Source organism: Rutidosis leptorrhynchoides, chromosome 9 (genome assembly GCF_046630445.1).
Source record: "Rutidosis leptorrhynchoides isolate AG116_Rl617_1_P2 chromosome 9, CSIRO_AGI_Rlap_v1, whole genome shotgun sequence".
NCBI lineage: Eukaryota > Viridiplantae > Streptophyta > Magnoliopsida > Asterales > Asteraceae > Rutidosis > Rutidosis leptorrhynchoides.
Genome location: NC_092341.1, coordinates 231,311,377 through 231,383,465, shown reverse-complemented (window position 1 = coordinate 231,383,465; position 72,089 = coordinate 231,311,377). Strand labels below are relative to the sequence as shown.

The 72,089-nt window shown below is 34.7% G+C and overlaps 3 protein-coding genes and 1 long non-coding RNA gene across 4 annotated transcripts; 3 read left to right on the top strand and 1 right to left on the bottom strand.

The window, feature by feature from the left end:
- The first annotated feature begins 14,872 nt into the window (after window positions 1-14,872).
- LOC139868577 (uncharacterized) lies at window positions 14,873-18,395 on the top strand. The gene is made up of 4 exons (XM_071856913.1): window positions 14,873-15,467; window positions 16,676-16,780; window positions 16,908-16,960; window positions 17,046-18,395. The coding sequence occupies exons 1-4, from the start codon at window positions 14,873-14,875 to the stop codon at window positions 18,393-18,395; spliced, it is 2,103 nt and encodes a 700-aa protein (XP_071713014.1).
- A 2,005-nt stretch (window positions 18,396-20,400) lies between these two features.
- On the top strand, window positions 20,401-21,161 carry LOC139866563 (uncharacterized). The gene is made up of 3 exons (XR_011765492.1): window positions 20,401-20,504; window positions 20,924-20,995; window positions 21,149-21,161. It is a non-coding gene; the product is annotated as an uncharacterized lncRNA (long non-coding RNA).
- Window positions 21,162-40,373: 19,212 nt separating this feature from the next.
- Window positions 40,374-44,262, top strand: LOC139866319 (altered inheritance of mitochondria protein 32-like). The gene is made up of 5 exons (XM_071854516.1): window positions 40,374-40,720; window positions 40,857-40,942; window positions 42,274-42,579; window positions 42,689-42,772; window positions 43,600-44,262. The coding sequence occupies exons 1-5, from the start codon at window positions 40,457-40,459 to the stop codon at window positions 43,928-43,930; spliced, it is 1,071 nt and encodes a 356-aa protein (XP_071710617.1). The 5' UTR covers window positions 40,374-40,456; the 3' UTR covers window positions 43,931-44,262.
- Window positions 44,263-46,285: 2,023 nt separating this feature from the next.
- LOC139866801 (U-box domain-containing protein 45) lies at window positions 46,286-48,231 on the bottom strand. The gene is made up of 2 exons (XM_071855089.1): window positions 47,818-48,231; window positions 46,286-47,171 (listed from the first exon to the last, which is right to left on the bottom strand). Exons 1-2 carry the CDS (start codon window positions 48,039-48,041, stop codon window positions 46,418-46,420), a joined length of 978 nt encoding a protein of 325 aa, XP_071711190.1. The 5' UTR covers window positions 48,042-48,231; the 3' UTR covers window positions 46,286-46,417.
- Between the last annotated feature and the right edge of the window lie 23,858 nt (window positions 48,232-72,089).

The following is a 72,089-nucleotide window of genomic DNA, read 5'->3' as shown; positions in this document are numbered from 1 at the left end:
TGTGAAAGGTTAACTGAGCAAACCCTACAAACCTGTATAAACGCACTTCGCCAAAATCCTTACGCGTGTTTCTTTCGTGGCCTGAAAGACATTCCTCAACTAGAGAACTATAAGATCATCCTTAAAACACTTCCTTCTCAAGATCAAAGAGTGTACAACAAGCCCAATGTTTCACAAATTGCAGCACTTTGGGTAGATGGAGATCAAAACATTGAAAATACTCATAGAGATATCGAGGTTAATACACACAGTAACTGATCCAAAAAAATTGGTTATTATTACGGTTGTTATGATCCCTTACAATATCCATTGATGTTTCCATTTGGAGAGCTCGGTTGGCATCAAGGAATTCTCAAACGATGTGAGAAACAAAAGAAAGGAAGAGGAGGCAGACCAAAGAAAAGTGCTGCAATGCTTATTTCTTCTCATAATGCTCTTAATGCTGAAAACTTGCTGTACACGGAGCAAGATGGTAATTAAATACGCACCCACAAATATCTTCCTGCTAACAAATGCATACAACTATATATATATATATATATATATATATATATATATATATATATATATACAACTTTTATTAGTTACCTTCGTACTACGAAATCCCTTATATACATATGATAATTACTCTTTTGCAGTTTTAGCTCAAAAGGAAGATAAATCATATTTCGTTTCAGTCAGAGAGTATTATGCATACAAACTCCAAATAAGGAACACAGACAAGTCGTTTCTATTACATTTTGGTCGCCTGTTGCAACAGTACATAGTAGATAATTATGTTAAGCTCGAAACACAAAGGCTAGACTATTACAGATTACAACAAGCAGATATAAGAAAAGAATTCCTTCAAGGCGTTGTCGTCGCTGTTGCATCTGGTGAGACTCACGGTTCTGCTATTGGTCAGGGGATTGTGCTTCCTTCAAGCTTTATTGGAGGCCCAAGAAACATGATGAAAAAATATATGGATGTCATGACGTTGGTGCAAAAATTTGGAAAGCCAGACATCTTTTTGAGTCACATGTTGTAGACGCTGTAATGAGGATCTTAGAATCAACCTAACACGATCTAGAGGCGGAATAACACTAGAACGAGCTTAAACGAATATCTATGGGTTTTTGGGTTCGTACAAGTCAAACCAAGATTAGATCTTGATAAACACGAAGCCTAGACTGACATTCTGTGGTATTTGGACATGAAGGTTGAGAGAGACTCGACCTGGAACTGTTTGTATGTGTGAAAAAATGCAGAGAGTGATTAACCAAGATAATGAAGATTAACTTGGCTTAAATACCTCAGTTCCTATGTCGGTCGACTGTGGATGACAGTCGGTCGACTGACTATGTCAGTCGGCCGACTGTCGAGTAATATTACGAATTATATTTAAACGTTTACAAATATAAAATAACACATCGACAATCAACGTTTAACAATATTACAGGTTACAACATGATCGAATAAAACGTTAAAGTTCATGGAACTAGGGATTACAAAATATGCACAAACAAACTCCCCCTAAGACCTAGTTCCTCATAAGTCTTCGATCTGCTTCAATATCTGTACGGATCTGTAACCATATTGTTCAAATAGCAAACCTTTGCAACACGAATGTACTGTTGTGCTTGAACTCTATTTTCTGGCCTGTACAGCATCCGATTGTAGTACAATGTGAAGATGTCAGCTTCACAGCAATTTCTCAACCAAACGGGATCTAAAACCCGTATCGAGTCGGTCTCATCTTCCTTCAATTTGTCCAAAACGATGACTGCCTCCTCTGAGCGTTCATCGTAGTACCACCAGCGAAAACGTGGGCTAAAGTTCTGCGGCATTTTCATCACAGGAACCTTTCTCATATAATTTACTGGCTTGTATTTGACAATCTTTCTTCGTTCGCCCGTTTTCTTGTTTGTTCGATAAGTGATCGTGGGAAATTGAGGGCTGAATCCCTCAAAGTTCTTTGACAAGTACGAGTGTCTTATCTTCTTGCAGACAATATTAGGAATTCCGTCATAATCCCTATATAACATTTTGAGCCTAGCCACCTGCATAAATTCAAAGTACGGTAGAGACGTGAACTCGTATCCATGTTTGATGTAATCCACTCCGTACTCCTTCTTTATTGCGTATATATTCAACTCTTTAATGTAGGCCCATGCAATGATTTTTCCTTTAGCCAAAAGATTCGCCGGTCTATTAATGTAATTCATCCATTCAGGTTCTGGCGCTGGCTTCTCACAATATTTTCTGATCCTAATAGGATCTTCCACTCAGCTTCTAGAACTTCTATCTTTTCTTTATTTATTTTGACCGGTAAAAACCATGGAGGCAAATCTTCGGTCTTTTCTTTTTCTTCGCATTTACGGTTTAGAAGCTCTTCATTCATTTTGAAGTAGTCTTGAAATGTAGGTAGATCTTTATCGTTATTACATTCGTACTCCAGAAAATCACCTATTAGTTCATCTTCAATAATTACTTCATCAAAATCGTTGTCATTTTCATTACTTACGACAATTTCCTCAAAATCATCACTAGAATCGTAACGATTCTCAAAAGATGAGCTAGCAGTTGCGTCAGCTGAAGTACTTGCTTGTTGCTCTTGACGCACTAGCTCGGCCTACTCCTCAGCACTTAGATCCGGCGGGATCTCCCCTTCTTCTAAATCATCAAATACAACTGAGTGATTCAGACGATCCTGCTTTGCCAAAAAATCACGTAAAGAATAATCAATATTTAGAGGAATTACTGACAGTGGGTTCTCGCTTGTGCCTTTAGCAATATCCAAACCTAGCTCATCCTCGCCTTGATCGTTAAAATTACCAAAGTCTATATCCTCCTCGAGATCAACAGCCTCAATATCGAAATTATTTTCCCACTCAAGCACCTTCGACAGTGCCTTGTTCGCTGTAGTCTCAGCCTTTACAATCAGCAAATTCTGAGCATCAAACTTAGTTTGTAACTTCTTCAATTCAACCTGTTGATCTTCAACCTGCTTGGTCAGTTTGGCAATCTCAGCATCCTTTCTTCTCTCTCGTTCATCAGCTTTTTCTTTAAACTTTTCAAATTCAGAAGCCATATTGACAACCTTCTCACTTAATATAGAAACCGCAGCATCTTGTATAATAACAGTCGTGGATGCAGCAGCATGAACTCCTGTATCAGTTTCAGCACGTGTTTCTTGAGTAGCAGCAGCTGAAGGTTGTCGTTGTGGTTGTGATTGCTGTGATTGTCGTTGTTCAGTAGCTGAAGACGACTCAGTCCTTTTTGCCTTCTTAATGAATCTTATGCGCCTCTGCTTCGGCTTTGTCGTAACCGAAGGACCCTCAGATTGTTTTCGCTTTCTCAGCTCGAATTGATCAGGGTCAAAGTCATCTCCTTCATCGTCTTCATCAACCAGTATCTGTTCAGTTGTAACAACTGGCGGTGGCTGATTAATCTCTTGATCGTCTTCACCAACTGCGACGATATCATCTTCATTACCAGACGTACTGTTCTCATGACGACAGGCAGCACCTGGTGGACATACACAGTTTTCATTTGCGAGGTGGCCAACCAATCTCTTGAATGGTTCATCCGGACCTCTCTTTTGCTTGACTCGATTGAAAGTCAAATCGTTCAGATGATTCAGCTTAATCTCATCCTCCCAAACCTTATTCAATCCTTGCACTTGTTTTTCAATCATCACCTGCAAGAACCTAGGAAACATTAAGTGGCTCTTCTTTTTCACGTTCACCAACATGCTTCTGAAAATTACTTCGGAGAAATTGAAGTCCGCATGAAGAACTAGTGCTGCAAACATCGAGCTATAAGTCTCATTCAGCTCATCAAAACCGCCTACCATTGGACTCATGCATCTCAACAACACCAAAGTTAGGTATTTGTATTGATGACAGAATCGAGTTCTCTTAACAGCACCTTTCATTGGATCACCAGAGTATCCACATCTTACTAGACACCTTCAGACCTTAGTTCTATTCAGAGTGACTGGCATAGAATCATTATCTGGAAAACCTAAGTCTTCACGAACTGTCTGTGCCGAGATCTTTACAATTGTACCACCAACGCTGCTTCGTATCACCTTTCTTCCTTGTTTAGTGACAATAGAAGCATTGTTCCAGAATTCTCGTTGGTGTGAGTAGTATGCCTTGCATTCTAGAGTTATTGCAGTATGAATCCTGGACCTTTTCAAGAATTTGATAATATCAACGAAGCCTTCCTTTGCTTCAGGTCCTTCCTCGTTTAGACATGCCTCTAGATTGGCATTTTCGCTTGCCGTCAGGCCTGGAAGATTCTTTGACAGAATCACCTCTTCCTCATGTACGTCTTCGTTCACTGGACTACCTAGTTGAGCCATTTATTCTGCTATACAAACATATATACAATAATCGAAAAGCGTTAAATCGAAAAACATAAAAAGAATACAGGAAACAACAGTCGGTCGACATACTATGTAAGTCGGTCGATTTTCAAGGACAGTCGACCGACATTTATACAAATTGATCGACTTATAAAGTCGCCCGACATAGGGTAAATCGGTCGACTTAGGAAGTCAATCGGTCGATTTATCTAACGAAGCAAAAATGCATATCCAAACTCAAATCCATCGATTTTATGGTGTTTTGTTTCAATCAAAGACTAATAAAGATCCAGAGAAAGCCGATATACATGATCTAGTCTTCAACTAACTCTAACAGATCCTAATTCGCACCAATTTAATCGAAAATGAAAAATAAACAAGAAAACTTCAATAACTTTCGATTGAAAAAGAATTACCTTGATTGGTTAACGGCACTGGAATCACAATTCAAAGATGTATACGAAAAACAAGATCAAAAGCTCTTCCTTGCAAAGTTCGAATTTTTTGGTAAATCAACACAATTGCACAAAATAAAGAAAAACGGCCGTCTGAGGCCTTTTTATACCCAGCTCGATAATCGGTCGACTTTGGTGTTATGTCGGCCGACATATGTGACAATCGGTCGACATACTTGATAAACGGTCGACATTATAACAAATATAACAAACGAGTAAGTCGGTCAACTTTGTTCAACATCGACCGACTTATGTTATAAATCGGTCGACTGTCTCCTCCCTTTATAAAATAGTTTTTCGTTTTAGAAACCCCAATAATTCCTTCTATTCACTTCCACTGGCTGATTTTACACGCAAAATATTTTCATTTTGAAGACTTTAACAGGTTTATGATTTGAGATGTGTAGTTCGTTTCTTTTTGACGTCGAGACACAATTTGTAACTTCAAGGAAATATACACATATTCACATAAGCAAACAAATAAAATGTTTTTGTATTTTTCAAAATAAATATCAACACACTGAAAAATCTTTTTGTAGTTTTTAGGATTTTAAAACTTATCACAATAAAAATGCAAATGAAGTACAATTCATGTCAGAAAGTCAATGATCAAGGTTAAGAAAGATCCAAGATTGTATGGTATAAAACATGTTATTTACAGGAATCAGTTTCTGTAAGTCATACACCTAAGGAAGCTAAATTAACAAAATGTTTACATGTTCAATCAACATTCAGACAACAATATGTACACAAAATTTCACAAGTAAAAGCAAACAATAACAGAGAAATGATTTTAACATGGTTTCTATTTTCATCAACCTTTTACAGACTTTCCTCTTAGACATTTTGATGATCAAGTTAATTAATTACTTTAACATATTGCTATGTTAGATTCAATCACAGACTCGGTCATCAATGTGAGATCGCACGATTTTTTAGGTAGTCAATTGAGCACAAGTCTATTGACGCTTTCCGTTACCACAAACACATACGTTAGGTCCAATTGAACAGGAAGGTTCTCATAGTAATTTTGGAATATCCTTGTCAGCCATTAGCTTCTATCGTAACGTATACTTTTCAATTCATATGATTCTGATGGATCTCATAGTATATTCAATATTCTATCAATCATGCAATCAACCAACTGCTATCAATCTCATTCCTTCTTTATTATTAAAGTTATTGGAGGAAACGGAATGAAAGACGTAGCTTTCTTAATGAGTGAGTATTCAGAATATCTCTCTGAAAACATCTTTCGCTGTCTAGGCCTTAATGGGCACAGTCCCATATCACAGACAATGATAATAAGTCCAATAGAATGGTTTTGTTGAAGTATGAATGATTTAAGTTCTTCTTGGTAATCTTCACACTCATTTGAATTCTTGCAAAGACTTCTCTTCTCGATTTCATCATTATCTTGACCTTGATATTTTCGTCTTCCATGATTTCACTTCTGTTTTCATGATATAATAACTTGATATGCAATGTGCCATTTTTTATTATTTTTTTTTTTAACAACAAATTGCAGTCTTGACTTTGATTTAGTTCTCGAATTGACTTCCTTGCGATGAAGATCTCTTTTCTTCATTTGTGTATCAATTAACTTAAATTATTCATTCATGGACTGTCTGTAATATAGAACCACACTTTTCAACCCGTTCACAGGAAAGACACTCTTATTGAGATAAACTTACTATTTTGGAGTTTAGGTACGATTCAAGAATTAAAGTTTGATAGAAGTCGGTATGCACAGTCAATTAGAACATTTTCAACGCTTATTGATCGTTTGAATATCCCAATTAGTCATGAGACTCAATGGTGCAGCAATTTGGAATTTCCTTGGGGATATTCTACATCATGTGTTTCTAGATTATACGTCATGATAGGGGATACCCTCACCTTTTGTTGATTTCCTCAACAATTTTCTTTAAAGTATGCACCAGTGGTAATTAAGTGACTACCCTCAACCGCTGTAAACCTTTCCATGAGTTCCTTATCAAGATATTTACATGATTGTGATTATGATCATCTCATTCTATGATTAAGTCCGTATCCCATTTTTATTTAGATCAAACTCGTTTTTTTTATTTTCTGAATATCTGATGCTGCATTCATTAATCTCCCTAAAATACTAAAAATCTAAAATCTTTCTGGTTTTTTGGATTTTAAACACACAGAAACAATCAGAAAGAAAAGAAATATAATCACACAGTATATACAGCTATGCATGCAGACACATAAAATGAAGTTATTCTTTGGTCTCTTCGTCAGGAACTACATCTGACAATATTTTGACACTTAACTCAGTTAACAAGAAATCAAAACGTGGTTTATCAAAAGCTTTTGTGAAAAGATCAGCCCTTTGCGTAGTTGTGCAAATTTGGACAACATCAATTAGCCTTTTCTCATAACAGTCTCGAATAAAATGGTATTTAATCCCTATGTGTTTGGTCTTAGAATGATTCACAGGATTTTTCGTAACAGCTATGGCAGCAGAATTATCAACAAAAATAGGAGTGTTAGAAATATTCAAACCGTAGTCACGAAGCTGCTGTTGTATCCACACAACCTGAGATGCACAGCTTGCTGCAGCAATGTATTCAGCTTCACAAGTGGACAAGGCCACTGCTGTCTGCTTCTTGCACTGTCATGTAACTAGTCTGATTCCAAGGAATTGACAACCTCCTGATGTTGACTTAAAATCTTTCTTGCATCCACCATAGTCGGAATCACTATAAGCCGTCAGTACAAAATCATTATCACAGGGATACCATAGGCCCAAATTTGGAGTTTGCTTTAAATAACGCATAATCTTTTTCACCACAAGAAAATGATGTACATTCAGATTTGCTTGATAGCGAGCACATAAACAAACTGCGAACATGATATCAGGGCGAGATGCTGTTAGATACATCAACAAACCAATGATGGCTCTATATAAGGTTTGATCAACCTTATCACCTTCCTTATCCGGTGTAATCCCGTGATTCACCGATAGCGGCGTCCTTGCAGGACGTTCATCTTCCATTTTGAATCTTTTCAGAATATCTGATACATATTTTGTCTGATGTAAAAAGATACCATGATTTGTTTGTACAACCTGAATACCAAGGAAGAATTTGATAGTTCCCATTGAACTCATCTTGAACCGTTTCTGCATTACCTCCTCAAAATCATCCACCATCGTCTTATCTATAGATCCAAAGATAATATCATCCACGTACACCTGTACTAGCATAATATGTTTGCCCTTTTCTTTGATGAAAAGTGTCTGATCGATGACACCACTTCTGAAACCATTATCAATCATATAGTTGGACAACGTACCATACCACGCTCTTGGAGCTTGATGAAGCCCATACAGTGCCTTTTCTAGACGATATACTTTTTCTGGAGAGTGTGGATCTGTAAAACCCGGTGGTTGCTTAACAAACGCGGTCTCATTGAGAGTCCCGTACAAAAAGGCGCTTTTGACATCCATTTGATAGACCTTGAAGCCTTTAAAAGATGCGAATGCCAAAAATATTCGAATTGCCTCAAGTCTAGCCACTGGTGCAAATACTTCATCATAATCTATATCAGGGATCTGTTGATATCCCTTCACAACCAGTCTAGCTTTATTTCGAATTACAATACCTTGCTCGTCTTTTTTATTCTTCCATACCCATCGAAGCCCATAAGGTTTGCAACCATGAGGCGGAGTCACCAGTTTCCATACTCCTAAATGCTTGAATTGCAAAAGCTCTTCTTGCATGGCATTTACCCAATCATCATAAAGAAGAGCTTCCTCAAAAGAATTTGGTTCAATTTGACACACAAAGCATGAATATGCATGTAAGAAGAGTTTTCCTGACCTATTTAGTGAAGAATAGAAAGCTTGCATAACATTTTTAGTTGAAGCTTTCTGATTTTCAGACGTTGAGGCATCATTTGATGGTGCTCCAGAAACTCCTTTCGAATCAACAATAAAATCATCTAAGTGTCGAGGTAGGACAACTGTTCGTGATGATCTACGAACACCTTCAGGTTCTGGTTGTTCTTCCTGAACTTCTACAATTTGTGGCAGATTATGAACACTTTCGCCACTATCTATAGGTTGTGACTCCTCTTCAGAATCAGATCCATCATAAGATGGATCATCTTAAACAAGTTGTTGTTGCGGCACTGTGTGATGTTGTGGTGCCGTTTGTGATTACGGAACCATTTGTGATGGAGACGTCTGCATTTCATTCAGCAATCTTGCAATAGCTTCATCATCAGTAGCAACATATGGAAGACCAAAAGAATCAAACAAATCTTCATAATCAAACTGCCATGAAAAACCTTTCCCAGCAGGAATAGCAGCATTTCTTTGAACATCTACTTCGAAATGTTCTTCAACACGTTTAGATACAGTGTTGAAAACTCTTTTGTTTGGATTCCCATAACCAAGAAACATACCAGGAACAACCTTAGGATTAAATTTTCCTCCAGTATCTCGTATCATGATTGAACACAGTGCACCAAAGGGTTTGAAATGTTTAATGTTAGGCTTCCTTTTATGTAGCAATTCATAGCAAGTCTTTCCATGTCTCTTGACTACTAACAATCGGTTCATTGTATAACATGCTGTAGCCACAGCTTCACTCCAGAAGTTAACCGGTAAACTTGAATCGGCTAACATAGTTCTCGCAGTTTCAATTAACGTTCTGTTACGTCTTTCAGCAACACCATTTGATTGCGGAGTATAAGCTAGACTGAACTGTTGTTGAATGCCTTTCTCGTTGCAGAAACTCTCCATCTGCTGATTCTTGAATTCAGTACCATTATCTGTTCGAGTCTTCCTAACCTTTAACTTGTACAAAGATTCCAGCTTCAAAAACAACAACTTTATATTTTCAAACGTGTCAGACTTCTTCTTTAACATCACTACCCAAGAGTATCGTGAGTATTAATCAGTCACTACCAAACAATATGAATCTCCAGAGATGCTTGTTCGATTAATTGGACCAAAAAGATCCATATGTAACAACTCTAGAGGAACAACAATTGAATGATGTTTCTTTGTTGCATGTGACTTTTTAGTCTGTTTGCCTTTCTTACACGAAAGACATCCTTCGGGAATTTGAAAACTCTTAACATTTACTCCCTCAATCAGATTATTATGAACAAGATTGTTCATCTTTCTCAAGCTCAAATGACCCATACGCTTGTGCCATGAAATTGATTCTTGTTCTGTAGCTTTGGATATGAAAGCTTGATGACCTGTTGCAGCTTTAACATGGGCTGTTGACATATCCAAAATATACAAATCTTTATTTCTGGGAGCTGTCATAAGAATCATCTCTTCCGGTATTACATACTCTTTCTTCAAAATGTAGCATCTTTGATCATCAAAAGCAACCTTATGCTTTTTATCTGCTACTTGCGAAACTGACAGCAGATTATTTGACATCTGCTTCACAAAATTCACTTTATCAAAACTAACATTAGCATTAGAAATCACACCCTGAGCTGTAATAAAACCTCCTTCATCTCCTGCAAAAGAAACAGATCCTCCATTTACTGACTTGACATTAGAAAGTAAGGACATGTTTCCTGTCATGTGCCGGGACGCCCCACTATCAACAATCCAGGTATTTCTACTCGGATCGTAGGCGACCTGCACAACAAGAAAAGAAGTTAGTTTGAGATGGACACCCATGCCCGAATGGCAGTGGGTTTCCCATCGACACCAATAACTCGCACATCCATCCATTGACCCTTTGATCCTGATGGATCATTGGACTTGTCAACAACCTTTATCTCTGTTTTAGGCTTCCAAACGGTACGTTTACCAACAGATTTCTCATAATAGTCATTCGTTTGAAAATTTTTATTCACACCTGACTGTACCCTTGTGGATGAATTAGCAATAGAATTTGACTTTGGTCTATAAAAACTTTTTGAACTATTACTTGAAGTACCTATGGAACTGGAACTAGAAGCATAGTGTGTAGTTTTTGTTTCAGTGTCAGATTTTTTGTTTGGTGTTTCCCAACCCTGTTGACAGTTAGCAACACAATGACCCATTTTCCTACATTTATTACAGTTTTGAGTTTCTTGAGTACGTGCTTTTGAACTCAGATTCTTATTGGGAAAAAACTGTTTCTTGGGTGACATAGGCTTCTCAACATGATGTTTCAAGCCTGGTCGACGGTTAGGATGCACATATTTAGGCACATTGTTAGTATTAGGGCTCCTTTTATTAAATAGTTCTTCAGGTGCTTGTGTAAGAACATATTCTTTATCTAGGTTGAGTCCCTGCTGATACTTGATAGGTGTCTGAAATATTTTCTTTCCATTAGAGTTCCTAGAGTTTACTTGTTTTCTAGGTGTGGGTTGTCCGCTTTCACTAGCCTTACTATCATTCAATGGATTTTTCAGGATAGTGATTGGTTTGGATTTTGGTGTCACAAACTCAGAAACTTTTTCATACTCTGAATCAGATTTACTGTCCTCAGCTAAGCCTTCAACAGCCGGCTTAGTGCTGTCTGGTTTTTCATTCTCTACAGGCTTAACACTTAGGATTTCACTAAGGCAAGAATCAGAAGGTTTATTAATGTACTCATTCCTAAGAGGAGGAGGACACTCTTTATAACCTAAACCCTTTTTACCATCATTCTTGTTATAGACAGTATAGTCAATGACATATGACATTCGCTGCCAAGTGTCATTTCTAGCCTTTTCTGACTCATACTTAATCTTAAACTCTTCCTTTTCTCTCTTAGCACATTCAAGTTGATTTAAGTACATCATTATGGCCTTTTGGTCACCTGAAATTGTAGCTCTTAAATCATGAACTTGATTTTCTAGAGTTTTGATTGTCTCCCTGAATTCCTTTTTATTGTTAAACTGAGTTAAATTAGTCTCGTATAGGCCTTTTACCTCAAGATAAGCTGCTTTAACAATCCTAAGTTCCTGTTTTACTTTAGGACAGTAGATATATCCTAAGGGGATATCATTCAGTTTAGAAACTATGGATTCAAGTTTAGCAATTTCTAACTTATGATCAGCACAATCGTTACATACCAAAGGAAATTCAGTTTGTACCTTAGAGTCACTTGATGTGTTTGCCATGAATGCATATTCCTTTTCTTCAGTCTCTGATTCAGGTTCAGATTCTGAACTAGAACTGGAACAGTCAGAATTATTCAACTCAACTGAAGTCTTGACATCATCTACCACAATAGTTTCTCCATCTGATGAAGACGAACTACTGTAATCAGTCCATACATCGCCATCATTGTGCATTGCGTACTTGAACTTCTCATACACTCTCTTGTTAAGAACACCTCTTCTAACATATCTGATCATTGCATAAGTTCGCTCAATTCTTGCTTCCATCTTGCAGATGTAACACATGCATTCATTCGCAGTACCAACACAACCAGCTTTCTCTCTCTCTTGTTTCTCACTTTCAGTTTCTTCTTCGGTCTTAGGCATTCTAACAACGTTAGCATGATTTTCATCATCAGCAAATACTGTCCAATCACAACCTTCGTCTGAATATGTTGCAATTAAGCCTTTTGCTTTATCATTTCTGATAGTATCACTGCTCGTTGTTTCAACTGGCACATTAACCTTTGTCTTATTATACTGATTGTGAAATGGGTTGTGAAAACTAGTTTTATGTGGCCTGGTACATGTTCTTTTGAAGTGTCCTAACTCATTGCAATTAAAACATCTCACTTTTGACATATCAAAACCTAACTTAGTATCTCTAGTAACACCTAAGCTCTGTTGACCTGTCCTTTTCAGAAATTTCTTCGCTCGTCTAATCACACTACCCATAGCCCAGAGGATATCCATCTTTTCAAGTTCATCCTCGTCAATCTGCTCATAATCTTCTGCTTCTAAATGAGCATTACCAATTTAACCACCAACCATTTCATTATAAGAATTAACTATCAAAGCAACTAAAGCCATATCTTCATCTACAACTGAAAGGGGCCTAGTTCTTAAATTCTCAGTTTGAGAACTACAGTTTTTGGCTCCTGTCTAATGGTGGACTGATTTGTACTAATAGGCTTATTTACTTGGGTTTGAAACATCACATTTTGAGCAGGTTGTGATCTATTTATAGCACTATCACTAGAAACAAACGCTGTTTGTAAGGGAGCATGAACATTGCTCAATCCAGAAGTACCAGCTTTGTAAATTATAGGACTCTGCTGACCCTCAAGACGTTTCTTCTTGGTTTCCATGTCCAAGTCCTTTACCATCAATTTTAATGTGAATTTATCTAGGGTCAGTGATTCACCAGCAGACGAAGCTCTGTCTTCTATCTGTTCAATAAACGCATCCCACTTGTGTGGTAAACCATCTGTTAATTGTTTGATAGCTTTCTGTTCTGTAACTTCTACACCTAAGTTACCCAATTCAGAAACAAGATGACGATAACGAATGATTGTCTCCTCTAACATTTCATGACTTAGAGCAGCAAACCTTTTCCATTCACTTTTGATTACTCTGGCTTTCTTTTCACGATACGCCTTATTTCCTTCTACACCTATCTTAATAGCATTCTAAAGAGAATATGATGTTAAGTGCATTTGATATTGATGATAAATATCACCATCTAAACCCTGAGTCAATTGAGCATAACATCTACATTCTAAGGCATATGTTTCTTTTTCTGTCACGCTATAATCTTCATACTTTTTACTATTACCATCAGTACCTAAAGGCTCTTTATATTCATGTTGTATCAAATCCCACATTCTAGGATCAAGGCCTCTAATGTAATTCATAAACCTAGACCTCCATCTAATGTAATCATTTGTATTATCAAGTCTAGGAGCACGATTGGCACTGCCTGATTCACTATCAGATAGTAAAATATTTTGAACGCCGGAAGTAATTGCCATTGCCTGATCAGACATCGTTAAAATTAATTAAGATTGAATCTGATCCAAAGTCGGTCGACTGTTGGTGATAGTCGGTCGATGAACAGGTACAGTCGGTCGATTGTCAAAGGTTAATCGGTCGAAGTTCTGTTTACATTTAGTCAAATGGTAGTACTTTTCTCAATCGGTCGATGTTCCTTCAATCGGTCGGTTTAGAACTTAAGTCGGTCGGTTTAGCATTTAAGTCGGTCGGTTTAGCATATGTCGGTCGGTTTAAAGACAATCGGTCGAACTAATGACAATCGGTCGAAATACATGAAAATCGGTCGATTGGCTCCTAAGTCGGTCGACTGTACTTTCTTTCAGAGCTAGAATCCAAAAATCAGGTTTTTGACTAAACGATTTCAAGCTCAATTTTCGAACTAAAACTACTGACCAACACCTTAAACAACTTAGAATGACTTCTGCAAACACTCTAAAGCAATTAAAACCAAAGGTTTAACATAAAAGTATACAAAATTCAATCCAAAACCAATTTTTACCCAAAAATATACCAAGAACTCGTTTAAAACAATTGATTCAGCAAGCCGTCGCTCTGATACCACTTTATAGATGCTGTAATGAGGATCTTAGAATCAACCTAACACGATCTAGAGGCGGAATAACACTAGAACGAGCTTAAACAAATATCTATGGGTTTTTGGGTTCGTACAAGTCAAACCAAGATTAGATCTTGATAAACACGAAGCCTAGACTGACATTCTGTGATATTTGGACATGAAGGTTGAGAGAGACTCGACCTGGAACTGTTTGTATGTGTGAAAAAATGCAGAGAGTGATTAACCAAGATAATGAAGATTAACTTGGCTTAAATACCTCAGTTCCTATGTCGGTCGACTGTGGATGACAGTCGGTCGACTGACTATGTCAGTCGGCTGACTGTCGAGTAATATTACGAATTATATTTAAACGTTTACAAATATAAAATAACACATCGACAATCAACGTTTAACAATATTACAGGTTACAACATGATCGAATAAAACGTTAAAATTCATGGAACTAGGGATTACAAAATATGCACTAACACATGTAATCCTAATTGGCAAGAAATAAAAGATCATCTTATTGAACAAGAAGAGTCACAAAATGGTGCAGACTTGAATGCTAGAGTCTTCCATTCAAAAATGAAACAGATAATGGAGGAACTCTTTGAAAAGAGTATATTTGGTGAGGTGGCAGCCTACACTTACATGATAGAAATTCAAAAGAAAGGGCTTCCACATGTGCATATCTTGATCATATTGAAAGCTGAATTTAAAATGTATAAACCAGAGGAGTATGACCAGATCGTATGTGCTGAGATACCAAATAAAGCCCACAATTCTCACTTACACAATATGGTGATCAAGCATATGCTTCATGGACCGTGTGGCAACAAAAACCCAACAAACGTTTGCATGAAAAAGGATGGAAAATGCAACAATTCATTTCCAAAAGCGTATTCTAATGAAACAATACAGACAACAGATGCATATCCTATCTACCGCAGACGAAACAATAAAGTTACAGTGAATGTTAGGGGTGCTAAAATTGATAACGGATGGGTCGTACCATATAATCCTTACCTTCTTGTCAAATATGATTGTCATATCAATGTAGAAATTTGTTCAACAATAAAGGCTGTCAAATATATATACAAGCACATATTCAAAGGTTGTGACAGAATAACCTTCCCTGTATTGCCTAGTAAAGAATCTACGATGATTGACGAAATAGATCAATATCAGTCAGGTAGGTGGGTCTTGTTAGATAATAGGTTGTTGCCCAACCCGATAGTGGGCTTGAGTCCGTTAGGGTTATAGGTTTATTAGGGTTCTTATGTACTATAAATATCGTATGAGTGTTGAATAATAATCATGGGGTTTACAATGTTTAACATGGTAATCAGAGCTTAGGTTTGTGACCTAATCGGCCGCCATGAGCCGCCAGCTCTACACCACCCGTCAATACCTTCGGCTGTAAATCAACACCCTTCTTGTTTCTCTTTTCTTTTTATCCTTCTTGATTCTTGTTCCTAAATACCAATACACCGAATCTTCCGTTCAATCCTAATCTACATCTTAAAAGTTGTCATGTTGATTAATCTATATTTTATCTTTTACGTGCCTGGCAATAATCATTGTGCACGTTCGCTCTCGTTATCCGATTGTCTTCTCACAAATTTTCTTTCAAAGTAAAGCAATTAAAAAAAAAATCAATGCTTTGTTACTTTCTTTCTACCTCAACATATTTTTGTTTTATCGTTTATGTACCAAATCAGACACGTAGCATACATGTTACCAAATCACAATACTATCGATTACAGTCATATGTAGCCACTCATCTCATCCCATCTCTTTCTTTTCTTTTTAATATTTCTCCCTTTTAATTCTTCATCTATTGGAAAATTAATAAATATATTACTCGTATAAATTAAACCGCCTATGTTTAACCACCGAGGCATTTGCCTGAGTGGTATCGCGGTGGTGTTTAACACCCTCGCCGGGTAAGAGGTCCAGGGTTCGAACCTGGCTTCTGAATAACCAAATTAAACATGGACTGAAATAGGCTCCATTGAGGTCAGCCCAAAGGGAAGGTTTTACCGACCCGATCCGGGACTATGGTCCGGCCCGCCTGCCCCTCGGATGGTTTAGGGTTCGGATCCATGTGATCGTGGTTCGGGTTTCCTGCCCGAACGTGTGTGTGTGCAAATGATGACTAGGCTTCGGTCCGGACTGATGCAATTTTGCCGTTAAAAAAAAAAAAAAAAAAACCGCCTATGTTTAGATAGTTTATTATTGTTATGAGTTTTAATTTATGTTATCCTCAATTTTTTTTTTCGATCAATAATCAGCGTGGGGATGAGCCGCTTAGCTAGACTAGGTTCCAAACCCCGAAAAAAAAGAGGAATAAAAAAAAACCACAAAAAAAGAGAATATAGTCAAAACTCTCATTTGCAGCGTTGAAGATGACTGTTATCGTCGACAAAGTTCTATGCTCAAGTCCTGCTCAATCCTTAGGCAAAGCAAGCCACGACGTAAAAGAAAAAAAACGCTACGGAAAAGGTATACGCAGTCAAGCAATATGCAACCACATCCGCGAATATATGTCTACTCGGCGCATCAAACAAGAGAAAAAAAAAAAAAGAAGTTACTTTTCTTTGTTTATTTGCTAGGCTTTTTTCAATATTAGCGTTTTCTTCCGGTCTGAGCTTTCGCGATTTCGCCGCTCGGACTGCGGGGAGTGTTAAATAATAGGTTGTGGCCCAACCCGATAGTGGGCTTGAGTCCGTTAGGGTTATAGGTTCATTGGGGTTCTATTCTATAACAGGTCTCACCTCCTGAGGCGGCATGGAGAATCTTTAGATTTCCATTGAGCGAAATAAAGCCGGCTGTTATACATTTACAACTACATGTGGAAAACTATCAGCCCCTCACCTTTAAAAAGAAAGATAGGTTACACAATGTGCTCCAGAATCCGGCTCAACGAAAAACCATGTTAACTGAATTCTTTTATATGAACAAAACTGATCCAGTAGCACAACAACTAAAGTTGACCTACTCTCAGTTCCCGGATCATTTCGTTTGGATGCAGGACAAAAGATACTGGAAATATAGGAAACTTGGGAAATCTATAGGACGTATCGTACTTGCTCATCCAAGTGAGGGCGAGAGGTATTACTTGTGGATACTCCTATCAAAGGTTCGTTGTCCTACATCATTTGATGACTTAAAAATGTGTGATGGAGTAAAGGCTCCTACTTTTCGAGAGGCATTAATGCTGCGTGGTTATCTGGCTGACGATAATAGTCAATATTTATGTCTACAAGAAGCTTCTGTTTTCCGCATGCCTTACGAACTTAGGAGGCTTCTTGCCACAATACTCATATATTCATGTCCAAATAATCCTCAAAAACTATGGTTGTCTTTCGAGAACCATTTTGTTGAGGATTTTATAACATGCCACCACATGACACGCAGAGTGGCAATAACAACTGCATTACGAAAAATCAATGGTTTTTTGCAATCCATGGGTAAGAACATTCACGATTTCAATCTTATTCCCCGGGATCTCTTATATGCAGACATTGAGGATCAAACAAGGGAGATTAGCGCTGAGAAAAGCATAGTCGTCTTAGAGAAAGATTTAGATGCAATATCGAGCCTTAACGAGAAACAGAGAATCGCATTTGAAACAATCATTAACAAAGTTAACTCCAACGAAAGCGGTGCTTTCTTCGTAGATGGCCCAGGCTGTACGGGTAAAACTTACTTGTATAGAGCCCTGCTAGCAAAAGTTAGGTCAGGCGGTCATATTGCACTAGCCACTGCTACATCAGGCATAGCTGCATCTATATTACCTGGCGGTAGAACCGCTCATTCAAGATTCAAAATTCCGTTGGACTTACGTGAGGGAACAGTTTGTAGGGTTAGCAAACAAAGTAGTTTAGCAAATTTAGTTAAAGAATGTAAGTTAATAATTTGGGATGAAGCCCCAATGGTGAAAAGATTTGCTATCGAAGCTTTAAATGATCTTCTACAGGATCTTATGGACAACCAAGCACTTTTTGGAGGTAAGGTTGTTGTTCTTGGTGGAGATTTTAGGCAAACACTACCGGTTGTAGCTAAAGGAACTAAAATAGAAACGTTAGCTGCTTGTTTAACTACATCTTTGTTGTAGCCGTCACTCACTATACTACGCCTTGAAGCAAACATGCGAGCAAAACTAGATCCTTTTTTCACCAAATTCCTTCTAGACATTGGCAATGGTACAAACACTTCACCTAGTGTAAAAATTCCCCCTTCGATGCTCATTCAGACTTCTCAAACTGATAACTCATTAAATGCCCTCATAGATTACGTTTATCCAAATATTCATCTCGAGTCAAAAACCACTCAATCAACTTTAAATCGTGCCATTTTAACCACTAAAAACACTTTTGTCGACGACATCAACAATATTTTAATTGAAAGATTCCCAGGCGAAGAGAGCGAGTATGTTAGCTTTGATGAGACTACAGACCCAAATGACCAAAGTCAATATGAGGACCTCCTACATTCACTCACACCAAATGGTATGCCACCTCATAAACTTAAACTAAAGATTAACTCACCCATAATAATGTTAAGAAACTTAAACCCAACAGAGGGGCTATGCAACGGGACCAGATTAATTTGCAAAAACTTGGAAAGAAATGTCATAAACGCTGAGATTACCTTCGGAGATTTTGCTGGTAAGCAGGTCTTTATCCACAGAATTCCTTTACAACCTTCAAGTGATGAGCGAGTTACGGTTCCATTCAAACGGGTACAATTTCCAATAAGGTTGTGCTTTGCAATGACTATTAACAAAGCCCAAGGCCAAACGCTAGACACCGTTGGCGTATACCTTAGGGAACCCGTTTATTCGCACGGCCAACTATATGTTGCACTCTCGCGCGCAAGAACAAGCAAACACGTAAAAGTTCTTATCAAAACATCTATTAACTCTGCCGGTGATGGAAAGACAAAGAACGTTGTTTACAAAGAAATTTTGCAAACTTGTCATTATATTAACAGGTAAATATGTATGGGTTGAAGCTCCAAAATTTCAAAATTTTTTTGGCAGCATTGAAACATTAATCTTATATTCTATTGCGCTCAGTTGATGATGAAGATCAACATCAGGTTTTTTTAGCTAAGTATGCTTCATTTTCTCAATTTTATTAGTCATCAACATTTTATTGGCTTATCCAGCTCTCAATAAACATACACATATGTTTCACTACAAGTATTGAGATACTATAAAGAGGTCTCAAGTGAATGCGGAAAACAGGGGTCAACAGGTGTACATGAGTCATCATGGGTCCAAGTCTTATGTCGAGACTAGATATGACCGGGTATGTCATTTGTATCTTTATATCAGCCAGTAATATGTAAATTTTCATGTATGGGTCGACCCGTTTGGTGATTTTAGTGTTTTTTTCTTATGTCGAGACTACATATACATTTTATTTTGTTTGTTTTACAGCATCAGACTGATGGAGTGTTTCCCAGCCTTATTCTAGGTTGGAAAGATCATCACTCAAGGCACGGCGCCATTCCATTGCCTACATTGGCTGAGAAAAAATACGTAAGCAATTCTTTTAACTTGAAACATAAATTACTAAAAAAGTTTAATATTTATATAACATGTAGTTTTTTTGTTTATTAACATAAATACCGAATGTTACGTTGTACGCCTCATTCCCTTCTTCAAGTGCTACCTTGGGACCATTCTCACCGGGACCATCTTCATCTCATCAACAGACGTACACCCAAGCCGAGGTAACATTTTTATTTTTGAAGGTTCATTTCATACAATTACATCTTCTTCATTCCATCTTTTCATTATTATCTTTGTTAGTTACCTGCTGCTGCTAATTTGAGTTTCTCATAATCAGTTTATGATTAATTGCTTTCTTTATTACATTTGTGTTCTTCATTATCTGTCTTCACAATCTGATGTTGCTGGTGCTAATTATTTCTGTTTCTTATTGATTACTTTATTACCTGCTGCTATTTAGAGTTTCCTATATAGACTATTGTTCACCTATAGACAGTAGTATAATAGAACTACAAAAGTCCTCATGACTTCTCGTTGAACTCACATGACTATTATCACCCGATACATAACTTTAGTACTTATGTATATATTTGAACCTACATAGGTAGATGCATTGATTGCGGAAAAAGAAAGACTGGCCACGGAAAGAGAAGCACGCAAGTAAGTTGGCGTTCACTTATATAAAGGTGGCGATTTTGACCGAAGGTATTATTGAATGAGTCAAAATGGGTTATATATTAGGTGTTATTTCATACATGCATACTGCTACTAAAGGTGGCATTTCAACCCATTTTATATGAATCTGGGTCATTTTGATTATATTTATTCGTTAACCAGATAATTGGTCAAATTTAGTGGATCGTATGTATGAACCATGTCTTTGAATCTAAATCGGTAATATGACAATTTGTACTCCCTATAACATCTTGAACTTCTACGATTTCTTTTTACCATCTCTTGATTACTGGATTGCACAATTCTTTTTCCCATATGTATCTCGCTATGCTATTATGAATTCAATTTCCATTTTCTCATCATACAGTTTTCATCATCTTCTTCATATCAGTATCATTTTATCTTCGTTAAGGTTTTTAATGATGTTATTCAACTATTTGACCTTGCAGATCCATAGAGTTGTACCATCCCGTAACTGGTCCCAAACCCAAATGGAGCACGTATTCAACCTCCATCAAGAGGTATCCTTGAATAATCTTTATCTTAGTTGAATTACGTTAAACTAATGTGGTTTTGGATGTATTGTTTGTTGAGGTACAAATTATGTTCATTTTGACTAATCTATATAAACTGACATACAATAGTTTATGTAGTCATTTATGTTTTCTTGGAAGGTTAATAATCATCAACGTCGATACAAAATGTAATACTCTAAAGTATATAAGTTCATATAAAGCTGGCGAAATGGGTTGTAGGCTTAATTGGTGTCAAAATGGGTCAAAACGGAAGAGGCGGGGTATAACAGTAATAAAGTAAAGCTGGATTCGGGGCATTGTAGTAAGATTATGTGAAATTAAAGATATGATGGACATTGGAGGTTGCTATTTTGAGCTAATGTTTTGAACATCATGTATTGGCGTCCGATTTTGTTTTAATTTTGGTAGAAACATATGGTGCTCAAATCCAAAAGGGGTGATATTCATCACTGGCTAGAGTAGCTATCTGACTTCAATCCGGTGTTTAAATATTGCTAGAGTAGCTATCTGACTTAGAAATCTGGTGTTGCCTTAATTACTTCAAGGTGTTTGAGACAAAGCATGGAGAAAAGTTGACTAGCCTTAATAATAGTTATAACAAGTAAGTTGATGTCTCTTTAGATCTTCGGTCAACTATAAAAGTTCAATCTATATTATATTGCTTGACATGACATTATAGATACTTTCAGTTGTTTTGCTTACATAGAGGTTATTTATTAGTTCAAGATTTGATGCTTTTGAAATGGAATTTATTGGTTCAAGTACTGAGACATAATGCGGTGATGGTGGTGATACTGTATGTTCTAAATAGTAATAAGTAAATCTATGTTATGATACTTTTAAAAAGGGTGTTAAAATATGCAAAAAAATTTAACACTTTAATACTGTAGTACGTGAAAATTTTGCTTTAGATATGCAATTTGTTTTCTTTATGTTGTATTTGGAACATATATTTTAGACTATTATAATTCAATTATATGTTATATGATAGAAAAAACCTCAACCATAATTTAATGCATATGTTAGGTATAAGAATTGGTTTTGAATAGTTGTTATTATTCTCTACTTTCATGTGTATATATATCTGGGTTTTTTTAATGGCAATATCAACATCGAATACTCTCATTTGTCACTTACACACGCGTTAGGAGAAAACTCAATTTGCGACGATGTTGACAGTACCATCGAAGGTTGGAGAAACCCCCCAGAGATCTTCCCAATTCGCATTGATGTTGGCATTACTGTCAAATGTTGAAAACTCCCTGAATGAGAATTGAACCTGAGTTGGCAGTACCCCAACTTGAATCTCATTGCCATATACCACTCATTCACTCAAGCCAAGGTTCCGATGGTATGTGTGTCTGTTGTAGAGTCAGAGTCACTTAAAGCAAATGCCTTGACACAGATATACACAAAGGAAACTATTATGTAATCAAACATAATGCTGTACATTAGTACATATAGACATTATAGTCGGCTTTAACTTCTAGATGTACCAGTTGTGTATTCACGGGTCACGACTTTTTGGTGTTATGAGATCGAATTATGTCAAGTCATATATGGTTTTTTTTCTTCGTATCTTTAACGGCAACGATAATAGATGGTTTTGATTTAGTTTCGTTCTGCCCCAATTCCTAATTTGGTGGATGTCGTTCCCTCTGGGTCACCAACGTGAGAATGTGTTACGATTTTATGGTGTGTTTGTGAAGGTGATATCAAGTTTTGAAGGTTTATAAAAGGTTGAAGGACAACAAGCGTTGAAGGATTTGTCTGAAAATGGAATTGATCGAGCTAAGTGGAAGGCCATAAGTTCAAGTTTAATGGAACTTTCCGAAGGAGTAGCACATGCCCAAGTGGTTTTATCACGTGAACATATGTTTTGCACATGTAAATTGCACACATTATTGTGTATATATGTTTAAATTCTGAAGTTGTGACTTATAGTAATGCATATATTAACAAATACATTATTTTGTAGTATTTATTTTCTAAACTTGCTTTTGCTTAGTATAGTTGTGATATAGATGGCTATGTTGGAGTTGCTAAATCTAAAAGGGTTAAGGCCACTGAAGGGTTATATACTTTTTGTTGTTCCAATGTAGGCCATATACTTAAAAAATTAAAATACTATTGTAGGCTTTATACTTTCAAAATATTTATCAATGTAAACAAATCTTAACCAGTTACCGGCTGAACCCGTTGCATTTAATACTTTGGTATTTTAACCGGTTAAAAAAAATACTATTGTAGGCTTTATACTTTCAAAATGTGTATCATTGTAGGCTTTATACTTTTAAAATGTGTATCATTGTAAACATTTTAAGTGGGTTTTAATTTAGTTTCCCGGTTAACAAGTTGTTATGGTTTATATTAACACGTTTCTTGAAAGTATATAGCCTACAATAATATATTTTTTTAGATATATGACCTACATCGGGACAAAAAAAAAAAGACCCTTTAGTAGCCTTAACCCAATCTAAAATGGCCAGATAACAAAAGAAATTGTTTTGTTTGTCTCATGTGTTGATGCTCATATTAGTGTTGTATTAACTGTTGACATGTTGTAGTGTTAAGTTTTAGGATACGAATAATCTTAAACGTTCAAGAATTCGGTCTGTTTCCGTGTAATAAAATCGCTAGAACTATATATCAATGTACATTAATAGTTAAACTAAAACTATTGAGGATGACACTATATGATAAACATAAACATTTTATAGTAATATATATATATATATATATATATATATATATATATATATATATATATATATATATTGTAACCATTGATTTAATAGATGGATGGCTTAGATGTAACCAAAACTTAAAATGATAATGTTCTCATTTGAACACATCTATATATATATATATATATATATATATATATATATATATATATATATATATATATATATATATATCAATTAATTTAATCAAATATAGAGTAATAAATATTAATTAACAGATCAATGACACCAATATTATAATGTAGATTTCTTCGTTAAAATTCTTGAATTCACAAGTCAATGAACTAGTTAAAAGGTACTCCCTTCGTTTTTGCCCCATTACAAATTATGCTAAATTTAAGATATATGAATAATAATAATAATATGTCATTTTTACCCTTCATTAATCAAATGTTTTAAACTTAGTAGCTCATTAAAAGTTTCCATTTTAGTTGCAATCAGTTAACGGAGTAATAATACATATATGGAGTATGTGTTTTCAAAATACATTTAAAATTTAAGAATTTTTCTATTGTAGCTCGTTTTTTTTTTTTTTTTTTTTTTTTTTTTTTTTTTTTTGAAAGATCAACTTTTATTAAAACAATATATGGGAATTTACAATCAGTGAGGCAAAAGGCAAATACAAGCACAAAAGCTACTAGGCATAAGCCAAAACCAAACACGAAAGATACTAAAGTACAGTAATTACAAAGGGGATTTCGAGCCTATAAGGAGAAGGTGGCGTGATTTTTCCAGGAAAATTCCCTAGACGTTTTTTCTATCACCTAGGTAAGGCGGGAACTTGAAGACAACAAGCGGAGTAGCCACGATGTACAGTGATATCCATGTAGCGACAAAGCAAATCGGGACTACTCACGTTAGCCCTACAAAAGCAACAGAGGCAAAACGTCGAGGGCAAAAAACCTGTGTTATTTAGCCAATACCCTTCTTTTCACTTGGGTTTACAACGAATACCACGGGGTTATGAAGCCAATTTTGCCACTCAAGCTTTATCTTGTTACTACGGCATGTTATCCACTCGAATGTTTTGGATTGCATATCGGCAACGATTTTTGGTGAGCACATTTTTTGTTTCCCGAAGGTCATGTCGTTTCTGTTTTTCCAAATAAAGTAACATGCTACCCAAATAATTGTTTGCCATATAGCCGCACCTGTGTGGGTTTTGATGAGAGGATTTTGCGGTTTTACCAAATTCGAGATGTTTGAGAAGTTGAGTTGGTTTAGATGCCACCACTTTTTAATTCTTTCCCAAACGTCTTTAGCTAATGAGCAGTTTAGAAGTAGGTGATCGAGGTTTTCGATATCGTCATCACATACCGGACACCTAGTTGAGTGTAGATCAATACCACGAGCATCTAGTTCGGTTCTAACTGGGAGCTTATTTTGTGCGACTCGCCAAATGAAGATACCAATCTTTTGTGGCAATAATTTGTTTAATTCTGTAGGAGCGTATACGGTCCCATTTGATGATTCAATTTCACATAATGTATCAATGAGGGATTTAGAAGTGTAGCATTTGTTGCTTGCATACAACCATTGCCATTCATCTTTTGATTTGCCAGAAGTTATGTACGCGTTTAGTGACTCGATCAGCTTTGACAGTTCGGAAACAGCTCTCCATCTTGGTTCTGAAGCCCAGGCCCAACAATAAGGTTCTGGTGGGTTTTCCTGGCCCGAAACTCGGGGGTCTGCAGCAGAATTTTCGAGCAAACTTGGGGAAACAGTTTGAGCAGATTTCAAATTTGGGGCACGTTCAGCAACAGTAGTTTTTTTGTTTGTTTCCAATCGATAAAGTCTTGGAAAGGAGTCTTTAAGTGGGATGTTGTTGCACCATTTCTCGTTCCAAAATTGCGTCTCACAACCTTTATCTATCACTTTATAAAACGCATTAGAAATTTCACACCCTAAATTGTTTAGGGTCTGTTCAACATGAATAATATTAAACCAAGTTCTTCCGGAAATTTTTTTTAAGGAGTTTTTAGGAAGTGAGCTGATACAATTTAATCCACCGTTTTCTCCGTAAATGCTTTTTATAATCCGGACCCAAAGTGCATTTTTGTTATTTAAAAATTTCCACCGCCATTTTATAAGAAGTGCAAGATTTTTTGTTTTTTAAAGAAATCACATTTAGCCCGCCCGAGTCATAAGGGAGTAGGATTTGACTCCACTTTACCCATGCCATTTTCCTATTTTCTAAAGACCCACCCCAAAAGAAATTGCATCTTATACTTTCAAGTTCTTTCAACACACGTACCGGGGCTTTGAAGAGGGAAAAGTAGTATAAAGGTAGACTACTTGGGACCGATTTGATCAAAGTAAGTCTACCACCGAAGGATATAGTGTTGGCTTTCCAATTTGCAAGGCGTTTGCGAAATTTATCAAATATCGGTTGCCAATTTTGATGAAGTTTGAGGTTTGCTCCAATCGGTAATCCGAGGTATGAAAAGGAAAAAGACCCCTTCATACATCCGAACCAAGATGCTAACAAACTTAATTCATTTTTTGAAACACCAATACCATACACACAGCTCTTATTTAGATTTATTTTGAGGCCCGAGAGATTTTTAAAACATTTGAGAATTTTTAAAACATTTTTTGCTTCCATTTTGTTCCATTTTCCAAATATAATTGTGTCATCCGCATATTGTAGATGAGACACGATCACTTTATCTTTTCCCACCTCTACACCTTTTGTTAAGTTTTCTTTTAAAGCCACATTAAGAAGATAATTTAGACCCTCGCTAGCAATAATAAAAAGGAAAGGGGATAAGGGGTCACCTTGTCTAACCCCTCTCCTTGGAAAAAATTGGTCGGTAGGTGATCCGTTTACAAGAACGGATATAGAGGTCGAGTTTAGGCATGCAAGAATCCATTTTACCCATTTTTCCCCAAAGCCCATGAATTTCATAATATCGGTGAGGAAATCCCAGTCAATGCAATCAAAGGCCTTTTCAAAATCCACTTTAAAAATAAAACTTTTTTGTTTATTTGCTTTTAAGTCCTCAAGTGTTTCTAAAGCAATAAGTACACCATCAAGGATTTTTCTATCACTTAAGAAAGCACTTTGTTCTTGGCCAATTAGCCTAGGTATTATTTTACGAATTCGATTTGCAAGTAGTTTTGTGAGAATTTTATAATAACTTCCGATTAGGCTAATTGGTCGAAAATGGGAAAAGCTTAAAGGGTCGTTTACCTTGGGTACGAGGGTGATGAATGAAGCGTTGCAACCGTTTGAGATGTTCCTGGTTTCCCAAAACCAATTCAAAGCACTAATTAAATCCGTTTTTATAATGTCCCAAAATTTCGTGTAAAAGAAGATGTTGAAACCGTCCGGGCCCGGTGCTTTGTTTTTCCCGCAACTTTTCACAGCATCAAGGATTTCTTGTTCTGAGAATTTTGCCTTGAGTCTTTCAGCCGCATCAGTTTCTAACCATGAACCATTCCAATCTGTAAGTTTATATTTTATGGTATCATGTTTTTCAAAAACATTTTTAAAGTGTTCTCGAGCTTCAGTTTTGATCGAAGGTGGAGATGTTGTTCATATGCCTGCAATGTTGATACCGTAAATGTTATTTTTATGTTGTCTTCTACGGATCACTGAATGGAAAAAACTACCATTCTCGTCACCCTCTAACGCCCACTTAAAGCGCGATTTTTGTTTTAGCATCTCACATCGTGTTTTTTCTTTATGCATGGGGGTTTCTCGATCCTTTAACCATTTGAGCTGAGAGTTATCATCAGGGATAGAAGTTTCGACTTTTATTTCCCACTCATTTATTGCGTTTTCAAGCTCTTCGATTTTGATTTTTAATTTGCATTGGGATGTGGAGAAGCACTTGCGGAGTTCTTGCTTTACATTTTTCAGCTTGTCTCGAAAAATGCAATCTGGTTTATAACTGTTAACTTTGATTTCCCATGCTTTTTTGACAACTTCATGAGCCTCTTTGTGCCTTAACCACTCATCAAAAACCTTTATCGGTTCTGTTCCGAAATCAATGATGCCATCCTCTAGAATTATCGGACAATGGTCCGAGTGTTTTTTATTGAGAATCATGGCGTTGATGTCCGGCCATTGTGATAAGCAGTTTTCAGATATGAGAAACCTGTCAATCTTACTAAACTTTATCCCATTATCACTAGTGCGTGTGTAAAGCTTTCCTCCAAGAGGTACGTCAATTAATTCATTCTTTTTTATGAAGTCGTTAAACATGTTGGCTCTACTTTGAATGAACTCTGTATTTTTCCTTTTAGTGCAAAATCTGACTTCGTTGAAGTCACCGAGTAAGATCCACATAGCATCAGAATCATTCATGATCTCATTTAATTCTGACCACATCTTTTTTTTTGTTTCATCCGTGTGTGGGCCGTAGATATTGACTATAATAAGCTCTTTACCTGCACTTTTTCACTTTCCTTTTATCGCAATAAAGGATTCCTTTTCAACAAAATCATTAGCATTAAAAATATTAGAATCCCAAACCATTAAAATCCCACCAGGATTTCCTTTTGAGTTTTTAACCGCAAATTTAAAGCCATTGTTGCCCCATATTCGTTCAATCCAATTCACAAGGAAATTTCTACATTTTGTTTCTTGTAGGGCGATAATATTTGGGTTTTCACGAAGGCGTAGATTTTTAAACCAATCAGTTTTTGTTTTAACCTCAATCCCTAATCCTCTAATATTGAGAGATAGCATCTTCATTGATAAACAATAGAAAATTTACTCAATATGGTGCAAACCTGATTATGTAGATGACTTCTTGGCAAGTCCCAGAATCGAGCCTACTTCATCACAGTTAAGCGACATCTCTGAAAGTGACTTGGAGCTTTTTGTCTTGCTACCGTTCGAAGTTGTGCTTTTGGGTTTACGATTATTGGTTTGCAATCTGGCTTTGGCTTTGAAGTTTAAGATCTTTGATGATGAATTCCACTTTCTGAGCTTTGACCATGCTATGTCACCTGAGACAGAGGCCGTCGATGGTTCATGTGACAGTTTTCCTTTCTTTGTTGCAATATGAGAAATTGGTTGGGCGTGGTGGAGATTGGGGTTGGTAATTTGGTTGATTGGAGTAGAACCAGGGATTAATATAGGTTTTCGATTAAGTTTTGATTTATAGCCTTTTGGTTTGGGGTTTATAGAATGAAAAATAAAAGGTTCGTGTGATTTGAGTTGATCAGGTAATGCGGTTTTGACCGGTTTGGGCTGGTAAGGATTAAAGATAGGCTCAATTGATTGTTTGGATAATAAGTCATTAAAGCATGGGTTAGCAAGGCCCGGTAGGTTTTCGGAAGAGTTGTTTTCTTTTTTATTGTTGTGGGTAAATGTATCAGGTATTGGGTTATCATGGGATGTTTGGGTGTTTTGGTTTGTTGGGCTGAGGTGGGTTAATGGGCTGGGATAAGGAAGGGGGTTGACTTCAGGAATGGAACTGGTTGTGTCAAAAGGGCTTGAGGGGAAACTAGAGCTTGAAAGGTTTACGACTGGAATATATTCTTTCGATGGCGATTTATCGTGTTTATCATCTGCATTTAATTTTTCTTTGCTAATATCGTTGGGATTAAATTCGTTATTTTTTGGGACCTGATCAGTTGCGTTGACCGAAGCAAAGTAACCGTTTGGGTTTTGTGAGTTTCCAAGGTCGCAATTAATATGGTCATTGAATGCTGACGTGTCTGGAGCTTCACGGTTACCGGATTGGTTTTCCGGTGCATTTTCCGATGGGGTTTGGTGTGTATCATCGTCATCATCAGGATTGTGCTCAGATGGGTTTTCTTCTTTATCAATTTCATGGTCTGATCTATTGCCTTAAGATTGGCTGTCTGAATCACTTTTATTATCAGAATAACCTTCACCTGATTCCACCATCTCTGCTTCTTCCATTTCGATTTCAATTATGCCATTAACCTCTTCAATTATCTGGACATAGAAAAGCTTTTGTTTGACCTTTACTTCAATAGTTGTATTCAGCAGCTCTCCCCATAATTTTACAAGGACTTTTGCAAATACAAGATTTTGGTTTCCCTGTAGATCACAATTTTGACAATCATAGACCTTGCCATACCACCCAGCAATTTTCTTGAAGTTATTTTCTGTCCAGCAAGAGAGTGGGACTCCTTTGATACAGAGCCAAGAAAGCCTAGAAGTTTGTATGCAATTGTTTTCAAGTTTTCTGACATTTTTTTAACCAATTTCTTATGATGTGATCTTCTGAGGTTAGGATGTTCGAAACTGTTGCAGGGTTGTCAAAGGTGAGACAAAGTTCTACCCCCCCCTCCCCCCGGTATTTTATGTTAAAGTCTGACAATCCTTCAGCTGAGCATAATGTCGAAAATTGTTCGATTAAATCAATATCGATAATTTCTCCAACTATAGCATTGTCTAATGCCTTAATGTTCGATTCGTCTTCATCAAGGTTTACTGTTCTAGGCTTGTTTGCAGGTGATTCAATTGGAGGCTTGTTTTTGACTGCGTCTGTGAAGTTTCTATCATCCCGGAAGGCGTTACTATGTGGTTGATTTGGAGGCTTGTTTGGGGTTAGGGGGTTAGATTTTTTTCTTTATATTGTTGTTTTTTAGGTGGTTTTGGATGTGTTGATTTCGTGTAGTATTGTTGCTGTTGTTTGAGAGGCTGTGGAGGTTGGAGATTGGCATTCTGATGTTGCGGTTTTGGTTCAGAGAATCTTGTGTAGTTTGGTTGTTGACCATGAGCAGAGGTTTTTCTCTCGTAGGCACGATAAGCTCTTAGCCAATTTCGTTTGATGAAGATTGTATTTAGTCTGCCAATGAGGTAACTTGAGTCTTGTATTCCTTCAAAGCGAACAAAACCAAAGTTTTTGCCATTTTTTAGGACTTTATTTTTTGGCATGTATATATCAATGGCCGATCCATATCTCTTGAAAAAGGTTCTTAAGTCTATTTCGGACCAGTTATCAGGGTGGTTAAAGAACATTATGGATGCGATGTGGTTGTTTTTTGATTGGTGTTGAAGCGGGATATTGTTTGGGTATGTAACTCGATGATAGTAGTATGAAGTTGCAGGTATTTGGTGAGGATGCTTATCATAATTTCTTATCAGATGGCGAAATCTCTCATTAGGTGATTTTTGTTTACGTTGGACCTCTTTCCATTCTCCCTCTTCAAGTTCTTCATAGGTTTGTTGCTTTAGAGGTTTAGTGGTTTTTGGGGTGAAAGGTGATGTTGGAATGTTGAAAGATGTTTTATGAGAATTGATTCATGATTTCTTTCTATTGTAGCTCTAAGAAAAACTATACATAAATACTCCCCGTGTCTCAAAAAAATTGTCAGTCTTTCTATTTTTGTTTATCCTAAAATTGTTGTCCCTTTCTCTAATAATCATTAAATATCATTAAAGTTTTAATGATGTCCTTTAATTTTGAAAATTTAACTTTAAATATATTAATTAATAATTTATTACTTACTCTTTATAACTAAATTAAATGAAGAATAAATAATCAATTCATCACTATATCTTAAATCCAACAAAATGTGAAACATGACTATTTTTTTGAAACGAAAGGAGTATATATTTGGTTGGTTTATGATAGTTTTTTTATAGCAAAAAACAGAGAATTAATATTAAAACAACAATTCACTAAATGGTGAACCGTTGAACATTACAAAAGAGTCACAAGTTAGGCTTACAAAGCTTTACCCACTTGGAAAATAAAAACATAACTATCTTTTAACATAATAACAGTAGCATTACAGGAGCACTATAACTCAAACAAAAACCTCTACATGGCCATTTTTATAACATTAACCAAGGTTGGTTCTTTCAAATATAGAATTGATGACTCTCGCACACTTTTGCATTCACTAGCCATTGAAACACCTTTAATTTTATACACTCCACACAAGCGGCCCAACATGAATAAGACCCCTCAAAAACCAATTCGTTCCGAGCTAACCAAATAGTCCATAGAGTTGCCGGACCGATAAGTTTCCAAAATTTTGACGCCCTGATTCCCAACCCTTTACACCAATCATGAGAGAACTCAAGGATAGACGACGGAATAATCCAACACACGTTTCACCAATAAAATAAGGCCGACCATATCTTGAAGGACCATGAACATGAAGCAATAAATGAACTATTGACTCAACATAAAGCAAACAAAGTCCACACTTATCATCCGTAATATTCCTTAGATACCGCCTATATCCCAACACTTCTTTAACCGGAACTCCTCCTTGAATCGATAACCAATGAAAAATAGCTATCTTGGATGGTACAAATTTATTCCATACCACATTGATCCACTCGACTTCATTCTCTATGTTAGAAGAAATCATTACCCTAACCTTTTCCGCCACCGTGTACACTTTATCAACCGAGTGAACCCATTGAATCATGTCTTCTTTTGAATAATCCAAGTAAATAGGACTTAACAAGACCATAAGTGTTTGATAAAGTGAGTAGTTTATGGTATTTATTTTAGAAAGTGAGTAGTTATCAATAAAATACAAGTAAATGCTACATGTAATGATTTCTTAAAGGTGATGATCCGTACACAAATAATTTTTAGCCATACACAACCAAACATGCTTTTATAATGTTGTACTGTACAACATCATATAGCATATTGATTGTGTATGGCTAAAAATTGGTTGTATATGTGACGACCCGAAAATTTCCGATCAAATTTAAACTTAATCTTTAAATGATTTTGACATGATAAGCAATGTCTGTATTGTTGAGTCTCGAAAGTTTGGAACAGATTACATGAATGCAAGTGCCCTTTTACTATATCCGACGATTCACGAACAATTATCTGTAAAATAAATATGTATATATATGTATATATAGATATGAAAGTTGATACATTTAATTTGCTATAGCATTATTATTACAAATGTTATTGTTATTAATAACATTATTAATATAATTAATAGTAAAATTTTGATGTTAGTTATTATTATTATGATTAATATTATTGATATTACTAAAAACTTTCATTTTTATTTTAAAATTTTTATTATTTCTTTTATTAATAATTTTATCATTTCTAGTGGTATTTTGATATTATTATTATTAATTCTATTATTGTTAGTACTAGTATTTTTAATAATATTAGTATTATCATTATTATTATTAATTATTAATCATTAATTATTAATCTTGTGTAATTATACATACAGTTATATGAAGCCGTTTCTTTCAACAACGATATTTTTATTTATTTATTTTGTCCGTGTCTCTAAAATTTATTACAAGATCAAACCAAATTCAATTAAAATCAATTACAGTACAAGTCTTTATCAAGTTGTTATTTTTTTTCCTTTGTTTTTTTCTATTAAGGAATAATCTTGTCTAATTTTGTTATGCGTCCCAATCACTTGTCGATACAAAACAAATGTGATTAATTATTGTTACGACATCCATCAATTACACCTTATAGCAATCCTACTGCTGCTGCCATTCGAAAATCAAAACCAGAAGTTTAAACAAAACCCACTTCTAATTACAACCTATCGGGCCTCACTCTAAACCAACTCAAAACCAATCTTCATTCCTATTGATTCTTTCTTTAACGTTCACCATGTATAGAACTACGACCACCATTCATGAACCCTTGATCACCTTAACCCACTCCACAACCGAGAACCCACCCAAAACAAACCATAACCATAACTATTGCATCTGTTTTTCTGTTTCAATCGAGCCCAACCCAACAACCATTCAATCATCTTTTGCAGCTGCTATAGTATGTGTTATTACTAATGCAGTCCATCACCAAGAACAACCCAAATTGTCATCACTACAGCACCAAACCACCACCATTTAAAACCATGTTGCTGTTACTGTTTTCGCTGCTGCAGTCCAACATACTCACCATCAAATCGCCAATTCTTTTCTGTTAATAATAGAAGATTGATGATGACATGTATAAGTTAAAAAGAAAAATAGAGGGGTCACGAATGGGGTCACTTATCTTGGATTCCAAATACCACTTGCAAATCTTTTAAACCGTGCACCATCTGTGGGGCCTTAGACACCACACCTGCAAACCTAATACTCGTTCCTTGTATGTGTTTCTATTCAAACAAGGACATCATCTATTTAAACTCATCAACCATCATTAAATTGATACTGCTGTTCGTGTTCCTATTCTGATGTAACCATCGAAGTTGTTGTTCGGTTACAATTCGAAAGAGCTGTTTCTACTAATGTTTCGATAAAGAGGACGAGTGATAAGGCTAAAAAGGAACATATATTTCATAGCAATATCCCTCCTAAATAATAGGTTTTCATATGTAATTGTATTATATTTTCATTGTAATTGTTTAAATAAATAAGTGCGAAGACAAAAGGCGAAAACGAAGATTTGAAGACACAAACGTCAAAAAAGCTCAAATGTACAAGATACAATTCAAAAGGTTCAATTTATTGATGAGAAACGTCTAAAAATGACAAGAGTACAAGTTACAAAACGCAAAGTACAAGATATTAAATTATACGCAAGGACGTTCGAAAATCCGGAACCGGTACCCGAGCCAACTATCAACGCCCGACGCAACGGACTAAAAATTACAAGTCTACTATGCACAAGAATATAATATAATATATAAATAATTATATTAATTATTTATATTTTATATTTATATATAAATTATGTCGACAAGCAAAGATCCAAAATCATGTGAGCTGGATTTTCAAACTCCACGACTCGCGGAGTTTGCAGGCTTAAAACTCCACGACTCGCGGAGCTGTCAGAAATCAAAACGCCTATAAAAGGCCATGCATTCTGCCGAGTAAAAATATAATAAATAATAATAATAATACTCTGTAATAAATAAATAAATATATATAGTATATATATATATATATATATATATATATATATATATATATATATATATATATAGTATAGGGTAGTTTTATATTAGATTAGTTCGGGTTATGTAACGGTTATTTTACGGGTTTTTAAAGTCGGAGCTCTGTCCGTGTACTACTACGCGATAAATAATCAATGTAAGCTATGTTCTCCTTTTTAAATTAATGTCTCGTACTTAAGTTATTATTATGCTTATTTGAGCCGAAGTAATCATGATGTTGAGCTAAATATTAAAGACGGGGTAATTGGGTTTTGTACCATAATTGGGGTTTGGACAAAAGAACGACATTTGTGGAAATTAGACTATGGGCTATTAATGGGCTTTATATTAAATTAACGATACCTCGTTAATTTAATATAAAGGTTATGATTTGACGTATCTATATATAACCACATACGCTTAATCGGACACGATGGGCGGGATATTTATAAGTACGAATTATTGTTCATTTGACCGGACACGGGGATGGATTAATAGTCAATGGACTCATTAAAACAGGGGTGGATTACATTCAAGGGTAATTGGTGTAATTGTTAACAAAGTATTAAAACCTTGGTTTACACACAGTCGATAACCTGGTGTATTCATTAAGAAAAGTATTAAGACCTTGTTACAGTTCGAATCCCCAGTTAGTTGGAATATTTGACTTCGGGTATAAGGTTAAATTTGCCGAGCAGTTTATAATTATGACCGATGAACTATTATGGATAAAAACCAGATAGGTTTCAAATACATCCAGGATAAAGGACAATTAACCCAGGACAATAAATTAAAATCAAAACGTCAAACATCATGGTTACGGAAGTTTAAATAAGCATAATATATTTTATTTCATATTTCCTCGTACTTTTATTTATTGTCATTTTAATTATTGTTATTTATTTTATATTATTATTTAAATATCGTCATTTACTATACGATTCGCTTAAAATATAAATCGACAAACCGGTCATTAAACGGTAAACCCCCCTTTTATATATTATTATATATAATTATATATATTTTGTACAAATATAGTTAATTAAAATATAGTGTGAAATAAGCCAGCTCCCTGTGGAACGAACTGGACTTACTAAAAACTATACTACTCTACGATTAGGTACACTGCCTATAGTGTTGTAGCAAGGTTTAGGTATATCCCATCTGTAAATAAATAATTAAAACTTGTGTAATTTGTATCGCTTTTCGTATAAAAAATATATAGTATTTCACGTACACCTCGCACGACATCAACGAGTCATGAGTGATTATAATTAGCGATGATGATTATGATTTTATGTTATACCTGATGATGACGAGAAGATGAGATGGAGATGATACAAAAAATAATGAAGATGAAATGATGGTATGAGCAGAGTCTCTCTGATTCCTATTCCGGTCAAAACCATCACCGATCTTCGATTAATGCTTTATTTCTGTTACTGTTTCTGTCGGATTTCCCAATACCACCATGAGACGCCGCTGCACTTAACCGGACTCTGTTGTTGAAGAAGACGATTGATGATGCGAAGAAAGAGGAGATAACCGATACTTGTGGCGGCTGAGATTAATCCTAATCGAGCAACCGTTATATATTTTTCTTTATTGGGTTTATTAATAGATGGATCATTTAGTAGGTAAAAGAAATTGGATTACTTTTGATTTGGGTCACTTAGGCTGTTAATGGACTTGAAACTTGGAATATATTGTTGGGCTTCCTAATACGGGTTGAGTATAATCGAAAACGTAATTAAATCATAATAATTAGAACGGAAGAGTGGTATAAAGAGTTGTTTGGTTAGCGGGATGTCGCGGGTTCAAACCCGGACTTGGGCATTTTTTTTATGACTACTTCTTGAGGTAGTTTACTTATTACTCAATATTATTATTACTATTGTTATTATTAATTATTATTGTTATTAGACTAGTACAAATATTAAAAATCTAATTACTAGTATCATTCATACAATTAATATAATTATCATTATTGTTAGTATTAGTAATATCCTTATTATTATTATTATGAACATCATTATTAGAAATATTATTATCATTATTATTATTAGTAGTATTAACATTACTTTTATGATTATTTATAACATTATTATTATTATTATTATTATTATTATTATTATTATTATTATTATTATTATTATTATTATTATTATTATTAACATTATTACTATTACTACAAATAAAATGACTAACGTTATTAACAAAATTATTACTTTCAATATCATTACTAAATATAATTATTATTATTATTATTATTATTATTAATATCATTATTTTAGTATTATTATAATTATTACTTTAACAAACAATTGATATTTTTATAAAAATATAATTATTATATATATATCATACTACATACTAAACTGTTATTCTTACTTAAGTTACATATAATATATAAATATATTTTAATATGATCATATATATAAATTTTAATACATTATATATTTTAATTAAGACACTTTAATATGAATCTAATATATAAATATTAAGGATTTATTTAAAATATATAAATAGATATAATTAAGTTATTTATTAATAAATAGTAATATATATAAACTTGTTTAAATGTTATTATATGTTTTAATATATATAACTGATATAGGTTCGTGAATCCGAGGCCAACCCTGCGTTGTTCAATATCGACATATGTATTTTTACTACAAAATACATTATTGTGAGTTTCATTACTCCCTTTTTAAATTCTTTTGCAATATATATTTTTGGGACTGAGAATACATGCACTTTTATAAATGTTTTACGAAATAGACACAAGTAATCGAAACTACATTATATGGTTGAATGATCGAAGCCGAATATGCCCCTTTTGCTTGGTAGCCTAAGAATTAGTAAACCAGTCTACTAATTGACGCGAATCCTAAAGATAGATCTATTGGGCCTAACAAACCCCATCCGTTGTAGCGGATGCTTTAGTACTTCGAGTTTTTATATCATGTCCGATGGATGTCCCGGAATGATGGAGATATTCTTATATGCATCTTGTTAATGTCGGTTACCAGGTGTTCAATCCATATGAATAATTTTTGTCTCTATGCATGGGACGTATATTTATGAGAAATGGAAATGAAAATCTTGTGATATATTAAAATGATGGAAATGAATATTTATGATAAACTAATGAACTCACCAACCTTTTGGTTGACACTTTAAAGCATGTTTATTCTCGAGTATTAAAGAAATCTTCCGCTGTGCATTTGCTCATTTTAAAGATATTACTTGGAGTCATTCAGGACATATTTCAAAAGACATTGCATTCGAGTCGTTGAGTACACCAAGATTATTATTAAGTCAATTATAGTTGGATATATTATGAAATGATATGCATGCCGTCAACTTTCGATGTAATGAAAGTTTGTCTTTTAAAATCGAATGCAATGTTTGTAAAATTGTATCATATAGAGGTCAAGTAACTCGCGATGTAACCAAATGTAATGTATTCGTCCTGATGGATTAGGACGGGTCGTTTCAGTATACGGATTAATCCACATTTTTTAATGATAGCCTTTAATGTCATTAGTAAATAAGTTTAAAATATACATACTTCCTATATTTAACATTCAATTTACAAATATAGATAAGGATATAGTGGGAACTTTTAGTAAATTTTAATGTTATTTTGATTAAGATATATTTATTTTAGTTGAGCATATTAAAATAATAAGTGAGACTGTTTTTTTTGAAACGAAGGAGTATAGTGTAATAAATTATATATATACTAAGAGCTCTCCCAACGGTTCGTCCAGCAGGCCCGCCCAAACTCGCCCAGGCTGGGCGTCGATGGCACCAAACCCGCTCAGGGTTCGCCCAGCACCCGCCCAGGCCAACTCGTCCAGCTTCATTACTATTGTGAGCACATTTGTGGGCGAAAAAAGTTGGGTTTTTTTGCCCGTTAATTGCCTCCAACGGCTCTTTTGCCTCCAACGGATCTGTCAACGGCTACTTTCCCTTTTTTTTTTAATTTTTTTTCTTTTTTAACTCTATTTAAACTCCACATCACGAGATTTGCCTCCCGATGAATACGATATGCTAATGCTTGCTCCAGACAAAATTAAGAAAAAATATGCGAAGAAATTGCAAAACATGGACGACGACGACGATGAGTAGTTTGATTATTTAGCTTTCTAGTATTTTTTTTAATTGTCGTAATCTTTTAATTTTAAATTGTCGTAATGTTTTAAATTTTAATTATTGAATTTTTTTTAATTTTAATGAAATGGTAGTTTTATGTTTTTTATTTTAAATTTATCATATAAATATTAATAATTATTTGATAATATAAAATAATTCAAAAAGAAAATAAAAAAATGGAAGGAGGAGTGTCTTTGTTGGGAGTGTTTAGTCCTGGGAAGGAAGTAAGATGGAGGTGCTGATGTGGCGCTGAATAGTTGGTTAGTCCTGGAAGACATCCTGTCACTATTGGGAGCACTCTAATAGACATGGAGAACTTGGTCGTTCCCTTTATTTTTTTTTTTTGCCGTTTCACACCCCTTTTTACACTCTGAATTTTCAGTTTACCCCCCAACTACAACCAACCTACAAAAAATACACCAAACTTCAGGGGTTTAAACCGTAACTTCTGTAACTTAAAATACAAACTCCACCCAAACACTTCGACAACCCATTCCTTCCTCCTCGCCGCGAGTTAAATTTAACAGGACACACCGTTAAGCTCGAAATATTTTTATGAACATAACGAAACTAACTGCGTTCGAAACGGACACTTTTTTTAAAAAATGCTAAAAACAACGACAACCCGTAACTTCCTGCTCGTCACGAGTTAAATTTTTTCGACAACACCGTTAGAGTCGAAATAATTTTATGAACAAAACGTAACTAACTACGTTCGAAACGGACACTTTTTAAAAAAATACTAAACACAACAACAGCCCGTCTCTTCCTGCTCGCCGCGAGTTAAATTTTTTCGACAGCACCGTTAGACTCGAAATAATTTTATGAACAAAAAGAAACTAACTACGTTCAAAACGGACACTTTCCCATAAACGCTAAAGATAACGACGTCTACAACAGCGCTTAATACACGAGTCGTTTTCCCTTATGTAAATACGTAAAACTACGTTAAATATGAATACGCAGGACTAAAGCTCCCGCCGCATCGCGCGGGCCGGATCCGGACTAGTTGTTATTATTGTAATTGATAAAAAAAAACATTTTTTATGCTACGTTTAATGGACATGAATGGAGATGGAAGAAGGATAAAATACATAGAGAAATATTCATTTGAATCTATAAATTAAGTTGAGATTTAAAGAACCAATGAGAGCGTGACATGTGGCGTGAAAATCACATGTCATTGAAAAAAAAATTTCAAAATTTTTTTACGAAAAAAAAAAACTGAATTTTTTTTTTTCGAAAATATTTTTTTTAAATAATTTTTTTTTACAATCACCCATGATTTACTTGCACAATCACATGTGATTAAATTGTACAATTATATGTGATTGAATTTGACATGCATAATCACATGTGATTGTAAAAAAAATTTCAAAAATTTTTTTGTTTATAAAAAAAAATTTTGAAGTTTTTTTTTCGAAATTTATATTTTTAATTTGTTTTTTCAATTACATGTGATTTTCGCGCCACATGTCACTCTCTCATTAGTCCTTTGGATTTCAAGCAAATTAATGGAAGTAAGCAAAAATACATACTACAAAATACGGAGTAGTAATTAATTTGAATTAAGATAAATAATCAACCCCTATTAAATCTCAGCCGTTGCCTTTACCTTCCTCATTTATCTAACCTTCTTTCTCACACGCAAACACACACCCTCTCAACTTATACTCCGACCGCCGTCGATACCTCTTCCGGCATGGCCGCAGCATCGGAAAATGGTGCCAGTGACATCACTACTGAACCTGTGGTGATCGATGATGACGTCAAGTCCGGATTCCAGCGAGATGAGATGTACACCGAAAAGCTCTCTGGAACAGTTAATCCGTACGAACGTCACGTTTTCTTATGCTACAAGACTCACCTTGACTGGCCTGCTCGTGTTGAATCTTCTGTTTCAGATCCGCTTCCTAAACGTCTTGCTGGAGCGATCAAGGATCGTAAAAATGATTTCGCTGTTAAGGTTACTCTATCTATATGTATATATCCATATTTTAACTGTAGTAATTGAAATTCACTTTGTTTTTATCATTCTGATAAGATATTTGTATGTTTCAACTGTTGATTAGTGTTAATCTTACGTGTTTTTACTTTTGTAGACTATGTTGACTATATTTGAAGGCGGTGATGTTACTGGTTTATCTGATGGAGATGTTCTGATTTTTCCTGATATGATTAAGTACAGGTATTGCGATGTTCGCTAGGGTTTTGAGTTCGATGTGTTTGATCTTTTGCTTAATATCGTTTAGGTTTGGTATATGTTTTAGAATTATTACATACTGCTTGTTGCTGTTGTCAATTTTGAGATTAAAAGAATACTTGATGTCATATGAAAATTGTTACGAGATTTTTGAGTTAGTGAAATGAAAGGCTAGGCATCTGTTTTTGTATTTGTGATGAAGTGATGCTTCAGTTGGCATATATTTAGTCATGCGCTAAAAGTTAGATGATGTTTTGATTTAGTTAGCATTTGTATTGTCAATTTTGAAAGCAACATGATGCTTGATGTTCATGTACAAATTCTTAGTGAGAATTTTGCTAAATGTGTCCAGTTAGATGAGAATTTGAAATAGTGAAATGCAGGTTAGGTATCTGCTCATATATTTTGATGGAGTGATACTATAGTTTGTATCTAATGGTCTCGAGTTAAAAACATATAATGTTCACTTTAGCCATGAATATTTTAGCGATTTTATTGGCAAAAGAATAAGCAAATGTCATGTGGAAGTCGTTGGGTGAGTTTCACTGTTTTCTTTATTTGGATAGTGATTTCGATTTAGTAAAACAGAAGGTTCAAGGCTTTTGCTCATATAGTTATGATAAAGTGATAATTTAGTTAGCATATTCTTGGTCGTCTGTTCAAAATTTGATGATGTTTTGTTCCGATATATGTCTAGCCTGTAATTTTGCTTTGCTAATATGAACAAGTGAAATCAGATAGTGTGATTTAGAAACGATGAAGATACAACCATTGTTTTTTATAAGAATGTTGTTTATGAGTTAATGGTGACAACACTAGCATGATCAAAGAATTCTGCTACCGAATTCTACGAAGAATAAAATAGTAAAGAAGTTTTCCTGCATGCTCACCTGACTTTGCAAACTTATAGACCCTAAACACCGGGAAACACAGTGTTCCGTTTCATGTTTAGGCTGTACTGTTTTCTTTTAATCGGAATAAATGAAATCGGATTGTAGGAATTTAAAACATTGATAAGAATGTTGTTTAAGGATTGATTGTCACCTATAGTTCATAAATTATGGTCAGCAGAATGAGAGCAGTAGCATCCAAAATAGATAAGAAGACTACTATTTCATAAAATTGTACAACAGGAATAGCACTTATAAGGAACTGCGTACTGATACTTTTCTGGATTTTTAGTAGAATTATATATGACTGGGGAGAGATATGTGGTATTTTTATGTAGACCATCACCATCATGAACGGCATGTGATATTCTTGTTTGTACACATCTGCTTAGGTAGGTTGCTTACTGATATATGTTTATAATGAAGGGGTTTGGAAGAATCAAACATCGACAGTTTTGTGGAGGATGTGATTGTGAATGGCAAACCATGGTCTTCAGGAACAGTGGAGACAGTGACAGGCTCACATGTGTTTGTGTGTGCTCATAACAGTCGAGATAAAAGGTGTGGTGTTTGTGGACCACCTTTAATCAAGAAGTTTAATGAGGAGATTGCTGTTAGGGAGCTGAAGGATCAGGTGTTTGTGAGTCCTTGCTCACATGTTGGGGGGCACAAGTATGCCGGGAACTTGATAATATACAGTGCAGTCCAAGATGAGAAAGTGACTGGTCATTGGTAAGAACATTTCATTCACCATGTTTCTCTACTTTATTTTTATTTTTTGAAGTGATATTCAAATTATATTTCATATGTTTATGTTTTCTATGTTATTCGTGTATTACAGGTATGGTTATGTTACCCCGGATGATGTGCCTGAATTGCTTGACCAGCACATTAAGAAGGGTGAGGTCATCGAAAGGATTTGGAGGTACTATCTTATAGACTTGGTTTTATCTATTTTTGATTTATTCAGCGTTGATTGAGACTTATATTTCTATAAGGCTATACCTACTAACCAGGCAACCCCTCTTTATCTGAAACCACAGATGTGTTGTAAAATTGCTGTATTACTGTTCAGTTGACATGTATTTAGATGATTATGCAGACCAGCATGGCTAAAAGTTCATATAATTTAATAATTGATACAAATTAATGATTCAACCCTGTTCAGTTGACTGACTTTTTTTTTAATGAGTCAACCCTGTTACCCTGATAGTATGTCAGCCAGACATGTGCTTTATATAGGCGAGGTTGCAAAAATCGCTACTTAAGGAGTACTCGGTCGAGACTTTTTAGGGAGTAATCGGCAACTCGGGGAGTACTCGGATGTTGACTAAGTTTGACTTTGACCAATTTTGCCCGAGCTTTTATCAATTTTGACTGATTTTCCGAGCAATCTAGAGTTTTGGCCGAGTTTTGACCATTTTTCAGGGTAATCACGAGTTTTGTTCGAGTTTGACCGGGTTTGACCGAGTTTGACTGAGTACTCCCCGAGCTGCAAAAACCGAGTACTCACCAAGTAATTCCGAGCTCTGCAACACTGTATATAGGAGAAGTATATGTGGAAAAGGATGGGTAAAACAGGGTGGGTTTACGGATAAATCACCATCGCATTTTCTTCTATACAAAAGTCGTTACTTAGATACACTTTGGGTATCTTCAAAACTGTCCAACCCGTTTCCTTTTCAGCTAGAAATTCTGCTTTTTTTGCTTATTATATTGAACATTAATAAGGTTAAATCAATTTGACTTCAGGGGTCAAATGGGTGTTCCTCCTGTTGAAACAACTGAGAAGGCAGTTGAAGAGTCACTTCCAAATGGAAACGGTCTCGAAGTCAGTGAAAAAGATGACATCATAAGCAATATCAAAGACCAGAAGAACACTGGCAGCTGCTGTCAAGGTGCTAATGGAATCTCATGCTGCAGAGATGAAAGCTCAGACCCAAAAGAGGTTAAGAAGTCGATCTTTAAACCTGGATTCTTTACTAAAAAGTGGGAGCAACATGAGCTTTATACAGCTGGTGCTATTGTTGGTGCTCTGGCAACTGTAGCTGTGGCCTACAGCCTTTATAAAAGGTCACACTAAGTTTTGATCGCATGGTTACTCGGTCCCATGTTACTTGGCTTTTATCACGAATAGTAAACAGATTTTAAATATCTATATTGCAAGGTTAGTATCAAATATTGTAATCAGTATGCACTCACTGAAAGAAAGTCTATCTACTTAGTTTTGCTACGTATACAAACATAGTATTCGGTATATCGCCCTGAATGTAAGGGTACAAATTAGCATCAGTCTGGTATTTTGATGGTCCTTTATGCTTGTTCCGTTTTGAATTCTGGATACCATGTAGTTATATGAAATATGAATAATTGGTATATGATTTGTGATCCAGAGCCCAGGGGAATTCTTTAAAATGTTGATGCATATTTTGTGAAATTTGGCAAGGTAATATGATGGATGTAAATTGTTTAAGTTTTAAGCGTCAATTCTTGTAAAACATGAGGGTATTATTGACCGAATGTGACTGAATCGCCGTTAGACCATTACCAGTTGTCTTTTCAAAATAGGACTCATACACCCGTTTTTTTACAAGTCCAAGCCACATGTTGATTGATATAATGATATCAATTTGTAGATTCCATCATCACCTATGCATCTGGTGACCTGGAACAACCAGTACATCTTCATTGTATTTAATTACCTCTTAATGTAATATGTATGAGGTTGACCATCACGGACTGCTAGCACTTAATCTTCCTCAAAATTCGAATTTTGGTGAAGTTTTTCATTGTTGGCCTAAAACTCATGGTGTCCAGTCAAGTGGAAAAACGGAAAAACACCGAAGTACATAAACTAAATTTGATCTCATTCAGATTCAGTTTGTGTTCCATTTGATATGTCTGATTCGGTCTGCAATTAATACAAGAATACTCAATTTCAATTTGATATGACTGAATTCTGATACGGTTTGCAATTATGGAATTGACTGTTGTTAAAATACTGTCAATACATAGAGTTTGTTACTCAAAATCAATAAGAAAGAGAAATTAGGAGTAATGGGAAGGAGACCCAGAAAACACAATAATACCTCCTCATCTGCAAGTTAGTTATAGGAGTTAACAGTTGAAACTAAATGTCAGTTAATTTTTAGACGGCTCGTGCAAAAAGTTTCAAAAACTGGACTATTAAGATATATGTTGAAAGTCAGATGAAACTACATGGGATAATTTAAATAATTTACCGTAAGCTGTTGGGGTGACCTTCACCCCTTTCCCACACCGGTTGGAGAGGCAAAAACAAAGGCTCATATATGTGGCTTGATACCTCTTCCTCACAGGACGCGTTTTAAACCCGTGAGGGCAGTTGAGTCGCTGGTGGCTCGCTGTTCTCAAAGCGGACAATATTCTGTGGTGGTCCTGACTTCTGTCTCCGTTGCCATCAACATAAGCTTTGTAAATGGTGAAATTATACAAACTTGCATTTATATCTAGTCTTGATATTTTATGGATAAACCAGTTTTACTGACATACCACGCTCATGGGACCATGTCTTTACTCTTTAGGACCATACATTCAGGTCCAATCGTATCTAGATCTTGGTGAGATCAGGCTTGGTTTTTCCGCTAACATGTTAAGGTTTATTGGAACTTTCAGGCATAGGACTAGATCTTGATCAGGTTCAGGCTTATTTAGAAATCTTTATGATGAAATCTTCACAACTGTTTAACAAACTACGTATGATGTCATCCGAACGCGAAATTAGGCAGTTACTCGGGTTTGAGTTAAACCCAAGATTAAAGTGGTATTTGTTTGGTTTGGTATGAACCATCACTAGATAGCCCAGTGGTTGAGGCCTCGAGTTCCTTGCAAGAGGTCTCAGGTTCGAATTTCGACCAGGACAAATATTTAGTGGCGGCCAAAGATGGGTTGGAAACAGCCATAGACTAAGCTGCGTACATCAGAGTATAAGGTCCGATTACTCGCCCACCCAAGCCCGAACAGAGAAAACCTTTTACCTTGTTTGGTTTTGGTATATAATAAATTTACTCTTAAATGTAGTATCCAAATTTAGTCTTATAGAGAACCTTAAAAATAACCCGGTTTTAATAAACTTAAGTATGTAAATATGTAATCAACTCAAATTGACATTTGGCTAGTAAATTGCTCATGAACTTGGTAACATTTCACAACTAAATTGCTCATGAACTTCTTGTTAAGTTTTATAGGTCAAATCTCTCATACCTAAAGGGGCAAAATTCTTAAGTTAAAGTTACCATTGACATAAATTCTAGTATAATTTGTGTGGTTTAAGTTCATAACTAGTGGGCAAGGTAGATATCAGGGTTGTTAGGTTAGTTTGTAAGCATTTTAGTACACTGTAGAACATTTCATATCAATTTTAGTTGCATTTTCCAAATTACGATTAACTCGTTAGCAGTAACAATCGAAAACGTACTCATGTTCATATCAACAGGGTGAAATTATGCTTTTTGATCAAAGTTAGCCGAAACTAATATTTACAATCACAAACAGAGAAAAAAACCTCTTCATCTTCTACATAAAAAAGCATTCATGTAGCAAGTCTAGCAATCATCTCTTCAACCATTCCAAGTTCAATTCCTCCCATTTCACTTCTATCAATCTCCTCCATAACTTCTTCAAAAACCACATTTTTCGACCTTTCGTTTCCACATTCATCTGTGCAATCCCGCAAAAGCCTAAGGAGCGATTTCGCGATTCCTTTAGCTCGCGGTGTCCCGTCAATACTAAGCTGAAGTAACCCCGGAATCGCTCCTTCCCTTAAAATCATCCCTCTATATATCTCCCTACTACTTTCACATATCATCAACAATATTCCAACTGCGTACTCTTTACACATCTTCGAACCATCTTCAACTGTTTCGACAAGTGCTTGAACGGCGATTACGGTCGAAGCGGTTTCTCTTAATGCAAGGTGTGATGAAGAAACTATGTTTTCGAGTAAACAAATGGCTTTTTCTACTACTTTTGATGACTTTTCGGACTCGTTTATAAGATGGATTATGGAAGATGATGTAGTTGATAGTAGATTGGTGGGTATAAATGGTGAGAGGTTATGGAGAGTGACTATGATATCAAGTTTTACTTGAGTACTATTGTTTTCAAGAAGGGATTCATTTAGGATTTCAATGGCACCACAAGTAGCCATTTTTGGTTTGTTTGCTGGACTTGTTGATAAGATCAAAATTGCTGCTACTGCATGATCATCTAATGGATGGATTTGTGATTTTATTAGGTTTAAAAGTAGCGGAATCGCTCCTGATTTTGCAATCTTGATCTTGTTTCTGTAAACATAACATATAATGTATTAGTTCCACAATCTTGGGTTGATAGATGAATAGGTCTATAAACTTTCCAAAAATGGTATTACTTTGCCGCGGCCTAAACGGGTTATCCTGTGACCGTTTCTGACCTATTTCGGCCACCCAAATATGTTGTTAGTGAGATTTATACACTTCTTGTGAGGATATAGCAAGGGTGTTCACGGTCTGGGTTGGTCCGGTTTTAACTAAATCTCAAATCAAACCGGCGTCTTCGGTTTCAACATATATCAAACCAGATTAGACCAAGAAAATTGTCTTGCTGACCCGTTTGGTCCGATTTGGGCCAGTCCGGTTTAACCCCGGTGGCCTAATGAAACCGTAAATCGGACGGGTTATGTGGTTTGGTGATTTTCAAGCCGGCGCCCGGACCGCTAGTATCCAAAACTGGACCGAACCAACTAAATCGATACGGTTCAGCTGGTTTTTGCGGATCCCTAGATATCAGGACACTAGGTTATCTTTTGGGATAGTTTTCGAATTTGTTTTTCTTGAAGTGATTAAGCAATATTAAATAATCGAAATGATCAGATGATAGGTTTTGAAGGTGTGTAGTATGTGTGTTGACTTTTGAGTCGCGTATTAAACTGATAACTGTTACAAAACAAACCTTTCGCTACCGTAGGTGAGACTGAGTAGAGCCAAAACAGCAGATTCAGCGGATTTGAAATCTCGAGCAGCATGAAGCATGGAGACTATCGGTATAATTGCTCCATTATCACCCAATTTGTGTCTCTGTCCCTTGTTTGTAAGATGAATAACCGCCTCAACGGCTGCAGCCTTGGCTTCATGATCACCGAACGAAAGCGCTTTTACGAGACGGCCTTCAGGCATCGAAAAAGATTATATTATGCAAATGGAAGCAACTTAGTTTATGTATTCTTCATAGTAGAGAAGAGTATATATACTAGTATTAGGTAGTTAGTATTAGTTAGTTGCCTTGATGTTGCAAGTAGATTGATACTTTTTAGAGTAAATTTGGATGAGAAGCAAAGGTTACTATTCCCTATATTTGGTATGGACCATCAAGCTGCTTTTAAGGCGAGTGTTTGGAGTTGGGGATTGGGATCTTTTAAATTTCCTTAAATAGAATAACCAACACCGAGCTTACATGTAATAAACTACCCCATGTGTGCTATCCTTCAAAATCTTCTTTTAGATAATTCTCTAATATAATATCTTTTTTTATTTTATTTTATTATTATCTGTGTTTCACTAATGTGCAACTCTATACAAGTTATGAAGTTATGTTGTACGGAATATTTGATTAGGGGTGTGTTTGGATAAAACTAATTGGAGCTGGAGCTGGAGCTTGTAGCTGGAGCTGAAACTTATGAATCAGAACTGGAGCTGGAGCTTATTTTTGAAGCTGGTAGCTGGAGCTTATTATTTTCTATAAGTGTTTGGTAAACTAGCTAGAGCTTATTTTTCAATTCATAAGTTCTACTTTTTTTCATAAGCTACTAGAAGTAGCTATTTTTCTAGAGCTTATGATTTTCATAAGCTCTACTTTTATGTCTACCAAACAAAGCTTATTACTTGAAGCTTATTAAAATTATAAGCTCAAGCTCCTATAAGCTCCTCCGCCAAACACATCTTAGGTTGAAAATTTTCAGATAACATCATTTGTATTTTCTTTTTAAAGGATGTTGTAGGCATCATTTAGAGGAGAATTAACTACTTTCGCGATCATGTACCACACATGTATGCACTTTCCGATGGAAACCATACGAGCATGTGAATCGGGCCGAATTCCTTGATGTGGATCGGTAAAACCTCCTTAGAAACTTCTTAGGAGACAGAGATCGAACCCCTGACCTATACCCCGAATACACAAGGTAATTGGGGTTCCATCATTTGTATTTAATACGTATTTATTTAATGCAATCCTTGGCTAACCGTTTTTAAAAAAGTAAAATCAAAAATTGAATTCAAATTGAATTCAAATTTGTAAAACGAATAGAACAAATTTGATTCTGTTTGAATTGTACACGATTTTAACCGAATATAGAACAACCCTAGAAATGTAAAAGTGTTGAGCTAAATGAAAGACCTCTTTCTTTTCAAATTTTAAATTTAAGACTTTTAAAAATGTTTCGGGTTTTTATAATAAAATTAGTAAAAGAATTACACTTTTTTTCCTTTTATACCAATGAATGAGATTTAATATAAGTTTATAAACATGTAAGGTTTTTTTTTGTATTCAGACTTCACGGAAAAAACTGAGTTGCCCAATGAAGCACACCACCCGGGTTCAATTCTTGGCTATGTCAAATTGTTCAAAAATGAAGTGTGACTAGAGGGTGCACATAATGCGCAATTCACCCGATACCAGGTATCGCGCTCGGGGGGCTTGATTACCCGAGGTTTTACCTTCTATGGGGGAGCCAATGTGCTCGTTCATAGGAGAGTTTCCTCGCTTACCAAAAAAAAGACTTCACACGGAAAAGTGACTATTTTAATCAATTTATGCACTATAATTGGGTGACTCTACCGAGTGTTTATAATTAATTTGCTATCATCGAGGTTACTCTATGAGGTTTGAACTTGAAACGTGTTGCAATAGTCATTTATCAATGGGTTGCAAATGAAGCTATCAAAAATCGTTTGTTTATTATTGTGGCTTCCCTGTTTTGGATCCTTTGACGATTTCATAGTGGAGCTATTTTTTCGGAGTATATCTTGAAGGAGAATGAATTATTTGACTCCATCAGAAACTATTCACTTGCAGACAAACAAGTGGATTTAAAGATAATATGTCTTGGAGGCTTGGACAACTTGACTTATGATGCTATTGTAATTTTTTTTTTTTGTTTTGTTTTTTTTTTTTTTTTCTAGTTTCTTGGTAGAAGTCTAATAATTGTCAGTAAAAAATAAGTTTGTGAAACTTAATAAGATACTAATTGTTTGACTTTATGAATATCACGATTCCATCACTTCATTAAATATCAAGAGTTGTAGATGTTTGATAGAATTTGAGACGATCAGATCATGTTCTAGAAGTCGAGTCAAAGTCAAAATCAAGTAAGTTCGTACAAAGTTAACCAATCTAACGGATAAAAAGAGCATAGACACGTATAAATAATCACAAAATAGTGTCACACTAGATACAAACTATATAATATAAAAATTCAAATAAACAATGGAAATTGGAGGTCGCACATGAATATCTATCTAAACCTTCATTCCCGGTGTGATCTCTGACTATTTTGTATGGCTCATAAATCCATAATTGGCTTCTTTTTTTTTTTTTTTTTTTTTTTTTTTTTTTTCTCTTTAATCAATGATGATGGGTAACATGCTTCAAATATCTATATCATTTTGCCATTAACTCTTTTTAAATGCTACTATTTGCTCATATATATCTCAACCAAAATCACTTACAATATTTTAGTGCACACTAGGGTTGGGAGTTAATTATTGTTACGCTATTTGTACTGCTATCAAACTAGGTTTGTGGAGTAAGAAACTCTACATTAATGGTAGTTTGCAATTATACGGCGAGTGTTGTTCTATTTGCAAGTTGCAACTGAAGAAATCACTGCACCCCACCCTATAAAAACCTGTTTTGACCTTTTTCTCTTTTCTACTTTCATTATATATATTAATATTAATATTAACTTTAGTATAAATTTAATATATAGTATATATATCCTTTTCTATTCCATTTCATGTATTTATTTACTGGAATTCATGACATTCAGTGAATCTGAAGCAATCCGTAATTCTGATTTTGGGCTACCATTCGTTGATTTTGATAATTATTTCTGGTAATTTTTAAAGTGATTATAAAAATAAAATTAAGATATAAACTTATATTTACATTTTGTGTATATTTCAAATCTCGTTCACTGAGAGTACACACGTTGTGAGTGTGTGCTCTGTTAGGAATTTTGTAAATCTGATGAGTCAAAAAAGTATAAACTGAAAAGTATTTTGAGTATGTATTATTTGAATCTGTATATTTAGAGTCTGTAGAAACTAGAGTCTGGAAAATTGAAAAACACATACTCTGCTCTACGAGAAATACAGATTCTACTGATGCTGAAAAGAGATATAGATCAAATCAAATACACGTGAAATTTTGAAGATAAGAATGAAGAAATTCCATCTAAGCGAATATCTCTGATTTCTAGGAGAAGATCATTGAAGAGATATAATATTATCTAGTTTCCTTTTATTTAGTTGTGTTAGTTCTGGAATAAATTTGTGAAGATTTGAGAAGCGTGTTTCTCAAATCTATAAATAGGAAACTTGTAATTCATTCCAAATCGCCAATACAATATCAATTATCTTCTCTAAATTGTTCGTTCTATTTTGTGTTCTTTTAATTGAAAAGTTCAATGATTCCACACTTTATAACTTAATTGTTATTCTGTTCAATTGATCCTATAAAACGTTATGGGTTGTTGATTTTGGACCAATAACTGGTATCAGAGCAGTTAAAGATATAAATTCTTTTTGATATTCTTTAAACGATCTATTAATTCCTAGAACAAGAAAACACACAAATTTTGTGATCATGTCTGCTTCAATTACTGCTCTAGTTATGGCAGGAAAAGGTGTTCCCATCTTTGATGGTACTGATTTTACAACCTGAAAACTAAAGTTACTTTGGTATCTAGGTTCCATTCATGATGAAATGGAAAGAGTTCTAACAGAAGGACCCATTATTCCAGGCAAATGGACTGAAGTTGTGAGCAATGCAGATGGTACTGTGGTCAAGCCTGCTAAGTTTGTTCAAACTCCAAGAACTCAGTAGACAGACCAAGATGCCATTCTTTATAGATTATATAGCAAAATCAGAAGTATTATTGGCAATGCTATTTCTTTTCCTATCTTGAGAAAGGTAGAACATGCTAAAGCTGCAAAGGCTATGTGGGATATTTTGCTAAATGATTTTGAAGGGGTTATTGTGATTAAAACTCAAAAGAAGAAGAATTTTGTAAGGCTGTATGAAAATTTTACTGCTGAACCAAAGGAGTCATTGTTTGACCTTCATTCAAGATTTCAGGTTTTGATCAATGATCTGGAAGGTGCTGGAGTGATAAAGACACAAGCTGAACTGTGTCAAAAATTTATTGACGCACTTTCAGAAACTTTTGAATCTATCATTACCTCAATGGTAGTAAGTGAGAAGTTGGATAATTATGATCTTAGTGGTTTATATGGAATTCTCACAAATTTTGAGGAAATCAAATTGAAGAAGAAGATCAATGCTAAGAAGGTAGCCAAAGATCCAGATGTTGCTCTAGTTGCAACAACCAAAAGAAACAAAGACTTATTCTCAAGTTATTCTACCAAGGCTGAGTCAGATGAGGAAAGTGATGATTCTTCAGAAGATGAAGAGGTTCAAATGCTTGAAGAACAAAAGGCTCTTCTTACTCAAAGAATTGAAAAGAAAAAGTTTGAACCTAGGAAAGGAAAAAGTACCTTTGATCCCAAGAAGGCTACTTGTTTCAAGTGTGGAAATATTGGTCACATTGCTACTGAGTGTTGGTCAAAGGTTGATTCTAGTTCAGACTCTGGTAAGTATTTGGAAAAGGCAAAGAAGTACAAACAGAAGTACAAGAACTTGAAGAAGGAGGGTGTGAAGCCAGTGGCAAATAAGGCTAAGAAGGCTCTCTACACAGAAACTTGGGATGATGAAGACTCATCATCTGATGAAGAGGAAGATAAGTGTTTGATGGCAGTTATTGAGCAGAAAAAGTCATCTATTCAATTTGAGGCTGACTTGAAAATTGATGAGAAACTTAATAGTCAGTCAAATAGTGATAAATCTACTATTTATAAGGTACAAAATTTTGTTCACTATGTTGATAATGAAAATATAAGAATGTCTCAGTATTTGCTGAATGACTTTAAATCTTGTTTAGAAGAGAATAAAAGATTAAAATCAGAACTTAATAATCTTAAAGCCTTAGTTAGAGAGAAAGACATACAATAAGTGAAACAGATCAATGCATAATTGAACTAACAACATAAAAATCTAGTTTTAATAAAGAGGTTATAAGATTTGATGATGAGAAAAGGAAAATTAGAGAAAGAGCAGATAAGTATGAGAAGATTTGTAAATCTTGGTGTGTATCATCTAAGAAAAATTCAGATGCTATAGCTAGGCAAATACTAGCAGATATTAGGGCTGTGCTTGGTGTAGGTTTTGATCTTAAGATTGATACATGAGTTGAAAAAGAAAAGAATCCCAACAGATTTAAGCTTGTGATTTTACATAATACTTTTCTTAAGATTGATGGTGATAAATAATTCTTAACCAATGCTTTTGTTAGACCAGAATCTGAATCCATTTATAGCACAGAGCCTGTATCAGAATCTGTAAATACAGACTCTAGATCAGAGTCTGGATCATCAGACTCAGATACAAACTCAATTAAACAGAGTGACACCGTGATCTCAGGAAAGACACATGATGATTCTAAAAGTGAAAAACAGAAATGTTTTGAAATCAAAGCTATTACTAAACTGAAAATGCGAATTTTAAAACTCTGTTAAAAGCTAAAAGATAAACCTAAGGTCAAAACTGAGTAAAACAAACCCAAAAGTGTTGAAAAAGTCAACAAATGGCTAAAATTAGATAAACAATGATCAAACATTCAGAATCAATTTAAAGAAAAAATTGTTTGGATAGAGAATAAGCCATTTGTTTGGAGAGTAAAAAGCTCTTCATGTGAACCCACTGCAAAGTGGGTTCCCAAAGGTAACTAATGTTTATTCTTTTTGTATCTTGCGTAGAATGAAAGAAAATAGTTTTTGTATAATGGATGCTCAAGACACATGACAAGATGCAAGGAGCATCTTGAAGGGTTTGTAGAAGAAAAAGGTCCATCTGTTATATATGAAGATAACTCTGTTGGCAAAACTATTAGGTATGGTTTTGTCAAAGCTGGTGGTGTTTCTTTAAAGAGAGTTGCTCTTATGGAAGGGTTAATGCATAATCTGTTGAGTGTGAGTCAAGTTGCTGATGAAGATTGTGAGATAAGAATCAGGAAAAATGCTGGAATTATCTATGATCCTAAAGGGAAACCTATTATGGTTGCTTGGAGGCAACATAATGTGTATGTGGTTGATCTTGATACTGCAGATTCTGGTATTGATACCTGTCTTTACTTACAAACTATTCCTGAGTTAAATTGGTTATGGCATACAAGACTTTCTCATTTGAATTTCAAGAATATAAATGAATTGTCTAAAAAGAAGTTAGTAAGAGGACTACCACAGCTATCCTACAAAAAGGATAAAGTCTGCTCTGCTTGTGTTAAGGGTAAACAAACCAAAGCTCATTTTCACTCCAAGACTCTAGCTTCCATTAATGAACCTCTTCACATGCTTCATATGGACCCTATGAACATTAGAAGTTTGAGTGGAGAGAAGTATACCCTGATGATTGTTGATGAATACTCTAGCTTTACATGGGTAATTTTTATGTATGTCAAAAATGATGCATCAGAAGAGATCATTAATTTGATTAAGAAGGAGTAGGTACAAAAGGATAAGTTGGTTAAGCAATTAAGAAGTGATTATGGAACTTAGTTCAAGAATTTCTCTGCTGTCAGGACACCACAGCAATATGGTGTTGCTGAAAGAAATAATAGGACTCTTATTGAAGATGCAAGGACTATGTTGTGTCATGCAAATGTTGCTATTAGATTTTGGGCAGAAGCAGTAAATACTGCTTGTTATACTTAAAATAGATCTATTGTTGTAAAGAAGCATGAAAAGACTCCATATGAGCTGTATCACAAGAAAGTTCCTACTATTCATTATTTCAAATTTTTGGCTGCAAATGTTATATTCTCAATTAAATAGATTTGCTGGGCAAAATGGAACCTAAGTCCGATGAAGGCATTTTCATGGGATATTCATCTGTTTCTAAAGCTTATAGAGCATTCAACTCCAGAAGAAAGAAGATTGAGGAATCTATTCACATCAATTTTTATGAGAATTCTGTTACTACAGATGTCTCTGTTGATACAGATTCTAATATTCTTTTTGAACTCTCTCCTAAGAATGATGAGTCTAGATCACAGACTTACATTTCAGTATATGACTCTGAAGATGAAGATGCCTGTGTCAAGATCAATTATTCTTTGAATTCCACAAATGAAACTTCAACTACTGTAGTGGAAGCTACTGATGTTTCTGTTGAAGAAAATTCAGATGAAGATGATGCAGGTTCTGTTCCTTTGATTAATGGTACTGAAAGTGCTAGAAGATCTACAAGATCTATTAATCCTCCAAGATATCTTGAGGATTATGTTGTAAACACCAAAGGTTTACCTAAATGAGCTTCTACTTCACAAACTCCTATGTCTGATGATGCAATTGCTAATTACTATTTGTATACAAGTTTTCTTTCTCTCATTGAGCCTAAAAAGATTGATGAAGCTTTGAAATATGATGATTGGGTTGAAGCTATGATATAAGAATTAATGGAGTTTGAAGGAAATGAAGTTTGAACTTTGGTACTCAAGCCTGCTGGGAAGACTGCTATTGGAACTAGATGGGTGTACATGATTAAGGTTGATAAAGATGGTATTGTTGTGAGAAACAAAGCTAGGTTTGTTGCTCAAGGTTACATGCAAGAAGAAGGTATTGATTATGATGAGAATTTTTCACCTGTGGCAAGAATAGAGGCAATCAGACTCTTCTTATCTTATGCCTCTGACATGAACTTTGATGTGTCACAAATGGATATAAAGAGGTCATTTTTGAATGGGAAACTTCAAGAGGAGGTGTATGTTAAACACCCTCCAGGTTTTGTAAGTAAGAAATTTCCTGATTATGTTTACAGGCTTGATAAATCACTGTATGGTTTAAAACAAGAACCAAGGGCTTGGTATGATACTCTGACATCTTTTCTTCTGTCAAATAAATTTGTCAGAGGATCAATAGACAAAACCTTATTCATTAAAAAAGATAAAGGTGATGTCTTGCTTTTTCAGATCTATGTGGTTGATATCATTTTTGGTTCTACTAATCCACATTTGGGTAAATGGTTTTCTGATACAATGTCTAAACAGTACAAAATGAGTAATTTGTGCAAGTTAAATCACTTTTTGGGTTAAAGTCAAACAAAGTCCTGAGAGAATTTTCATAAACCAAAGCACTTATGTTTTAAACTTAATTGACAAATATGGGTTTAGAAATTGTTCCACTTTGAAACTCCTATGAGTATGTCTACAAAATTAAATAAAGATGAGTCTGGGAAATCTGTTTGTGAAAAGACTTATAGGGGAATGATTGGTTCATTATTATACATAACTACTAGCAGGCCTGATATCAAGTTTGCCACATGCTTTTGTGCAAGATGTTGGTTGAATGTGGGTTAATGCACTAAACGATAAACTTAAGTATGATTAACTAAAGTGTGATTAACCAAATAATATGTTTTGATGATGACACATACATATGCATAAGTGATGACTGACATCTTAACATAAAACACGCAAGGTCACTAATCCATACTTTATCTTACAAACGACCAAGTCAAACATAGGTTAAAGAATGAAATTAAAACTTCATCTAAACACACTGTTAAGGACGGTCGACCGCATAGTCAACCGTGAAAACCCAAACTGAATTGCAACGCAGTTTTGTGAAAACAAGTTGCACGGTCGTTGCCACGGTCAACCGCAGTGCGACCGCAGTTCTCTCTGTTACCATTTTCGACCAAATAAAGTTTGACTAGTTCCCGACATCTATAATTCATGAAACCTTTCACAACATGCTTAGAATAGATGCCTTCTTCATACTCAATCGAGTTATGGTTATAAAAATACTAATTGTGATTAATTACGCCTAATGACATCTTAATGACAAATTAACCAAGATTAGGCATAACACATAAGTGTTAATCAACAACTTGTGATCTTAATTCTTATCTAGATATCCTTAGTCTGATCATCAAGTACCAACACACTTAAGCCAATGTCACTAGAACAATGATTGCTATTAGAAATGACTTAGTGATTAATTAAGGCTAAATAAGGAACAATGCTCTTAAGGTTAACTAGTAATGACTTGTAATCCTAAAACACACTTAGATACATTTAGGATGGTCACCAAGTCCCAAATAGAGATTGCTCTTCCCTTGTGCATGTGTTGGACATTAATGTGTGCTTACACATTAATCATGTAATGTGTTATATTGCACATTAAACTTATTAAGTGCTTGAATTATAAGTTGTGCAAGCATCTATATGATTCATCCTAGGATAACTATCTCTTGCCATGTGAGTATTACTTCCTACTTACCAATATGCTTAATACTCATAAACTTGTCAACTTGATTAATATGTTTGCTATGTGCTCATTAGTTATGTGACAATCGCTCCAAATCTATATGGACGAACACGTCATTCATTGATTTCATTACGAGGTATTTGACCTCTATATGATACGTTTTGTAAACATTGCATTCTTTTGAAAAGACATACCATAAATGAATATTTAATTCCAAGGTTTTCGACATCTGATGATTTTTACATATAGACAATCACCGTAAATAATAGTTTACAATAATACTTCCATTGACAATGCAGTCAAAATAGATACATGATGATGGTTTTGTGAATGCAACGTTTTCTTGAATAAAGCATGCAAGACTCCATGCACATAGCTTGTATAACATGTAAGCAAACAGCGGAAGACTTCTAGGGAACCTGAGAATAAATATGCTAACAAGTGTCAACACAAAGGTTGGTGAGTTCATAGTTTTAATGTTTTGCATAATCTGTACAAAAAGGTGGATCACAAGATTTCAGTTGTTTCATCCAGAAACGTTTATCAAAATATTCTACGAAATTGAGCACCTTGGTAACTAAACTTAACGTATATATAATTTGTACCCTTTGTATAATCATCTTAATAAATACACGCAAACCAATGTGTACGCTTTTCAAATAGCATACGTCCGTTAAAAGGCTAGTGCTCTAGCTCGGACGGGGATATCAAGCCCTATGGATCCATATACTACTACTCGCGCCCACCAGTTCTTATAACTGGCAGTTACTAGTTACCAAAGCTAAGGGATTTTCGGTTCAAACTCAGTGTAGAATTTAGTATGTACTTGTATCCATTGTGTTTAAAATAAAGTGCATGTATTCTCAGCCCAAAAATATATATTGCAAAAGCAATTAAAAAGGGAGCAAATGAAACTCACCTTAGCAGCATATAAAGTCGTTCACCAAAATGTGACTGAAACTCGGATTACCAAATAACCGTAGATCTCAACCTAGAGAACATATGTTGGTCAATAAATGTCTATCAAGCTAGGTCAGGTCATAGTGTATCATAATCCTGATGCTCGAGATCGACATACAAAAGTTATTCAAAGTCGTTTCAAAAAGTCAATTTTGACAATAGTTCAACAAAACGAGACATACCTTATATAAGGATTCATTTACTCGGTTGGTAATATTCAAAAATTCAATTTATCAATCTCGTAAACAAGTTGTTTAAATCTTAATTATAGATTCAAAAGCAATTTCAATTAACATTAATCATAATTCAGTTGATCATATCTTTTAATCCGTTCATCGAAATTATTCGATATCTAAATGAAAAGTTATTGATTTTTTGCCAGCTTTACAAAAACATGTATATCATATACCTTTTACCAGTAATATATGTATTTAATTCGTGATTCATTATAAACTGTTTAACGATGAAATTTAGCATACATGCATAAATATATATACTCGAGCACTAGACATGGATACACAATTAATGTATAAAAGATAAAATATGAGTGCTTACGTATCAATATTGAGATTCAATATTGTAGAAAAGTACGTAGACGCAACAGAGATGATAATCACTAGATTTGATTTACAAATATACCCTCGAACATTACCCATAACCTCCTTGGCAATAACCCATAATTTCCTTAGCTCTATCCCGCTCAAAAACCCATTTTGAAGGTGACACGCTCATAACCTCGTCGTAGTATTTTAGGTATATATACTACTACTAATAATATTATAATAAGATTAATAATAATAATATTAATCTTAATAATAATAATAATAATAATAATAATAATAATAATAATAATAATAATAATAATAATAATAATAATATAAAAAAATAATAATACAGAGGAATGAATCGAGCTTTTATAGTATGTGACCTGCTACAGTACCTCATGCGATCGCATGAGTTTTCAGTGTTTTTGCCATGCGATCGCATGGCCGCCATATCCTGTTTTTGTTTGCTAGTTCGTCGACATCAAATAGTGTTTACTGTAGCAAATAGTGTTTTACTGTAGCAAATAGTGTTTAGCAAATCACCGTAGCAAAGTCGTTTTCACTGTAGCAATGTAGCAAAATACGGTTTCACTGTAGCAAATAGTGTTTTACTGTAGCAAATAGTGTTTTACTGTAGCAAAGTCATTTTACTGTAGCAAATAGTGTTTTACGATAGGAAAGTCGTTTTACTTGTACATATATATATACATACATATAATTGTTCATGAATCGTCGAGAGCAGTCAAATGTAATTTAATACATGAAACAGTTCTAAAATTTTGTGATTCAACTTCATAGACTTTGCTTATCATGTCGAAAACATTAAATCATTTAAAGATAAAGTTTAAATTTGGTCAGAAATTTCCGGGTCATCACAGTACCTACCCGTTAAAGAAATTTCGTCCCGAAATTTAAGTGAGGTCGTCATGGCTAACAATAGAAATGTTTTCATGACGAATATGAGTTAATAAATAGAATTTTATCACCGTTGAATTATATGGATAAAACAATCTGATTTCTCGAAGCGTATGAGAGAAGTTATCGTAAAAGAGTGAAATGAAAGAATAGAGATTCGTCTTAGCTTTTGACTTAGTTACGATTGATTTTAGGAATTTAAGGAATAGAAAATCTTCATAATCTAAATAAGATTTGATTCTTCAGAATTTGCGGAAATTAGGATTTTTTTTGATTAAATGCGTAATCTGTCTCGATTGCTATAAATTGACCTCTTCCGTTTCATTTATTTTCACCACTCCTATAATCTTCTTTCTTATTTCATACATCCCAATAGATTGTGAAAATGCTTAATCCAGTTCTGATTCTTGATATTTTCCTGGCTATCGTATCCTTCATTCTTCTTTTTTATCTGCCACCAGAGGAAGTTATTTTCTTCTACTATTACCTTGGGGTTATAGTGTTTTTCATTCTCCCGTGTCTTTATATTGCTATACGCATTGATATACACGGTTTGTAATTTCGGGGTTGTTATCGGGCTTTATGTTCTCCATTATATTTCAGAGCTTCATGCTTTCGTTTTCTCTTCCCGACCTTAAGTCAAGCGAATAATGGTCCAGAATTTGTAGGTATGAATTTTGGAAAAAAAAACATAATTAACGTTCTAAGAAAGAAACGGTAATGGCACAATCTGACTTGTCAAATTACCAGAATATCCGGAAAAGACCGAATCATCAAGAAATATATTTTCTTGATATATTTAGAGATTATATAGAATGAAAGAGTTATGTAACATGGTTTATGATGAGGGTGTGATCTGTGAACCTTTATCACGTTCCATTAGAAACTCAGCATGACTTACTGTAATATATTCACGTTGATCAAGTGTCATTATGTTATACTAACCCATGCTTCAATTCCCAACATTACTTCAAAACATTTATATTTTAAACTTGAAAGTTTCAGAATTTAGAAACTAAAATAGTTTCTTTTATGGTGTAACACATATATCGTAAGGAGAAAATTGATTTTCGATAAGAATGATTATGGAATTATCTCCAGAAATATGGAGGATATTTATAATGAAAGATACGATGATATCTTAGAATTTCTAATATCAGAGGATGATGAAGAATATTGTCCGCAAGGGTTTAGATTCGGAAGCAAGGCATTCCTTAATGGCTTCAGCAGATACTGAATCATTTGGATTCTTTGAAGACATATTTCGTCCTTGTGATTTATCCACAGCCTCTTTCATACTTTGCTCAATCCATTTTTCAGTTCCAAACTTTCTCTTTTTCTGAGCTTTGCCAGCACACTATCCTTTATCATCAAACTTTTTACTGTTAAGGTCGTTTACAGTTTTTGCTGCTTCATCAGCATTTTTCAAGATTTCGAGAACTAGATCGTAGTTTAAGGTGTTTTTCAGAAACTTCACATTCGAAATCTGTAAGTCTAGAAGATAGATGTTATCTATATATAACTGTTGTCGTAGAAAATGCTGCGAGATTCAAAATACTGATTGCTAATTCCCGATAGTTGGTATGGCAATCACCGTTGCAAGATGTGGATGAGTACATGATACAGTTTCAATGAGTATAAGGATTTTTTGGAAGGTCAAAGATCAATGAAGTTGTTGGTAAATTTACTGCTAATGTGGTGGAACATGAAAGGTTCCCCAGTAACGAAAACGTATATGCCAAAATTACAAGTCTGAAAGGTCGTCGTTGACTGGTTGATAATACTGGATACTTTGAAAAGGAATTGCAAGGTTATTTTTGGTAAAAACAATACCAAACGATCTTTCACAGTTTTGAAGTCAAAGTATAGCTTTGAAAGATGTAGAGATCTAAGAATGATTTCACCGGTTCAGAGTTATGACTCGGATTCTGATCTGTCAATATCAGAATATGTAATTGAATTTGTATGAAAACGATTGTATATCGCTGTGAGCATAGTTAATAATTTTTGAATCAAAGTTGAAGAATGTACAATATAACATATTAATTGTGAACTTATATATTTCCCGAGTATTATCTACCCGTTAAAGATTTCACAATTAATACTTTGTACAAAAGAATTTTTATTACCATTTTTATGAAAATATATGTATGTATATTTTCTTCAGATGTAATACAGATTTAATGAGTTAATATCATATTAAGCTCATTTGTATTTCGGCTTGAATTAGAAATGAATAATCTCTAAAATATTAAAGATTACATAATCTTTGTGGAGTATTTTGCTAATGAAATCAATACTTCATTATTTATTCTTATTGATATTCCTTGGTGAAGGGTGTTGATATTCGTGGAATTCTTGCAAACTTCGCAAGGTGCAAATGATGTTTTCTAGAAAGTTTCGAGTGCATTGAAGATGAAAGTGTAAAATCAACCATATTATTGAATAATACACTTGGTTTATTATGAAACGGAATTCTTTGGATTGAAACAGATATTGTAGTTAACGAAGGTTAAGTTGTTAACGAAAGATGTACATTATAGCATATTAGTAATATGAATTTAACCGAGTAGTATTTACCCTTTTTCAATTCATACTTAATAGCTTAGTACGAAAAGATTTATGATGGTTTTAAAATATATATAAGATATACATATAAATTCTTCAGAGGGAATGAGTTAATATTTCATAACTCGTTGATACAAATATATGCGTCGTTGACTTGTAATAATATCCACGGTGCTTTCTTGAACTTGCGGAGCTTATGATGTTAGAGGTGCTGATGATTCTAATGATGTTGACAGCACTAACTGTGCTGGTGAGGCTAAGGGTACTATTGATGTTGTTGGTAAAATAAGTCTAGCTTGTACCTTACGCATCATTCTTGTCAGGGTTTCTATTCTTCCTTCTATTTATCTGATTTACGGTTAGAACTGGGATAAATAATCTCTAAGATTTTAGAGATTACATAATCACCGTAGAATATTTCTTCGATAAAGTTATGAATCAGTACTTCATCATTTATTGTTGTTGGCACTCCTTGGTATCTACGGTGCGTATGATGTTGATATCTGAAGTACAGTTTTTAGATGTGATATTGAGGTGTGGGATGCGGATGTGGTTGTTGGTGGTGGTAATGGTACTGTTGTTATTGATGATGGTGGTACTGGTTATGCTGCTGGTGCTGCTGCTGGTGTTTGTAAGCTTCGCACCATATTCTCCAAAGCCACTACCCGAGCGCGAAGCTCGTTGACTTCTTCTATTATACCGGGATGATCGGTGGTTCGGACGAGCGGACGAATAAGATTTAGAATGTGAGATAGTATATAATCATGACTAGATACTCTGGAAATGAGAGAGAAAATGGTATTACGAACAGGTTCGCCGGTAAGTGCTTCAGGTTCTTCGCCAAGAGGGCAATGTGGTGGATGGAAGGGATCGCCTTCTTCTTGTCTCCAATGACTAAGTAAGCTACGAACCCATCCCCAATTCATCCAGAATAGATGATGTCTAATTGGTTGATCCATTCCGGTTACACTATCTTCGGAGTTCAGGTGAATATCCATATCGGAATAGCTGTCGGAGTTTAAGGAATTTGAACTTGATACGTGATCCATCTTGTATAATTAGAGGGATGATTTTTGATATGAAATAGATTATAGAATTTAGTTTGGTATTCTTCAATACATAATTTACATATGTATATATAATACCAAATTCCATAAATCACGGAGAAATTTTCGGAAGATGTCAGGAAAAGTTTACAGTAACAGATACGCTAAGATATGAATTTTGTCTATACACTATTCATGCAATCAATGCAGTAAAATGTGTCTAGACTAGGAATGATAAGTAGGTAATTTCTGACAAAAAATGATAAGCAAAACTTTTGACATGCAGACACGGTCGAAGTCCAGACTTACTAATGCATCCTAACAACTATCAGTTAGACACACTCATGCAAGCCTGGTTCACTAGGACCAACGCTCTGATACCAACTGTGACAATCGCTCCAAATCCATATGGACGAACACGTCATTCATTGATTTCATTGCGAGGTATTTGACCTCTATATGATACGTTTTGTAAACATTGCATTCTTTTGAAAAGGTATACCATAAATGAATATTTAATTCCAAGGTTTTTGACATCTGATGATTTCTACATATAGACAATCACCGTAAATAATAGTTTACAATAATACTTCCGTTGACAATGCAGTCAAAATAGATACATGATGATGGTTTTGTGAATGCAACATTTTCTTGAATAAAGCATGCAAGACTCCATGCACATAGCTTGTATAACATGTAAGCAAACAGCGGAAGACTTCTAGGGAACCTGAGAATAAACATGCTAACAAGTGTCAACACAAAGGTTGGTGAGTTCATAGTTTTAATGTTTTGCATAATCTGTACAAAAAGGTGGATCACAAGATTTCAGTTGTTTCATCCAGAAACGTTTATCAAAATATTCTACGAAATTGAGCACCCTGGTAACTAAACTTAACGTATATATAATTTGTACCCTTTGTATAATCATCTTAATAAATACACGCAAACCAACGTGTACGCTTCTCAAATAGCATACGTCCGTTAAAAGGCTAGTGCTCTAGCTCGGACGGGGATATCAAGCCCTATGGATCCATATACTACTACTCGCGCCCACCAGTTCTTATAACTGGCAGTTACTAGTTACCAAAGCTAAGGGATTTTCGGTTCAAACTCAGTGTAGAATTTAGTATGTACTTGTATCCATTGTGTTTAAAATAAAGTGTATGTATTCTCAGCTCAAAAATATATATTGCAAAAGCAATTAAAAAGGGAGCAAATGAAACTCACCTTAGCAGCATATAAAGTCGTTCACCAAAATGTGACTGAAACTCGGATTACCAAATAACCGTAGATCTCAACCTAGAGAACATATGTTGGTCAATAAATGTCTATCAAGCTAGGTCAGGTCATAGTGTATCATAATCCTAATGCTCGAGATCGACATACAAAAGTTATCCAAAGTCGTTTCAAAAAGTCAATTTTGACAATAGTTCAACAAAACGAGACATACCTTATAAGGATTCATTTACTCGGTTGGTAATATTCAAAAATCCAATTTATCAATCTCGTAAACAAGTTGTTTAAATCTTAATTATAGATTCAAAAGCAATTTCAATTAACGTTAATCATAATTCAGTTGATCATATCTTTTAATCCGTTCATCGAAATTATTCGATATCTAAATGAAAAGTTATTGATTTTTCGCCAGCTTTCCAAAAACATGTATATCATATACCTTTTACCAGTAATATATGTATTTAATTCGTGATTCATTATAAACTGTTTAACGATGAAATTTAGTATACATGCATGCATAAATATATATACTTGATCACTAGACATGGATACACAATTAATGTATAAAAGATAAAATATGAGTGCTTACGTATCAATATTGAGATTCAATATTGTAGGAAAGTATGTAGACGCAACAGAGATGATAATCACTAGATTTGATTCACAAATATACCCTCAAACATTACCCATAACCTCCTTGGCAATAACCTATAATTTCCTTAGCTCTATCCCGCTCAAAAACCCATTTTGAAGGTGACACGCTCATAACCTCGTCGTAGTATTTTAGGTATATATACTACTAATAATAATATTATAATAAGATTAATAATAATAATAATAATAATAATAATAATAATAATAATAATATAAAAAAAATAATAATACAGAGGAATGAATCGAGCTTTTATAGTATGTGGCCTGCTACAGTACCTCATGCGATCGCATGAGTTTTCCGTGTTTTTGCCATGCGATCGCATGGCTGCCTTATCCTGTTTTTGTTTGCTAGTTCGTCGACATCAAATAGTGTTTACTGTAGCAAATAGTATTTTACTGTAGCAAATAGTGTTTAGCAAATCACTGTAGCAAAGTCGTTTTCACTGTAGCAATGTAGCAAAATACGGTTTCACTGTAGCAAATAGTGTTTCACTGTAGCAAATAGTGTTTTACTGTAGGAAAGTCATTTTACTGTAGCAAATAGTGTTTTATGGTAGGAAAGTCATTTTACTTGTACATATATATATACATACATATAATTGTTCATGAATCGTCGAGAGCAGTCAAATGTAATTTAATACATGAAACAGTTCTAAAATTTTGTGATTCAACTTCATAGACTTTGCTTATCGTGTCGAAAACATTAAATCATTTAAAGATAAAGTTTAAATTTGGTCAGAAATTTCCGGGTCATCACAGTACCTACCCGTTAAAGAAATTTCGTCCCGAAATTTAAGTGAGGTCGTCATGGCTAACAATAGAAATGTTTTCATGACGAATATGAGTTGATAAATAGAATTTTATCACCGTTGAATTATATGGATAAAACAATCCGATTTCTCGAAGCGTATGAGAGAAGTTATCGTAAAAGAGTGAAATGAAAGAATAGAGATTCGTCTTAGCTTTTGACTTAGTTACGATTGATTTTCGGAATTTAAGGAATAGAAAATCTTCATAATCTAAATAAGATTTGATTCTTCGGAATTTGTGGAAATTAGGATTTTCTTTGATTAAATGCGTAATCTGTCTCGATTGCTATAAATTGACCTCTTCCGTTTCATTTATTTTCACCACTCCTATTATCTTCTTTCTTATTTTATACATCCCAATAGATTATGAAAATGCTTAATCCAGTTCTGATTCTTGATATTTTCCTGGCTATCGTATCCTTCATTCTTCTTTTTCATCTGCCACCAGAGGAAGTTATTTTCTTCTACTATTACCTTGAGGTTATAGTGTTTTTCATTCTCCCGTGTCTTTATATTGCTATACGCATTGATATACACGGTTTGTAATTTCAGGGTTGTTATCGGGCTTTATGTTCTCCATTATATTTCAGAGCTTCATGCTTTCGTTTTCTCTTCCCGACCTTAAGTCAAGCGAATAATGGTCCAGAATTCGTAGGTATGAATTTTGGAAAAAAAACATAATTAACGTTCTAAGAAAGAAACGGTAATGGCACAATCTGACTTGTCAAATTACCAGAATATCCGGAAAAGACCGAATCATCAAGAAATATATTTTCTTGATATATTTTAGAGATTATATAGAATGAAAGAGTTATGTAACATGGTTTATGATGAGGGTGTGATCTGTGAACCTTTATCACGTTCTATTAGAAACTCAGCATGACTTACTGTAATATAATCACGTTGATCAAGTGTCATTATATTATACTAACCCATGCTTCAATTCCCAACATTACTTCAAAACATTTATATTTTAAACTTGAAAGTTTCAGAATTTAGAAACTAAAATAGTTTCTTTTATGGTGTAACACATATATCGTAAGGAGAAAATTGATTTTCGATAAGAATGATTATAGAATTATCTCCAGAAATATGGAGGATATTTATAATGAAAGATACGATGATATCTTAGAATTTCTAATATCAGAGGATGATGAAGAATATTGTCCGCAAGGGTTGAGATTCGGAAGCAAGGCATTCCTTAATGGCTTCAGCAGATACTGAATCATTTGGATTCTTTGAAGACAGATTTCGTCCTTGTGATTTATCCACAGCCTCTTTCATACTTCGCTCAATCCGTTTTTCAGTTCCAAACTTTCTCTTTTTCTGAGCTTTGCCAGCACACTATCCTTTATCATTAAACTTTTTACTGTTAAGGTCGTTTACAGTTTTTGCTGCTTCATCAGCATTTTTCAAGATTTCGAGAACTAGATCGTAGTTTAAGGTGTTTTTTAGAAACTTCACATTCGAAATCTGTAAGTCTAGAAGATAGATGTTATCTATATATAACTGTTGTCGTAGAAAATGCTGCGAGATTCAAAATACTGATTGCTAATTCCCGATATTTGGTATGACAATCACCGTTGCAAGATGTGGATGAGTACATGATACAGTTTCAATGAGTATAAGGATTTTTTGGAAGGTCAAAGATCAATGAAGTTGTTGGTAAATTTACTGCTAATGTGGTGGAACATGAAAGGTTCCCCAGTAACGAAAACGTATATGCCAAAATTACAAGTCTGAAAGGTCGTCGTTGACTGGTTGAATGGTTGATAATACTGGATACTTTGAAAAGGAATTGCAAGGTTATTTTTGGTAAAAACAATACCAAAGGATCTTTCACAGTTTTGAAGTCAAAGTATAGCTTTGAAAGATGTAGAGATCTAAGAATGATTTCACCGGTTCAGAGTTATGACTCAGATTCTGATCTGTCAATATCAGAATATGTAATTGAATTTGTATGAAAATGATTGTATATCGCTGTGAGCATAGTTAATAATTTTTGAATCAAAGTTGAAGAATATACAATATAACATATTAATTGTGAACTTATATATTTCCCGAGTATTATCTACCCGTTAAAGATTTCACAATTAATACTTTGTACAAAAGAATTTTTATTACCATTTTTATGAAAATATATGTATGTATATTTTCTTCAGATGTAATACAGATTTAATGAGTTAATATCATATTAAGCTCATTTGTATTTCGGCTTGAATTAGAAATGAATAATCTCTAAAATATTAAAGATTACATAATCTTTGCGGAGTATTTCACTAATGAAATCAATACATCATTATTTATTCTTATTGATATTCCTTGGTGAAGGGTGTTGATATTCGTGGAATTCTTGCAAACTTCGCAAGGTGCAAATGATGTTTTCTAGAAAGTTTCGAATGCATTGAAGATGAAAGTGTAAAATCAACCATATTGTTGAATAATACACTTGGTTTATTATGAAACGGAATTCTTTGGATTGAAACAGAGATTGTAGTTAATGAAGGTTAAGTTGTTAACGAAAGATGTACATCATAGCATATTAGTAATATGAATTTAACAGAGTAGTATTTACCCTTTTTCAATTCATACTTAATAGCTTAGTACGAAAAGATTTATGATGGTTTTAAAATATATATAAGATATACATATAAATTCTTCAGAGGGAATGAGTTAATATTTCATAACTCGTTGATACAAATATACGCGTCGTTGACTTGTAATAATATCCACGGTGCTTTCTTGAACTGGCGGAGCTTGTGATGTTAGAGGTGCTGATGATTCTAATGATGTTGACAGCACTAACTGTGCTGGTGAGGCTAAGGGTACTATTGATGCTGTTGGTAAAACAAGTCTAGGTTGTACCTTACGCATCATTCTTGTCAGGGTTTCTATTCTTCCTTCTATTTATCTGATTTAGAACTGGGATAAATAATCTCTAAGATTTTAGAGATTACATAATCACCGTAGAATATTTCTTCGATGAAGTTATGAATTAGTACTTCATCATTTATTGTTGTTGGCACTCCTTGGTATCTACGGTGCGTATGATGTTGATATCTGAAGTACAGTTTTTAGATGTGATATTGAGGTGTGGGATGCGGATGTGGTTGTTGGTGGTGGTAATGGTACTATTGTTATTGATGATGGTGGTACTGGTTATGCTGCTGGTGCTGCTGCTGGTGTTTGTAAGCTTCGCACCATATTCTCCAAAGCCACTACCCGAGCGCGAAGCTCGTTGACTTCTTCTATTATACCGAGATGATCGGTGGTTCGGACGAGCGAACGAATAAGATTTAGAATGTGAGATAGTATATAATCATGACTAGATACTCTGGAAATGAGAGAGAAAATGGTATTACGAACAGGTTCGCCGGTAAGTGCTTCAGGTTCTTCGCCAAGAGGGCAATGTGGTGGATGGAAGGGATCGCCTTCTTCTTGTCTCCAATGACTAAGTAAGCTACGAACCCATCCCCAATTCATCCAGAATAGATGATGGCTAATTGGTTGATCCATTCCGGTTACACTGTCTTCGGAGTTCAGGTGAATATCCATATCGAAATAGCTGTCGGAGTTTAAGGAATTTGAACTTGATACGTGATCCATCTTGTATAATTAGAGGGATGATTTTTGATATGAAATAGATTATAGAATTTAGTTTGGTATTCTTCAATACATAATTTACATATGTATATATAATACCAAATTCCATAAATCACGGAGAAATTTTCGGAAGATGTCAGGAAAAGTTTACAGTAACAGATACGCTAAGATATGAATTTTGTCTATACACTATTCATGCAATCAATGCAGTAAAACGTGTCTAGACTAGGAATGATAAGTAGGTAATTTCCGACAAAAAATGATAAGCAAAACTTTTGACATGCAGACACGGTCGAAGTCCAGACTTACTAATGCATCCTAACAACTATCAGTTAGACACACTCATGCAAGCCTGGTTCGCTAGGACCAACGCTCTGATACCAACTGTGACAATCGCTCCAAATTCATATGGACGAACACGTCATTCATTGATTTCATTGCGAGGTATTTGACCTCTATATGATACGTTTTGTAAACATTTCATTGCGATCGCATGAGTTTTCAGTGTTTTTGCCATGCGATCGCATGGCCGCCTTATCCTGTTTTTGTTTGCTAGTTCGTCGACATCAAATAGTGTTTAATGTAGCAAATGGTGTTTACTGTAGCAAATAGTGTTTTAATGTAGCAAATAGTGTTTAGCAAATCATTGTAGCAAAGTCGTTTTCACTGTAGCACTGTAGAAAAATACGGTTTCACTGTAGCAAATAGTGTTTTACTATAGCAAATAGTGTTTTACTGTAGCAAATAGTGTTTTACGGTAGGAAAGTCGTTTTTACTTGTACATATATATATATATATATATATATACATACATATAATTGTTCATGAATCGTCCAAATGTAATTTAATACATGAAACAGTTCTAAAATTTTGTGATTCAACTTCATAGACTTTGCATATCGTGTCGAAAACATTAAATCATTTAAAGATAAAGTTTAAATTTGGTCAGAAATTTCCGGGTCATCACAAGTTAGGATTCAAGTAACTAACCTACTCCAATAGATTAAGTGTAAAATGGTTCACAATGAAAGTATAGTCAATTGTCTATTTGATCTAGTCTAAGTAACTAAGGGTGATTGCTTATGACTTAACTTTGATGTCTCTACATGCTTCATGATTATCTTATAGAGACATTGTTCAATTAATCTCTAACTAAACTTAAAAAAGATCATGACTTGTGATTAATTGAAACTAGGAAGTTAATGACATAGTGACTAGTCTTTAGAATTGAACCAAAGACATTAATGTGACTAACTAATTCTTGACCAAACTAAAATTTTCCTAAATATCAATCAAGACACTTCTCCAAGAATGTTGGGTTTACCACTTTTGGAATGATTAGTCAGTTTCATGCATTAAGACCAAATCTCACACACTTAATGCATATAGTACTTGTATAGGATGTTTGGTTTCTTTTGCAGGTGCAAGAAGGAGTAAAGGTGCCAAAATGTGGTGTTCAAATTTGAGTCAAACGGCTATACAACAGATACCTAATTTGGACTGGAGCACGCACGGTCGCACCACGGTCGACCGTGCAGGCAACCGTGTGTCAACGGCTATTTTTTAGATCTCACTATAAAAGGCAAACATTTATGAGCATTTGAAGCTGACCCTCTTGCATATTTCAAAGGCTTATCTCTAGTGATCACAAGTGCATCAATTACTACTCAAATGTGATCAAGCAAGAGAAGATTCTATGATCTTATAGATATAGAATTGGGTTGTCGTAAACTTACTAATCAAAATCATTTATCTTGTGAGTTTACTTAATGTAATGTATGTCCTAGTATTTTGTTAGGATCATCATTGCAAAGTGTATAAGTCTTGTAACTTCAATTAGTAGAAGCATAGGCTAACTTAGTGATCTACTTCCTTAAAGGGACTTAGGAAGTTGATTAATCTTATTTGGAGATTAATATTTGTCCATGGTGAATACAGGTTGATCTAGGTTGGAGTTGATCTTTCAAAGAGAAAGAAAGATTAGGTTTGTTGTCTACCAAAGATGTTGAAGACTTGTAAATCGGATCTCCACCGGGTTTGGAGAAAAGTGCTTAGTGAAGCAACAAATCCCGATTAGTGTAATCAGGGAGTGGATTAAGGAAGATTAGTTAACATCTACCCGAACCACTATAAATCCTTGTGTCTATGTTCTTTACATTACTTCATTTATCATTTTGAACATATATACTACACACATCAAGTTTAAGTTGAGTTGGTTGATCAAAGTAAAATCGAATTTGGTGATTAATCGAAAAAAGTGTTAAAAACGTATTAAGTAACTATTCA

Bases quoted from the DNA above. Each gene is read 5' to 3' on its own strand.
- LOC139868577 (XM_071856913.1), top strand. From the start codon at position 14,873: ATGGAGGAACTCTTTGAAAAGAGTATATTTGGTGAGGTGGCAGCCTAC. The intron at 15,468-16,675 runs GTAGGTGGGTCT...TCTCATTTGCAG, and splicing joins AATAGATCAATATCAGTCAG to CGTTGAAGATGACTGTTATC. The intron at 16,961-17,045 runs GTTAAATAATAG...ATTCTATAACAG, and splicing joins CCGCTCGGACTGCGGGGAGT to GTCTCACCTCCTGAGGCGGC.
- LOC139866319 (XM_071854516.1), top strand. From the start codon at position 40,457: ATGGCCGCAGCATCGGAAAATGGTGCCAGTGACATCACTACTGAACCT. The intron at 40,721-40,856 runs GTTACTCTATCT...TTACTTTTGTAG, and splicing joins AAAATGATTTCGCTGTTAAG to ACTATGTTGACTATATTTGA. The intron at 40,943-42,273 runs GTATTGCGATGT...TTTATAATGAAG, and splicing joins CCTGATATGATTAAGTACAG to GGGTTTGGAAGAATCAAACA.
- LOC139866801 (XM_071855089.1), bottom strand. From the start codon at position 48,041: ATGCCTGAAGGCCGTCTCGTAAAAGCGCTTTCGTTCGGTGATCATGAA. The intron at 47,172-47,817 runs GTTTGTTTTGTA...TTATGTTTACAG, and splicing joins CTCACCTACGGTAGCGAAAG to AAACAAGATCAAGATTGCAA.